This window comes from Bactrocera neohumeralis, unplaced genomic scaffold, assembly GCF_024586455.1.
Source record: "Bactrocera neohumeralis isolate Rockhampton unplaced genomic scaffold, APGP_CSIRO_Bneo_wtdbg2-racon-allhic-juicebox.fasta_v2 cluster11, whole genome shotgun sequence".
In the NCBI taxonomy this organism is placed as follows: Eukaryota; Metazoa; Arthropoda; class Insecta; order Diptera; family Tephritidae; genus Bactrocera; species Bactrocera neohumeralis.
In genome coordinates, this window is record NW_026089624.1 from 21,218,567 (window position 1) to 21,290,655 (window position 72,089).

Consider the following 72,089-nt stretch of genomic DNA (forward strand, 5'->3'; position numbering starts at 1 on the left):
TTATTAGTCTGGCAAGTTACTATTGGTGCTTTATAAAGGACTTCGCAGCAATAACAAGACCCTTAACAAGCCTGTTAAAATGTGAGAGCTTAATAGCAAGTTCCGTTTAAAAATATCCCGGTATCCTTTAATGAAATCCAGACGGCTGCGTTCAATAAGCTTAGAAATATTCTTGCTTCCGAAGATGTACCATTCGATTTGACTACTGATGCCCCCTCAAGTGGCGTAGGTGCAGTACTATCTCAGGGAAATAGGCCCATAACAATGATCTCGAGGACGCTGAAGGATAGGAAGATAAACTACGCGACAAACGAAAGGGAACTATTAACTATCGTTTGGGCTTTGGAAAGCCTCCGACACTACCTCTGCGATAAGTGTGACGTACGAATCTATACAGATCATCAACCTCTAGTTTTCGCGTTTGCAAATTGAAGAGAGTGGCACAAAGGTATTTTACAAGCCTGGGAAGGAAAACTACGTTGCAGACGCATTATCGCGTCAAAATATTAACGTTTTATAGGAGTCAGCACAATCCGATGTAGCGACAGCACACAGTGAAGTATCTTTAACTCATGGGTTGAGACTATCGATAAGCCCCTGAATTGCTTCAGGAATCAGATAGTAGTTATAGAAGAGTCTTCTACCCCCACAAAACGGACATTTATCTTGTTTAGTACAAAGACTCGTCATCAGATCATCTTTAACGACTGGGAGAAATTGCTAAAAAAAAGTCGTAAAGCCAGACGTAGTAAATGCTCTACACTGCGAACTGCACGTTTTGGCACGCATCCAGGAGGACTTGGTCAGAGTTTTCCCTGCCACCAAATTCTGGCACTGCAAGAACATGGTAACAGATGTTGTTACTAAAGACGAGCAAATGGAGATAGTAACGATGTTCGATTTATTGTTCATTGTGGTGAAGAACGATTCTGAGGTTTAACTTCATATTTCAGGCGTTTCATCCAAAATTATGCAGTTAATGCGAAGCCACTAACAGATATGCTACGTCACGACGAAAAGTTTGGGTTAAGGGAAGAGCAACTCTTAGCCATTCAAGATCTGAAGTGTGCATTGGTGAATGCGCACGCACTGAAACTTTTCAATACATATACGGTGACAGAGGTGCATGCAGATGCGTCAAAATTTGGCTACGGCGCAGTCTTATTACCAAGGGATTTAGAAGACAATCTGTTAAATCCCATCGAACTTGAGGTTCTGGCAGCTATAAAAGCATTGAAAAAATGGCGTATATACTTAAGAGATATTCAGTTTAAAATAGTTAACTTTTGTAACGATTACGTTATGACAGTCAAGAAACAAGACGTACCAGACAGGATCATGAGGTGGGCAATGTACCTGCAAGAATGTAATTATGTGGTTGAACATATGTAGGTCAGGAACTCGCATAAGAGAGGCGCAAATGCAGGATGACTGAATAAGAGCAGTGCGAAAAGTTGTGGAAGTCGAACAATACGAAATTTTTTTTTTTGAACATTTCTCAACTTACTTTACAACGACCATGTAAAGGAATTGTTGGTAGTACCATCCAGTATGGAAGAAGAAATTATAAAGTTAGCACATAGCCAGGGTCATTTTGCAGTAAAAAGAACACACGAACTAGTAGAAAGAAATTATTAGATATCAAACTTGAGCAAAAAAGTACAGAATGTAGTAACTTCGTACGTAGAGTGGGCTTTTTGATACCAATCGACAAAACTTGGTACTTACCATATTGATCATGTGGGTCCATTAACCGAAACACGGAAAAGGTATAATCACATTTTAGTCATAACAGATGCGTTTTCATAATTCGTTTGGTTTTACCCAACGAAATAAACCGGGGTGGAAGAGGTAATCAGTAAATTAGAGAAACAATCCTCAGTATTCGGCAACCCGAAACGGATTGTAACTCGTACAATAGATTTTAAATTACTCTGCACCTACGAAAAGAGCATCTTTTAGAATTCTTACAGGATTGAACATGCGAGTAGTAGATTACCCAGATTTACATGAAATTTTAAAAGATCTCGATATAGAGGAATTTAACTTAGAACGTGATTCATTAAAAGGACCCGTCCACGCTTTACTGTGGGTGACCCATAGATAATACAACTACTACCATCTACATGATTTCTATTAGTTTGATTATAACTACAAGGTGCGTTCCTAAGTAAACAGGACTTAAAACAAAAACTCAACAAATGGTTTTTACAGCAAAACCAATTTATTTTATTCAAAATAGTCACCTTTTGTTTCAATACAGCTTTTTTCACGGTCCAAAAGCATGTCGAACGAGTGTTTTAGCTCGTTAGCCAGAATGGCCGCCAGTATGCTGCTGCAAGCCTTTTGAATGGCCTCTACGTCTGCATAACGCTTTCCTTTCATGGGCAAATGCTTTTTTTTGAAAAGGAACAAGTTGCACGGTGCCATATCAGGCGAATACGGGGAGTGGTTAATGGTTAAAATGTGATTTTTGGTCAAACAATTGTCCTTCGAATGTTGGATTCTGAGCAATTTTTGGTCGTCAGTCAATTTGTGCGGAATAAACCGTGCACACACCTTTCGTTAGCCCGAATGTTCGGTCAAAATACGATAAATCGATGTTTTGGGGATGTTCAATTCCATTTCCATATATTGCAATGGTGATTTCGGCTGATTTTTGATGAATTCACGCACAGTTTTGATGGAATTTCCGGTGATCACGGATTTTGTTTGGCGCACAAATTGATCGTCATTTATGTCCTCACGACTATATGTAGATGGCGCCACCAGGGAGCGCTAGATTCAAGTCCTTTTTACTTTGGAACACACCTTGTATAAGTTAATGCGATATATCACTTTTGTGAACCAACTTGTGTTAGTTTATAAAAAAATGAATCATAAAAGCATTTCGTGTGTTAATAAAGCATTGCTTTTTTGCGGAAAATACCGTCTGTCAATGCTATAAGTACTGTGAACTCATAACCACACACTTTTGAATATTTGCTTCATACAAGCTAAGCAGGTCACAAGCCAAAACTCTCTCTCTCATAATTGTAAGTGAGCAGTAATCACACTGGTACTCATCCCGTGAAGTAGCTCAAAGTTGTGTTTAATTCATTCACTGCAGATTATTGACTGTGATACAGTCTCTAAAATTCAGATATTAAATTAGAGAAAATTTTTGTGACTTGAGACGATTTTGCAACTAAGGGGTCGAATCGTTACATCCGTGTACGGATCGGCAAACATACGAAAGAAAATTACGTGATACGCCAATCGTATGCGGTGATTGGCATTATGATCGTAATGTATTTTCAATTCACAATAGTTTTTAAATTCCACATTGCTTTGGAGCGTATTTTTAGGTCACAATAGATGTGGAACTGTCAAAACTGTTGGGAAATTTTCAATAAACTAACAAAGGCTAATTAAATATCAAAATTCATCCAACTTCGTTTTTTTATTTGAGCTCTAGTGAAAGTGATGAGCAGAAAAAATAGTGCGGAGATAGCTAAGAGATCGTAGCAATAACGTAGGTATAAAAAAAAATTATGAATCCATATTAACATTTTCTCATATTTCTTTGTAGATATATCGTTGAAAAAAGCATTGGATTCTTAAAAAGACGGTGAAGAATTTTAGGATATGGCATGAGGATATGAGAGGAAGGTATCACCCCACAAAAGTGGAAGATTTGTTAACGTTTGTAAGGCATTACATAACATCTGCATAAAATTTACAATAAGTAACGACCCTCAAAATTGTGATTCTTAACACACACAAGAAATGGACACCGGGGTAGCGAACCGCTTCACCGCAATCGACCAAACGATAAGAGATCAAATAAAGTATTCTTTAATGAACTAAATTCAAAAATGTATATGCCCTTAACCTTGTAAATAATTTTATTTTTATTGTCAACTAAAATACAAAAATTTTGTTTATATAAATAATTTTTTTTTAAATTTTAGACATTCCATTCATTGGTTTCTTGTTTACGTTCTTTATTACTAAAAGTTATAAAAAACATAATATTTAAAAAAATTTGCTCAAATTTCCATAAATTTGTATATTACGATTGATAATTTGCGTTCGAATGACGGTTCGAACGAACGGATACGTTTATATACTAGCTCACGTATATCATCATGCCAGATTACGATATGAACGTTACGATCACGTATATAAGCGCTACGATCACGTATGTCATAAAACGAAATACAAACTTTTACGTGACGAGTTACACGTTCACGGATGTAACGATTCGACCCCAGTACGTAACAGTCACAAAAATCTGTCAATTGAAAACGAACAGGTCTAATCAACTCTTACATTTCATTATTTAGAGATGTATTTACATTTGAATGCAAATAAACATGTCGATAACAAATATTAAATTTTCTTTAACATAGTCAAAAACCATAATCTTATTCTTCTTATACATAAAAATGAAACGCCTTTTTTGTATGTTCGCGCATTAAACCCAAACCACAGCACGGAAAGACGTGAAAATTAGCACGGGTATTCCTTTAGTCCTGGAGAAGGTCCTAATTTTTTTTTTTTCAAAATCACCCTCGATTTCGCAATTTATGTCTGTATTTATAACTAAAGAACGGCTGAACCGATTTGGCTGAAAATTGGTGATGAGGTAGCTTTGGAAACTCGGGACAGGCATAGGCTACTTCCTGTCGCTTTATGTTAAAAGTCACACCAATTCATAAATAAAAGAAATATTTATTTCAAAACATAATCATTTGTACAATATTCATGTAAAAATCACTTAAAAATTTTTTTCTTAGCGTATAGTATCTGAGACGCGCCCTCTTCTGCTCTACTCCTGCACTGTTATTCATCGTAAAATCATAAATTTGTATACTAGTTTAAAAAAATTGTTGTTGGATTGCATACTAAAATAAGTTTACGCAAATACAACTCTGAACGCTATGATGTCGGATCGTTATAACTTATAACTTTATGAAACTCTGTGAAACCCCTGTATATGTGTACCAATATACGATGCAGATGCAGAGACTGTGAAGATGTTGTTACATCATTATGTATGCACTATTCTTTAAGTGATGTACGAAGCCAATAAAAATGTTGATTGCCAATTTAACTATTCCATTATATTGTTATCACGATAAATGATATGCTTGACAACAACGAGCGAACAGAGCTGGGGGCTTAGACTAATTACAAATATAAATAAAAATATATATGTTTTACTAGTCAATCGCAGCCTCACTCCACATTACTCTCCTATTTTAAATACCATTTACCGCCATTTTTATTTTTATTTAATATTGCTTTAATTTTCCGCTTTTTATTTATTTTAGTTTAAATTTTATTCGGCCCTGTCGTAGAATCCGATTTTCTCGGTATCGCATTTCAATCCGACAGTTTTTTTCGAAAGGTGTCGCACAATCCGATCTTATCGATTTTCATGTTCGAAACGCATTTTTATAAGTTTAAGGTGTCGCGAATTCCGGGTTTGTAGGTTTTCTTATCGGAAACAAAACGGTCAGACGATCGCTAAAGTTTTTATTTTATGTGCCATATTTACACGCTGTAGCTACTATTTCTTATAAAATGTAAGTACATACATATACTTTGTCCAAAGTGTAAAATGTAATTCACATTAGAATAACATACCATTGATACTATTTCAACATTTCCAGGGGAAAACATAAAAATAGAGGACAAAATGATGTACTGTTGCAGTTTATGGAGAAGTATCCCGACATCGCCAGAGGGTTTACCAAACGAGAAAAGGCGCTTGTGGACTCCCTTTGGCAACAATTAGCAGAGTCGCTTAACAGCGCAGGCCCGCCAATAAAGGATGTGAACGGTTGGAAGAAGGTAATCAACAATGCTTTCATACTCATGCTAGTGGAAATCCTATTCCATTTTCTAATTCTTTTCTCCTATTTTTAGATATGGACGGACTGGAAAAGCGAAGTGAAAAAGAAGTTGGCGCAGAATAAAATCGAAGCCCGAGCCACTGGTGGAGGACCATTTTCTAAGTATACATTGAACCAAACGGAGGAAACCATTGTACGCATTTGTGGAATGGCGCAGAGTGTTAGAGGGGTTTCGGGACTATCATTTGGTCTCGAGGAAGAATATTTAATATCAAGCGATGACGATATCCCTTCAACTTCTGCGAAACGTCCTCGTCTTGACACCTCTATTGCTCAAAAACCTACGCCAAAAGAAACAACAAATGAGCGGCTAAAAAAGTTTCTTGAGTACGACAAAGAATGGAAGCAGGACATAAGTATCTAACAAAATGGATGCTATCCTCGAATTTCAAAAAATTGGGAGGGAGACAGACAAGGCTTTAGTCAGCGCGGTTAATAACCTAACACAGGAATTCAAAAAATCCACCAAAAAAATGCTTGAAGTATTACGCAAACATGAGGAGGAGGAGTATGATCCCTTGGAAGAGTATGACTGATTTAAAATACGTTAAAATAAAACTATTTGCATATGTACAATGAATTCTATAATTTAATTAATTTAAGGATTTACGTATTTAAATAAACAATTTCATGTTGTGTGCCTTAACAAAAGAACAATAGATTTAAAGAGCGTTTGCTATTTCGTTTCGGATCCGTTGGCCCTCATTTTGCATTCTACCATGTGATAAAATTTCAGAATTTTCCTCGTAAACTTCTGTGGAAACGGTGATAGTTTCTATATTGGGGCATTCAATGTTATAGCACCGACAGATGTTGTGCAGTGCGCAACAAACATTGACAATTTTAACCACCTTTTGTGGGTTATATTGCAATGTACCTTGTAAGCATCGAAAGCGACTTTTAAAAGGCCTATCGTTCTTTCAATCACATTGCGTGCCGAAGAATGAGCCCTGTTAAAAGTATTTTGCGGTGAGCCGTACTCAGAATCTCTGTATGGAGTTAACAAGAACGGTTCAATACCATATCCACTGTCTCCTAGTAACCTGGAAGTTCGATCGCCAATTTCGTACTCCCTAAGAAAGTGCTGTCGAACGGTGCTTATGCTGCAAACAAACGCATCATGACTGTATCCAGGATACCTTGCATCTACTGCACGAATCGTCATATTACTGTCGCAAACCTTTGAAAGTAAACACATATACATTTAATAGTAACTTGGTGCATAAATTTGTTCTATTTCCTACAATCATAGCGTTCATACTGAAGAATCCTTTTCTATTAAAGTAGAGGTGTTCATCAGTGGAAGGCTTTATAACTTTAATATGTGTTCCATCGATGCAGCCAATGATGCCAGGAATTCTATATTTGTTCTAAAAATAGTCTTTGGAGTGTTGTTTTCCACTGGCTCCCAATGCAAGTTGTATCCATTGATTACATATAGAATGTTCTAATGTTTTTATCACTCGTGTTAGCACTTCAGATATAGTGCTTCTTGCCATACTTATGTTTGCATCATTTCCCACTGATCGCTGATATGCGCCTTCGGCCACAAAACGAAGCGTTGCAGCAAGTTGAAGCACTGCGGGAATCGTCGATGAACGTAAGCGTGGCTGAATTTTGTCCAATACCATAACAAAAGCTTCTTTGTTTAAGCGATATTGAGCAATAAATCTGCAAATAAGTGAGTTATAAACACATAGCCATTGAACTAAAGTTTTGTATACGTTGACTCCGGCAGCTCGAGAGGTTTGCTCTTATCTCGCAATATTCGCCGCTTTAAACTGTGTTGCTGCTCCTCCTCCATCATAAGTAATATGGCAATTGCAGCTGCCATAATATATTTCAGTTATTTTCTTTGAATTTTCACAAAACAGTTCAAATAATTTAAAAATGCTCTATTGTTTACAAATAAGCGTAAATTTAATTTAACACATCAATGGAACAGCTGATTCGAATATCGGTTTTGCTCATGTTCGAAAACAGCTTATTCCGATAGAATTTCGCGACACCAAATGAAACCGATATCGGTTTTCATTTCCGGCAAAAACCAATTCCAAGTCGGATTCTACGACAGGGCCGATTAACTGAGCGATTCTGTACTATAATGCAGTCACAAGTCTCTAAATTTTATAAATCGATAAATCGTCTACCTTGTGACAATCTAATTTATTGGTGGGAACAGAACCTTCTACATTCACGCCAAATTCCCTTAAGTGGCAACTCCGAATTTTACTGCTTCATTTGGTCATGACTCCTTGATTTTGACCCTTCAGGTGCAATGCACTCAGCATATTTGCAATCTTTTCCGTAGTCGATTGACGACAACTAGCCTATTAAAACCTTTTCTTTAATTTCGCAAAGGTTTTCGCGATTCTCAAATTTCCCCCACTTGGAAAGTTCTGAAACTCGTTGAGAACTTCCGATCTTTTAACCTTCGGTACAATCATCAAAGCCTGGCAGATTGCTGTAAAGAGCCACACACCAAATTTAAACTGCTCTGCTCTACCCAATATGCTTTCGCGACTCGTCTTCCTGCAGCTATTTCACCACTCGTTGTACATTTGTGCAAATAAGTGACGAGATACACCGAACGCGGATGATAGCAGAAAATCGAATCGACGATTAATTGTTAGAAGCAACCCGACAGGGAACTTACATCGTTTGGACCGTGAAAGGGCCTCTTCGTCGATTTCAAAGCTGCTTTCACAGTACGAAAAGGAGCTGCCTTTATGCCGCTATGTCTGAATTTTGTATCCCCGCAAAACTAGTAGGGTAGAAGGAGGCACATTCGCTTTTATTTTTTGAATTGCTGTGGAATTCAAACCAAAAATTTTTTTCTAGCAATGTTTGCTTGGCTGTAAACCTACATTTTTGGGTTTCTTTTCCTTATCTTCCCTTTCCGGTTATTTTTAGTTGTTCTATATTATTTTCAACACATTTTCAAACTTCCCAAATTGGTGAAACCGCCCACCCATGAGGCAGATGCGCCAAGGGGATGGGGTACAAACGAAACGGTGTAAAAAACATTTAATAACTGCTTTTTTATTGTTTCTTTAAATGTTATTGATTTATTTTCACAGAGATTAACAACAGCTCTTATTGAAAAATTATAAATTATAGCTCTTGTCAATTTTACTTAACATTATATTCTGTTAAATCTGATTCAAATATATATGTTGTCGACGCTCGAGAAGTTCCAGGTGGATGGATGGGCTCAGGAAGCTTCAATACAATATCTGCTCTCGGTACAAACGTTACGTCTTTAACAATAGGTTGGAAAAACACCCACAATTGCGTTTTTTTCTTAAAAAATCGATTTCAAGAGAACTTTCGAACTTGCGTACTATGCGACCAACGTAAAACTGATCTTGTGGACCTTAAAACCGCACAAGAACGTAATTATTCAAATCCTAGCTCTCGGAGTCAAAGAACGATCCAATAGATTTATCGGTATCTGCAAAACTTGTAACTAAGGAATCATCATCTGATGATTCATCCGAGGATACTCGTTTTTTAAAAGTCAAGGACCTTTTGGTAGTTTTTCGTGGCAGCACCTTCCCTGATTTAATTTTCTCCTTTTCTTCCTTTGAAGGTGTAGATGTAAGGATTTTAGATGAGCCTTTCCTTGACTTCGAAGAGTTAAAAGGTTTGATTATTCTAGGAATAGGGCGAACTTGCTCTGGAGTCTTGCCAACAGATGGTATGGGTGAAGATTCGCAAGGAGTAGCAGGTTCAATTGAAACATTGTTTTGGTTTGTAACTAATTCTAATGCAAAGTCAATATCAGCAGTTTGATGTTCGACATCTACGCTAATGAAGTCTGCCTCAAGAATTGCTTATCTGTTAAATGGACTTATTCCAGCTGTGACTTTTGAAAAGGAATTTTCGAAGATTGAGGTATATCGTAAATCGTAATAACTCGTCCAGGATTGGATAAAAGGAAATCACTTTATGACGTGGCCAAATGTTTTTTAAATGGTCCAAATACCGATATGTCCAAGGGCTGTAACTTGTGCGACGAATGCGGTGGGAAGCTTATCATGGGGATGCCATTCTCCCTGCAAAACATTATAGCAGCCAAGCTGCAGTGCGAAACATGATTGTCCAAAAAAAGCAAAATCGGTCTTTCTAAGGAACATCGGGTGTTTTTTTGAACATGTTTCAGAACTTCACAGAAGCCGTCCGTTGACATCCACCCACTTTTTGCAGCAATACCTACGCAGCCGTTGGGACCACCATTAACAAAGTGATCTTTGTACTTAACTCGCGGAAAAACGTATACTGGTGGAAGTGCATTTCCAGTCGCATTTATTATGCCCACCATGGTAACTAAAGAACCTCTTTCCGCGGACGCCACCTGAGACACGGTACGCTTTCCTTTCGTCGAAATCACCTAGCAAAAAACCATTAGGTTAGGTTAAAGATGTATGTACAAATGCAAAAAGGTAAAGAAAACGTGCTAAAATACCTTTGGAGGAGGCATAACAGTTGTTATTCCTGTTTCATCAAGATTATAAATGTCGACAGGAGCAAACGAAAATTTACTATACAGAATGTGCATATTGTCAAAAAATGCCATAACAGCTGCTTTGGTAAAAGACATAGAACGCGCAAGGCTGGTGTTTTCTGGTTTTCTCAAACTTAAATCAACTCCTGCTATTTTATTATTTGTCGAGGATAAAGGGATTTTAGTTTCATTCATTTCAGCATAATCAAAAACGAACTTCCCTGCAGCGCTGTACGTGAATCCACGTTGGAGGTTTGAACATACTTTGAAGTATTCTGCTATTTCATTTTCCATTATTTTTGAAAATATCTGCTTTGAGCTATATTTCGAAAGGAACAAAAATGTCTCATCGTCCGAAGATTGCCCGGAATCATCAAGTGCTTTAGCTTTTTCCTTATTTATCTTCGCTAGTCGGTCTCGTAACGTAGTGCGTTTCAAGCCATAGGTTCGCGCAGATTCACTTATAATGAATTTCTTTGAAAGAACATCCTTGATTGCAAGTTTAACATTTTTCTCATCCAAATCACTTCGGTCTCTTTTTCTTATAGTTTCGAACCATGGTGATAATAACAACCTATGTGGAATATGTAGATACAAGTACCAAAATGCGCTTATCAGTTTATAAAATATTTCCCACGTTCTAATATGTCTACTCATGTGCTCATTTTCCAGATGGGGTATGGTAAATTTATCCCATCATGGTACATATGCCTGTGGTGCATTTACCCCATGGGGCACATATGCCGGCGAAACAACCCCACCTGTAGTGTGGCGGATGTGCCCCAGGTGCAGGCATGCTTCAAAACTCACTTTGCTTTTACACTCTCCAGCACTTTATCAAAACCTTTTTTGTATTTTTACTAAAATCAATATAGTCGGTATCACTCTTATGAAAATCTTTTACTGAACACCTTAGTTGACAAAGTTATTACAAAATATACGAACTTTAAAAACTTTCCACTGCAACACAGAAAACGGAATAAACGCGACTGTTTACGATCACTTGCAAACTTCACCTTCCAAATTAAGTTAAACAAGAGGTGGTCAGATGAAGCAAACATTATCGATAATTCAAGTTCGATTGCTATACTGAGTTTAGAGATAACCGTGGGTGGCGAATGTGCCCCAGTGGCGAATGCTCAACCTTCTACCCTATGGCTGTGAAAGCTGACGTTGAGCAACACCAAAAGCTCCGTAAGGATCGGGAAGGCCCTTTACGAGCCGTTCAATACAAAACGAGGTTTCAGACAAGGATGACTCCCTATCGTGCGACTTCTTCAATGTGCTGCTGGAAAAAATAATTCGATTTGCAGAACTTAATCGAACAGGACAATCTTTTATAAGAGTGTACAGCTGCTGACGTATACAGATGATATTGATATCATCGGCCTTAACAACCGCGCCGTTAGTTTTGCTTTCTCCAGACTGGACAAGGAGGAAGGAGGATGGAGTCATGTGTAGAAGTTCACGCAAGTGAGGAAAGTTCTCTGATCGCCATTCACTTGGGAGTGGCCAGAAACAATTCTTTTACATATGACTCAAGCAGCTCACGACTTCCGGTCTTTGGCCAAGTATCCTCTGGGTAGGCTAAGAACATCCGTTTGAAGGCGAGCTAAAGTGAGAAGGCGAAATATTCCCTACATAGGGTTGTGCGCTGGGTTTGGGACCCGCCACGTAAAAAACAGTACCAATGAAAACTAAACGACAGCCTCGGATGAGAGACCCCCCTTTTGATGACGACCATGGCAAACGAAATAAGGACTACGATTTGAGGGCATGCACCTGGAAAGTCCGGTCCCTTAATTGGGAAGGTGCCGCTGCCCAGCTTGTTGATACCCTCGTGAAAATAAAGGCTGACATCACCGCCGTCCAAGAAATGCGATGGACGGGACAAGGACAGACACGAGTAGGTCCTTGTGGCATTTATTACAGTGGCCATATAAAGGAGCGCAAGTTTGGTGTGGGATTCGTGGTGGGAGAGAGACTCCGTCGCCGAGTACTATCATTCACTCGAGTGAATGAACGTCTTACCACAATCCGCATCAAAGCGAGGTTCTTCAACATATCGCTGATTTGCGCCCACGCCCCGACGGAAGAGAAAGACGATGTGACCAAAGATGTCTTTTATGAGTGCTTGGAACGCACTTATGAGAGCTGCCCCTCCACAATGTCAAAATCGTGCTTGGCGACTTTAACGCCAGGGTGGGCAAAGAAGGTATCTTTGGCACTACGGTCGGTAAATTCAGCCTCCACGACGAAACATCCCCAAATGGGTTGAGGCTGATCGACTTCGCCGGGGCCCGAAATATGGTTATCTGTAGTACTAGATTCCAGCATAAAAAGATTCATCAAGCTACCTGGCAGTCTCCGGATCGAAAAACTAACAACCAGATCGATCATATTGTGATAGACGGAAAACACGTCTCCAGTGTTTTAGATGTGCGTGCGCTCCGAGGTCCTAACATCGACTCGGACCACTATCTTGTTGCAGCCAAGATTCGCACCCGCCTTTGTGCAGCAAAAAACGCACGTCAACAAACACAAGGAAGGTTCGACGTCGAGAAGCTGCAATCACAACAGACGACCGAACGATTTTCTACTCGGCTTGCACTTCTGCTCTCTGAGAGCACTCGTCAACAACTCGGTATAAGGGAACTGTGGGACGGCATTTCAAACTCCTTACGTACAGCTGCAACCGAAACCATTGGTTTTCGGAAAGTGCAAAAGAACAGCTGGTACGACGAGGAGTGGCGTGTCGCAGCGGAGAGAGGCTGCCTACCTCGCAACGTTACGATCGACCACTACACGTGCGGGATGATATAGATACCGAGAGTTGAAGAGGGAAGCGAGACGCATTTGTAGACAGAAGAAGAAAGAGGCCGAAATGCGTGAGTATGAAGATCTTGATAAGCTGGCCGACAGGGGTAATGCTCGAAAATTCTACGAAAAAATGCGGCGGCTTACAGAAGGTTTCAAGACCGGAGCATACTCTTGTAGAACCCCCCAAGGTGATCTAGTCACCGATGCCCAGAGCATACTTAGATTATGGAGGGAACACTCTTCCAGCCTGCTGAAAGGCAGTGAACGCACAACGCCAGGAGAAGGCGAACTCGATTCCCCAATCAATGACGATGGAGTTCCATTGTCCGACCATGAAGAAGTTCGAATAGCAATTACCCGCCTGAAGAACAACAAAGCGGCAGGGGCCGACGGATTGCCGGCCGAGCTATTCAAACACGGCGGCGAAGAACTGATAAGGAGCATGCATCAGCTTCTTTGTAAAACATGGTCGGACGAAAGCATGCCCAACGATTGGAATTTAGGTGTGCTATGCCCAATCCAAAAAAAGGAGACCCCACAATCTGCGCCAACTACCGTGGAATTAGCCTCCTCAGCATCGCATATAAGGTTCTATCGAGCGTATTGTGTGAAAGATTAAAGCCCTCTTCCTCGATTTCAATGCTGCTTTCGACAGCATGAAAAGGAGCTGCCTTTATGCCGCGATGTCTGAAAGCAAAAGAAATGGGTCTGGCAGTGAACGAGGGCAAGACGAAATATTTCATGTCATCAAACAAACATTCGTCGCACTCGCGACTTGGCTCTCACGTCACTGCCGACAGTCATAACTTCGAAACTGTAGCTAATTTCGCCTACCTTGGTACCAGCATTAACAGCAACAACAATGTCAACCTGGAAATCCAACGGATTATAACTCTACTACTACAGGTACTAATTTGGACTGAGTAGGCAGTGGAGAAGTAAAGTCCTCTATCGATGAACAAAAACCAAACTCTATAAGTTACTAATTAGTCCCTCCTGCTATGTGTCGCAGAGGCAAGGACGATGACAAAATCTGATGAGCCGACGTTGCGAGTTTTCGAGATAAAATTTCTGCGAAAGATTTTTGGTCTTCAGGGCGTCGGCCACGGCGAATGTTGCATTCGATGGAACGATGACCTGTATGAGATATACGACGACATTGGCATAGTTCAGCGATTTAATCATGTCAGAGTCATCCGTTTGTTTGTTTTAAGTTAATTTTATACAAAAGTTTAGGTCTGTATAGATTGTTCAAAGTTTGCCAGATCAGGTAGTTAGAAATAAAGAGAAGAGTAAAGGGACTTTAAATTAAACATCTTAATTCCAGGGATCAATATCAAAAGTGAGTTAAAAGGTAGACGATTTATCAATAATCCGTTAAATACTAAGTGGATTAACATACCTTTCTTTTTTATTAGCGTAGACACCGCTTACGCGATTATAGCCGGATTTACAACAGCTCCCCAGTCGTTATTCCTGTTCACAGTTTGTCGCCGATTCTAGATTCCAAGTGCTGCAAGGTCCGTTCTTCTTCACCTGATTCCTCCAACGGAGGTCACTTGTCACTTGCAGATCACGAAAACCTCACCTCTCTGAGGAACCGTTGCACACTCCGCGTTTAAATTACGTCAGGGTGTCGTTCCATTTTTCTTATTTAGAGAGACTTGAGAGATTTACATCTGCGCACCTGTGTTCAGGTCCCGCTTTTTACAGCCTGACACCAATTAAATTGCCACGTTATTTGGGCAACCAGGTCATCTACGGCGGTGTGTTCCCGTTACCATCATACACATTTGAAGAATGTGTGTACTGTGTCGTCTTCTATCGCGTCATTGTATAGGAACGACAGCTCTTCGACTTTTGCTATTCTATGAAGGTATTTTCTGATATATCCGTGACCTTATAGCAGCTGTGCGGTGTAAAAGTCGACCTCTCAAAATTTGCGACTTGTACATACGTTTAAGTCTCCTATATGTCCGGCCGTCTTTCTGACGCGACTTTCGTTCTCCCATATTCGTTGTTATAAGAGTATGGTGTCTTTCTTTGTTCGGTCAATCGAGCTCTTGCTCCGTATAGTAAGACGCTGGTCGTTGCTAACATTAAAAACGGTCCCTTTTCTTCTGTGGATCCTCCTATGTTGGTCATTAGTCTACTAAGATAGGCGGAAGGTTAATCAAGGTTCCAGTCTTACTCCTAGGTAATTGACTACATTTTGTGTCCTTAGAATATTCTTAGTCTTTTGCGTGCTTATTTCGAGAGGTATGTGCTTGTTCGTCAGCAGTAGTAGATCTGTTTTTTCTGTAGTGAGCTGGAATTTATGTGAGGCAAGCCATGTTTGCGTCCGTATCAGGACCTGAATAAGCTTTCTACGGGCTTCCTATGTGTCTTGGGTTGTGATTAATGCTGCTATGTTGTCCTCGTAGCCAATTAAATAAAATTAATCTAGTATTTCAAATTTATGTATTTCATCGTAACTAATATGGTTACTCCCCTTTTTTCAATTTGCTTGCCTCAATGGCATGCTTAAGCTCCTCATCGCCGCTTGATATTTCTCGCTTTCTTCGGGTGCTACTTCTCTGTGCGTAGATCTCGTATATGATCTGCGAAAACGAAGAAATCTGCGTCTAAGTTGGGAGATATTTTCTGTCCACCAATGAACTGCTGCTTTATTTTTTCTGTATGAAATCTAGCGCATTGATTTGTGGCAAGCTCACGTTATAATAATCAGAGAGCTGCAAAGCGGAGTCTGTTTGTGTATTTCCGAAATTAATTTCGAAACGTTCCATTTTCGTGTTCCTGTATTATTCCTTTTCCTTATGGCGTTTGTTCCGTTGCCGATCACAAAGGATATAAAAGTACAAGGAGTTCCCCGTATTGAGCACTATTAGAATGCGCTTTCCTCTCGACCGTGTTTGGCATACTCCACTTTAGAATTTAGGTCTCCAGCGTTAAAAATTTAACCTTCATACACCTGGCTGAATCTTCTGTATTCTCGAGCTTTTCTTTAAATTATTGTATGCTGTGAAATATGAAACCGTTGCTGTTCCATTTACCATAATGACGGCATTACTTCCTGGGAGTAGCCAAATAGCGACGGTTCAACTGCTTTCTTCCAGCCAGGTTCCGCTCTCTTTCTCCTTATATTGCTCGTAGCCGTTCTCCGTCACCATCTGGGAGATTAGAGCGCTAGCAGCTTTGCATCTATGCATATTGGCCTGTAGAATATTTATGTATTGTGTTAATTCCCATATACTGTACATTTCGCCGACCGCGGGATTGGTGTCCTACTTTTTAGTTGGGAGAAGCAGCATAATGGGAGCTTTGCGCAAAGGCACTGGTCCAAAGCAGCGCAAACAACTTTTTGAGCGTCTTGATGCGGTTTAACGCGTGTCTGTTGCAACAAAGCGTCGCCTTTATCGTGATGAAGAGTTATATACAGAGTTTCCGATCCCTGAAAGATGGTCTTGAGTGCCTCATAGAAACTGGGTTTTTAGTATGCCCCTTCTCAAGCTCTAATAATAACGCCCGTCTCTTGTTTTGTGGATCCCTTTAATCATCTGTTTCTTGAAGATTTACCTTGCCGCGAATATTCTTAAAGACCTCTGTGAAGCTATTGCTTTCTGCTGGTTGAATGATCACGGATTCATTGCCCTCATCGCTACGTGGTTGCATTGTTTATCAAGGTTCCACTGGGCTTGTCGTGATTCGTTTCGAGGTAATTGGTTCAGGATCGTGGCGCGCCTGCTTAGTTGCCCTCGACTTTTCTCGTTTTCTAAGGTAAGCCAGTTTCTACAATAATTCTTGATTAAGTCAAAGAGTTATTCTAGCTGTGCCACTCCGTTTTTAACATCCATGCTGATATTTTTCTGTTTTGCCAATGCCAAATCTGAGTGCTGCCCTTCTCTCTTCTTCTTGTTTTGCGGATTCTGCTTGAGTGGCTGGAGTTTCTCTAAAGGCTATCTTTTCCCCGGTTTTGTCCGGTGGTTTTTTGAGTAGTGATTAGTGTGGAGGATCAAAGTACTACTCTAACGGAAAACTGTACGTATTTCTTATCTTGATCATATTGGTTTTGTTGCGTTTTCTCTTGTTGTTGTTGCGGTGTGTTCGCTTTGTTCTAATGGGTCTCTGCTTCAAGCCTATATTCGCACGTGGTAACAGTTGGCCTATATGTACTCCGTGGTTATATATGGTCACGCCGGGGTTGACATAAGTATTGTGGGAGCTTATGTTCACATCCAGAAGTTCGCCTCAACTAAATTTGTACGCTCAAAAATATGGCGACGTTCATTGAACGTACTTGAAGCGAGACGGAGATGACAACAGCATTAGCCTGCCAGCCATTTCAGCAAGATTTCACACAAAGACAAAATGCTGCTCTTACCAGCCGTTTGTCATAACTAATTCATTCTGGGCTTCAAGTACACCAAAATCTGAATCTTACTGGCCTCAACTCTGATGGGTGGTTGCCCAGGTTTTCGTCTCCGCCTGTGCACGTTAGGTTCAGTTTGCTGTGTAATCCCTCGTGGCTTTGTTGCCTCTCTTGGGCAAGTTTTCACCCGATGCAACTGCGACAACCAACCCCCAGTTGTAGACGCTTATTTAAAAGCGGAATTTCTTCGCCTTTTCGGCTAAGCTAAGCGCATGTTACATATGTGCTTCTTGAGCTTACAATAGTCAGTGCAGAATGAAACAAGTAGCCGAGATTTGGAAGATTGATTACGTTTTTCATCTTGTTTAGATTGTAACCACCCATTAGCCACTTGGTCTGGCGCATGTCCTTGAGTGTCAGCGTTTTTTTGGTATGAGAACCACTCGCAATAAATTTTGGATCCCATTTTGTTGGATGCTGCGGAGCGGGCCAGCTCACCAGCCAGTTCATTTTCCGCTATACCTTTGTTAACGGGTACACACGGGTACATGAGATGCACTCGGCTACGACCTGATAGACTGTTCAGCCGTTCTGTGCACTACTGCAGCAGAAACGATACTTTCGTTGCGTTGAAAGTTAATCTCTACATACCGACTTATATCAAAGACCTGTGCTCGGAAAATTTCTCATAAAGTATGAAAAGTATGGTACGCGGTCCTGCGATTCCGGCTCCAATTTCCTCCGACTTTTTCGTGCCGTCGGTGTACCACTTGATTGTGCTATGTATCTTAACTTTGAACTTTCTAGTAACGTTTACTTTTTGGGTAATGCTGTACCTTGGGAGAAGAGCCGGGGGGACTTATACCCTTTATTTGCTGAGATGAGATTACTTTCTCTATACCAAACACTTTTGCTGTCATTTGAAGCAGTGTGTGTTTGCCTGATTGATTACTAGGCATACGTGATAATCGGTCGCGCAATCATGGTATACATCCACCCAATAATCCTTGACTTGCAGCTTCAAAATTTTCCGGCTATTCGATTCACACTATTAGTGATTTAGTGGCTTTGAATATGGCCAGGTTCACATACTGCTTCCACCGCAGAGTGGAATCTAGCCCGAGGCGAAGATATTTGACCATATAAGTCATCTTCACTTCTCAGCCGCCAAGGGATAGGCTCCTGAGGCCGAGCAGGGACCTGAGTGTCGATTGTCATTTCGAGAGGTTGATGTTCAGGCCAAATCCACTGCACCTTCCCTTTGCCAGGCCTAATCCGATTGGAACACAGATAGTGCCTTCGAATTGTCCCATAAATTAAATAATAGTTAGCAATTCAAATAGGTCTTTCACGACTAGTCTCCTTAATAAGGGAAATAGCACTCCACGCAGTGGGCAGCCTCTTGTAGCGCCGAGACAAATCCTGCTATCCGCTACTGTGGTTTTAACTATTTTAGTGCGCAGTCCGGCCTCCGTCAATCTGCGTACTTTTGCTGCCACATTCCAATGTAAAAAAGAAATTTTCAGTGCCTTCGATCTTATTTCATAATCAACTCTTTTCCATACTCTTTAGTAAGAAGCAAGTTGGTTAAATACCTACAGAATTTCGCCAGTAAATCGTGTTTCCTTCCTACCAGCACAATGCTATCTCTCATCAGCCGAACAAGGTAAGGCAGGAAAACTTGCTTTTCATGTTGCAAAAGTGGTGGAAAGATATAGTCCGCCTCCGGAGAATTAAATTTCGCGAAGGAAGTCATAGCTCACTTGATTGAGTCCGCAGTATACAGCTGTCATGCGACTATCCAATCCGAGCGAGATTGCTTGTGTTCAACCTTATAAGGATGGGGTCATATGTAGAAGTTCACGCAAGTGAGGAAAGATCTCTGATTGCTATATTCTTGGGAGAGGCAAGAAACGATTTCTTTACATATGGCTAAAGCAGCAAACGACTTCCGGTTTTTGACAAAGTATCCTCTGGGTAACCAAAGAACATCCTTTTGAAGGCGAGCTAAAGAGAAAAGGCGAACCATCTCTCCTTAGGGTTGAGCGCTGAGTGCGCCCCCAATGAAAAATAAACATCAGTCTCGGAAGAGAAACCCCCCTTTTGACGACAACCATGGCAAACGCATTAAGGACAACGATTTAAGAGCATGCACCTGGAATGTCCGGTCTCTTAATTGGGAAGGTGCCGCTGCCCAGCTGGTTGATGTCATCGTTAGTGTGAAGGCTGACATCACCCGCCGTCCAAGAAGTGCAATGGACGGAACAAGGACTGGAACGAGTAGGGCCTTATGGCATTTACTACAGCGGCCATATAAAAGAGCGCTAATTCGGTGTGGGATTCATGGTGTGAAAAAGACTTTGTCCCCAAATCTTGGCATTCACCCCGGTGGATGAACGTCTAACCATAATCCGCATCAAAGTGAAGTTCTTCAAACATATCGCTGATTTGCGCCCACTCCCCGACGGAAGAGAAGGGCTATGTGACCAAAAATGCCTTCTATGAACGTTTATAGCGCACCTATGAGAGCTGCCTCATCCACGATGCCAAGATCGTGCTTGGCGACTTTTACGCCAGGGTGGGCAGAGAAGGTATCTCTGGCACAACGTTCGGTAAATTCCGCCTCCATGAGGAAACAATCCCAAATCGGTTGGGTCTGTTCGACTTCGCCGAGGTGTGAAATATGGTTATCTGTAGTATTAGATTAGAAGCATAAAAAAATTCATCAAGCTACCTGGCTGCCTCCGGATCGAAAAGCCTCCAAACAGATCGATCTTGGAATAGACGGAAGACACGTCTTCAGTGTTTTAGACGAGCGTACGCTCCGGGGTCCTAGCACTGACTCGGTCAACTATCTTGTTGCAGGCAAGATACGCACCCCGCTCTGTGCATCAAAAAACGCAGATCAACAAACACAAGGAAGGTTCGGCGTCGAGAAGCTGGAATCATAACACACAGCCAAACTGTTTTTTACTCGACATGCACTCCTGCTCTCTGAGCGCACTCATCACCAACTCGGTATATCGAACTGCTGGACGGCATTTCAAGCGTTTACGTACAGCTGCAAACGCAACCAATGGTTTTCAGTAAAGACTAAAGAACGGCTGGTACCATGAGGATCGTCGTGTCGCAGCGGAGAGAAACCATAGGCCGAAATACGCGAGTACGAAGAGCTTGATAAGCTGGCCGACAGGGGTAATCCTCGAAAAATCTACGGAAAAATGCGGCGGCTTACAGAAGGTTTCAAGACCGGATCACACTCTTGTAGAACCCAAGGAGGTGATCTAGAAACCGATGCCCAGAGCATACTAAAATTATAAAGGGAACACTTCTCCAACCTGCTGAATGGCAGTGAAAGCATAACGCCAGGAGGAGGCGAACCCGATTCCCCAATCGATGACGATGGAGCAGACGTTCCATTACCCGACCATGAAGAAGTTCGAAAAGCACTTACCCACTTGAAGAACAAAGCGTCGTTGGCCCCCCAGGATTGAAAAGTTGGACTATGAACTAAACAAGTTCAAGTTCTACGTCTCCCTCAACCACCAGACGGAATTTCTATGTGGTTGTTGTTATCGTAGGGAGAGAATTCTCCGGGTCCGTTCCGGTTAAGTAGACCCGACTGTCGTGTGAAGGAAGTGATTTTCTATCACCTCGTACGCTGATGATTGTACGATAATTACGTCGGATAATGGAATCGATGGTATATACTCAAATGTAAACCTAAGTTTTTCCCCACAAAATCCAGAGCGACCATACTCACTCTGCACTCCGGACTTTAACGGGATGCCTCTGATGGAACGTCTACATAGTGAGGCCCGTATACTTTCAGTTAAGGAACATAATGAACTCCCCCGTCAGCAGTTTCTGCTAAGTTGTTTTCCTGCTTGAAGCGGACCCTCCTCCTAGGAACATCAAAAGGTATTTCCCTAACAACGTCGACATTAGACAGTACGTTGGCCAGGGGTCGAATCGTTACATCCGTGAACGTATCACTCGTCACGTAAAATCCTGTATTTCGTATTATGACAATACGTGATCGTAACGCTTCTATCGTAGTCTGGCATGATGACATACGTGAACGAGTATATCAAACTACCAATCGTAATAGACAAATTTATGGAGATGTGAGCATTTTTTTAAATTTTCAAGTGTTTAATAATTTTTAGTAATAAAGAACATCAACAAGAAACCAATGAATGGAATATCTCATTAAAAATTAAAAAAAAAATTTATATGAACAAAATTTTTGTATTTCAGTTGACAATAAAAATAAAATTATTTACAAGATTAAGGACATACACATTTTTGAATTAAATTTATTGAAGAATACTTTATTTGATCTCTTATCGTTTGGTCGATTGCGGTGAAGTGGTTCGCTACGCCGGTGTCCATTTATTGTGTGTGATAAGAACTGCAACTTTTAGGGTCGTAACTTATTGTCAATTTTATGCAGATGTTATGTAATGCCTCACAAACGTTAGCAAATCTTCCACTTTTGGGGGGTGATACCCTCTTCTCTTGCCATATCCTAAAAGCCTCATCGTATTTTTAAGATTCCAATGCTTTGTTCAACGATACATCTATAAGGAAAATTTTGTTAATGAGGATTCATAATTTTTTTTATACCTACGCTATTGCTACGATCTCTTAGATATCTCCGCACTATTTTTTTATGCCCATCACTTTCACTAGAGCTCAAATTAAAAAACAATGTTGGATTCATTTTGATATTTAATTAGCTTTTTTAAGTTTTGACAGTTCTACATCTATTGTGACCTAAAAATACGATCCAAAGCAATGTGGAATTTAAAAACTATTGCGAATTGAAAATATATTACGATCCGTTTGCTATCGTGTCATAATGCCAATCACCGCATACGATTGACGTATCACGTGATTTTCTTTCGTCTGTTTGCCGATCCGTGCACGGATGTAACGATTCGACCCCAGGCTTCGGACGCTGCGAACTTATACACGCATTGCCATTCACATTGGAGCCATACACATCTTCACCGACCGCATGTCAAACCACCGCGTATTGCAGACGACGAACTCGAGTTGCCGCAAGGATCGAGTGACTCTTGCGCACCTTTGTTCTGGATACTTCTTCCTATGGTCCGATCCCGTCGAAACAGCACGTTTCCTGGGCCTACCGTTGCATGACCTCGATGTCTACTTATCTGAACCTTACCATCCTAACGAGGACCTAGATAACCGTCCCAGCAGCAACAAGTGAGATTTATATGTGGGGGACAAAGAATCCTTGTGTGAATGCAATTTCTTTCATTCTTTCTTGGCGCCTATACTGCCCGCTATCAAGTGTTAGAAATTTGAAGTGTTTGAACGAGTTCTATGCCTGTGTGTATGTGAGTAATATTTCGCAAACTGGTTAGGCTGCTGGTAAAATTTTTTATTTGTATCATAAAGTGAAATACTTACGGGTGTTCTTATTGTAATTGTTTGCCGTCATCTAATTTAGTTATATTTTTTACACTTTATAAACTACAATCGTTTTGAAATCTAAATTATTCATTTGCAATAATTGAGATACTATTTCATACGCATATGGTGTAATATTTATAATTATGACAGAACGCTATATTAGACTTTTTATTTACTACCAATTGATATTAAAAACGTTTTACTTCCGACAATTTCAAAATTAAATCTAAATTCATATAGAATATACTTTCTGCTTATTTAGTGTCACCAAGCCATCTAATAAAAAATATTATTTAACATGTTTCCTAAGTTATACACAACTTTAAACATAATATTTCCACCCTGTGACATTAGTTGCTCACTGGTGCTGAGGAATGTTGTATATTTCTCTCGAAATCTTCTAGACATAACGCTTGATTCATATTCAGGAGCGGAAGTTTTCCAGCAGATGCTTGAGCAAGTAACTCGGGCGAAAACCACTGCGCCAATTGATTACTCGTGGGAGACAAACCACCATCACGCTGATAATTTATTATGCTGGCGGCAGCAGTTGTAGCAGTAGCAGCAGCGTTATTTATCATACCATTACTATCATTGGCAAGTGACGTCTGCATACAAACTGCAAGAAAATGAAATCTTTAAGTTATAAATTACATAGATAAAACAATTACTAAACGAACTATTTCGATTGGTTGTATCAATTGAATGTTGTTGGTGCAACTGTTGTTGTAGGTGGAATTGTTGTTGATGTCTTTGCAACGCTAGAATACGTTGTTGTTGTTGATATAACTGTTGCTGATGTTGAACATGAGGAATTAAGTTAGTGTGGTTTGGTGCTTGTTGTGACACCATCGCGTGTTGCGAAAATGGTGGCGTGGACTGGCTTAAAACATGTTGAGGGGTCTGGTTGTTTTTCAAACGGTTTTGTTGCACTTGTTGAAAATCTAACTTATTAAACATCATTTGATTTAGCTGCGGTATTTGTGGGTGATTGCCAGATTGTGGTGGTAAAGGAGCTTTTAAAATTGGTCGCCCTGTGTAAATTAAAAAATATATATTAGGTCGTGTGTTAGGTATGTTTGAAAATTTCACTAGATTTTTTTTGTTTGTTTGTTGTTGTTGTTTTAACGGAAATTCAATCCCCGTTGGGATGGTAAATGTCATTTGTGTTGACGTCGATGTCATCTAACGGTAGGCCCAAGAAACGTGCTGTTTCGACGGGGTCGGACCAAAGGCAGGAGGATGTTAAATGGGTGGGGTTTATGGGGCATGCAAAGAGGTGGTCAGTATCATGCGGAGACTCGTTGCATGCAGGACATACGTCGGGTATGTCAGGGTCTATTCTGGATAAGTAGGAGTTTAACCTGCTACAGTATCCAGAACGTAGTTGCGCAAGGGTCACACGCGTTTCTCGCGGCAGCTGGAGCTCTTCGTCTGCGATGGGTGGTGGTTTGACTCTAAGAACGCCATTCACGGAAAGGGAGTCGGTGAAGGTGTTGATGGCTCCGCTGTGAATGGCGGTCAGTACCTTTCTAAAGTTAGTTGCGTCCGAAGTCCGGTCGGCGTACTGTACGACGTCGTCGACGTAATCCAGGAATGACCTTTTGATGCTCCTAGGAGGCGGTTCCGCTCCAAGCAGATGACTGCAGGGTTGATTTCTGTGAAAGCATCCCAGCAGGAACTGCCTGGAGAGGAGTTCATTATGCTCCTTAACTGGGAGCATAAGCGTCTCACTGTGGAGGTGTTCAATGGGAGACATCAAAAGACATCCTGTAGTGGTCCGGAGTGCAGTGTTTTGACAGGTATGTAGTTTCCTCATCTGCGTACCACTGCATCCAGGCGACCATATGGGGGCTGCGTAATTGAGGACCGGCCGGCCGATTGCCTTGTATGTTGCCAACAACGTTTCTTTGTCTTTTCCCCATGTGCTGCCGGCTAGCGAGTTGCGGCTCTGTACTTTGGCGATAATCGCGGTCGTATGAGGAGAGAAGGAGCATAGACTGTCAAATGTTACACCTAAAATCTTAGGATTATTGAGTCGGAATTTTAACGCCGTCGACTGCAATGTTAAGCTCAAGTCTATACTCCTTCGTCCAGTTTGTGAATATGGTCGCTGTGGATTTGGTGGGGGAAAGTGTGAGATTTCGTGCAGTGAGGAAACGAGAAAGGTCGGAGAGGTAGCTGTTTACCTTCGAACACATGCCATCAATTCCATTGCCCGACGCCAATATCGTGCAGTCATCAGCGTACGAGGTTATGGCAACTCCTTCTGGTGGTTGTGGGAGTTCCGAGATGTAGAAGTTAAACAGTAGTGGGGAGAAGACACCACCCTGCGGAACCCCCTGTTTAATTCTTCTCAGTTTAGATGTTTTACCTCGAAATAGTACGGATGACTGGCGACCGCTCAGATAGTTCATGGTCCACCTCTTTAGCCCTGGAGGGAGCGTAGTTGTTTCGATGTCCTGCAGTAGCGTTGTGTGATTGACCGTGTCAAAAGCTTTTGACAGGTCCAGCGCTACTAGGATCGTTCTTTCGCAGGGTGGTTTCTGGTTGAGGCCACGAACTATCTGGGCGTTTATGACGCTAAGTGCTGTGGTTGTGCTGTGCACTTTTCGGAATCCATGCTGGTGGCTGGCTAGGCTCAGGTGGTGAGTGAAGGTCGGGAGTAGCAAGGCCTCAAGTGTCTTCACTACTGGGGAGAGGAGAGTTATCGGTCGATAAGATTCCCCTTTGTTGGCGGGTTTCCCAGGTTTCAGTAGTGGGACCACTCTTCCGACTTTCCACACATCGGGTATTTGAAGAGTGGTCAGCGACAGATTGAGGACCTTGGTGAGATATCCTATGGCCAATGGATTTAGATGATTTTGCTTTTTTGATGGCACCCTGAACCTCCTCATCGGTGAAAGTAAGTGGCGCGCCTTCGTTTGGCATTTTGCGCAGCCGTCGGTTAACACATCGTTTAGCTTTGTCTAAAGCTAGTCCGGCTAAAATAGCTCGCGCACTTCTTCGGGTCCGAAGAGGCATGACCATTGAATTGAACTTCAACTCGGTCGTCATGTCTCTTCGGGTTAGACAGAGCTTTGACAGTAGCCCAAAGCTTACTCACTCCGGTGGAGAGGTTACAGGACTTCAGGTGCTCTATCCATTTCGTTCGCTTATGTTGGTTTACCATTCGCCGAATCTCCAAATTGAGATCCCTTATTCGGGGATCCCCGGGATCGGCATGGCGTAAGGTGTCGCGCTCATTAGCTAAAACGGTTGCTTCGGCTGGGAAATTGGGGCGGATTTCCGCGATTCTTCCAGCCGGGATGAAGCGAGCGGTAGCTGCTGCGATCACCTTGCGGAATTGACGTTCGCCAACACATACGTCCATAGGAATGGGTAGAGCGTTGAAGGTGCTCTCAATAAATTCTGTGAAGCAGACCCAATTAGCTTTGTTAAAGTTAAAATAGGTGCGGTTGTCCACAGAAACAAAATCGGGAGGCTTCACGATCGAAATAATTATGGGCAGATGGTCTGATGCGAGAGTTAGCATAGGTCGCCAGGCTATGCTGTTTATCAGACCACCGCTAGCAATGGTAATATCCGGCGAGCTATTACAGGTGCCCATAACTCTAGTGGGGGCTTCGTCATTCATTGTGCAGAATGTCGAATCGTCAATCTGTTCCGCCAGCTCCATCCCCCTACGATCATTTGACAGGCAGGAATGCCAAAGATCGTGGTGCGCGTTAAAGTCGCCTAGTACCAAACGGTTTTCACCACGAAGTAGCGCACTTATATTCGGGTGATATCCTGTTGGGCAACATGTAACTGGAGGGATGTATATATAAAATATTTCGAGCTCGACATCGCCTGACCGGATAGCTATACCCTGACATTCTAGGGTAGTATCCCTGGGGTCGATGTCCACATCGATTAGACGATACTGCACGGTGTTGTCCATTACGAAAGCTAGGCCACCACCATTATCTCGCTCGCGATCTTTACGTATAACGTTGAAACCTGCACAACTCAGAAGATCTGAGCGGCTGTTTAACTTGGTTTCTTGGACCGCAGCTATCGATAGACGTTCCCAAATCATAAGTGCAACTATCTCCAAGCTCTTACTCTGGAGTCCGTTGCAGTTAAATTGAAGTAGCCGGGTTTGTCGCGGGTGTCCGTGGGTGATCCTGGGGGTGAGGGGTGAGGGGTGACGTGTGGGTGGAAGTTGTTGCAGCTGTAGTACCCGCAGGGGCGGTTGTCGCGCTGGGGTGTTGATAGGCGACATGGGGCAACGTATAAGTCACTCCACTCACGTGTGGTGCGCAGGCCGGAACACGCCGAAAAGTGTTACCAGCCAGTACAAGAATTGCACTCGACGGATGTCACGTTCCGACGTATGACGGTCTAACACACGGAACAAACTGTGCGAGGGACCAAGAGCTGCTGGTGTGTTCTCGCACGAGGATTGGAGCGGGATGAAGGTTGGGGGGGGCACAAGTCAGAAGGGGGGCTATGTTGCCTGGTTGAGCTCCTAGGGACCGTAGAGGTCCTCTGTTGGCCACTCGGATTGGGTGGCGGCGCGGCGCGCGAACTATGTGCGGATTGCACAGCCGTAGAGGCTTGGCTCGCAGTATTGCGCAGGCAACATGGGGCCACGTATCGCGTCGTCCACTCCCTATGAGTCTTAAGGCCTGAACAGGTCTTAAGATGGCTCCATCCATTGCATGTGTTACACCTGACCGAGGTGGAGTTTGGATGGAGCCGTTTTGCGCACACGCAGCAGAAAAATTCCTCCGGGCCCGGGTTGGACTCAATGCCAGCGCGAGTCAGGAGGATACGGAGCAACCCTGCTGCAAGGCATTGCTCTAGTGACGACAAACACAAATTAACACTTACCGATCCAAACGGGGTTAGATCGCCGAAAAAACAGCCCTTGGTCGGATGAAATCCGAGTCAATTCCGGTGCGTAGAACCGGCTGTCGTGGGAATTGTTTTATTTGTTTGTCTTATTTTATTCTACAACCTCTAGAACATTGTCCTAAACTTTCATGTTGATTCGAGTAATAGCTTCCGAGATACAGCCTTGAGAACTTGTGCGATCGTGGCCAGCTAGGCTAGGCGCCTTTCAAAGCGTTTTCTCTAAGGTGTGTTTTTGAAGTCGATGAACACGATTTCTCGAAAAGGTATAGACCGATTTAGTTCGCATTGTGTACACATTTTTAAAATAACAATATCTAGTTATTGAACGAAGAATTTTTTGATTCATTACAACATATTTTTTTAAACTAATAAATAGCAAAAATTTTACCCAAAAAATAAGATTTTTTGGTCAAGGACTGAGAAAAAAATAAAGTTTCGGTTTTTTTATTTCGTTTGTTCATTTTTTTTTTTAATTTTAGGTGAACCATTAATAGGTTATGCTGTTTACGGCGAGAGCACTTATTTGGGAGACATCCAGAGAGATGAGGTTTCAACGGCTGAATTTTCAACTTTTTTATATCAAAATTTCAGGAGACATTGTTCAAATATGTACCTTTGAAAAATATCGTAATAATACCTTTGTTAGTACCTCTGAAATCCACCTAATCCCTTAATAGAAATTTGTTCTTTCCCTTACATAATGAAAAATTTGCCATTGAATATGAAATATCCAATAATATACTATTGTCCACAAGCGTAAGACAATTTTCGATCACGTTTCTAACAGTTGGAGGATGGAGTAATGTGGAGAAGTTCACGTAAGTGAGGATAGTTCTCTGATCTCCATTCACTTGGGAGTGGCCAGAAACGATTCTTTTACGCATGGCTCAAGCAGCTCACGACTTCCGGTCTTTGAACAAGTATCCTCTGAGTAGCCTAAGAACATCCGTTCGAAGGCGAGCTAAAGTGAGAAGGCGAAACATCCCTTACATAGGGTTGTGCCCTGAGTTTGGGTCCCGGCACGAAAAAACCTCTACCAATGAAAAACTACCAACAGCCTCGGAAGAGAGACCCCCCTTTTGATGACGACCATGGCAAACGAAATAAGGACTACGATATTAGGGCATGCACCTGGAATGTCCGGACCCTTAATTGGGAAGGTGCCGCTGTCCAGCTGGTTGATGTTCTCGTGAAAATAAAGGCTGACATCACCGCCGTCCAAGAAATGCGATGGACGGGACAAGGATAGAGACGAGTAAGTCCTTGTGGCATTTACTACAGTGGCCATATAAAGGAGCGCAAGTTTAGTGGATTCGTGGTGGGAGAGAAACTCCGTCGCCGAGTACTATTATTCACTCCGGTGAATGAACCTCTAGCCACAATCCGCATCAAAGCGAGGTTCTTCAACATATCGCTGATTTACGCCCACGCCCCGACGGAAGAGAAGGACGATATGACCCAAGATGCCTTCTATGAGCGCTTGCAGCGCGCCTATGAGAGCTGCCACCGTCACGATGTCAAAAAGGCTAGCCAGTCAAAAACGCTACTCCCTTCCTTCCTTTTCCTTCCTTATCGGCAAAATGTGTGCACAGTCAAAAACGTGGTAAAAACGCAGAAATCAGCCATCTTTGTTTGTTTATATTTGAACAACCTTGCCATTGCCCAATAAGCATATATTGTTTTGAGCACATCTTTGTTTTCAATTACAATTTTTTACAATATAAAATACCAAAACTGAAAACAAACTATCAAAAATAGTTTATATATTTATAAATAATAGCATTCGACTCTGATTTTGAGTTATTTTATGAAAATTTCAAAGATATTGAAACATATTGAACAGATTGAATTATAAAAGCTGATAATTACTAGTGTATCGATATTGGCAACCCTGCGCTGTGAGAGAGCAATCACTTGACACGTTTCCACGGCAAAAATCCAAATGTCGTGAATTCTCACATCATCCCACGTCAAAGAGAGAAGGGAGTAGCGTTTTTGACTGTGCAGTTACATTGCGCGCCCATAAGATAGGTCGTGCCAGTTGACACGACCCACGGTTCAGGGTTTTTGACTGGCTAGCCTAAAAATCGTGATTGGCGACTTTAACGCCAGGGTGGGCAAAGAAGGTATATTTGGCACTACAAATGGGTTGAAGCTGATCGACTTCGCCGGGGTCCGAAATATGGTTACTAGATTCCTGCACAAAAAAATACATCAAGCTACCTGGCTGTCTCCAGTGTTCTTGACGTGCGTACGCGCCGAGGTCCTAACATCGACTCGGACCACTATCTTGTTGCAGCCAAGATTCGCACCCGCCTCTGTGCAGCAAAAAAAGCACACCAACAAACACAAGGAAGGTTCGACGTCGAGAAGCTGCAATCACAACAGACAGCCGAACGATTTTCTACTCGGCTTGCACTCCTGCTCTCTGAGAGCACTCGTCAACAACTCGGTATAAGGGAACTGTGGGACGGCATTTCAAACTCCTTACGTACAGCTGCAACCGAAACCATTGCTTTTCGGAAAGTGCAAAAGAACAGCTGGTACGACGAGGAGTGCCGTGTCGCAGCGGAGAGAAAACAGACTGCCTACCTCGCATCGTTACGATCGACCACAGCACGTGCGGGATGGGATAGATACCGAGAGTTAAAGAGGGAAGCGAGACGCATTTACAGACAAAAAAGGAAAGAGGCCGAAATGTGTGAGTACGAAGAGCTTGCTAAGCTGGCCGACAGGGGTAATGTTCGAAAATTCTAGGAAAAGATGCGGCGGCTAACAGAAGGTTTCAAGACCGGAGCATACTTTTGTAGAACCCCCAAAGGTGATCTAGCGACCGATGCCCAAAGCGATTCCCCAATCGATGACGATGGAGCAGACGTTCCATTGCCCGACCATGAAGAAGTTCGAATAGCAATTACCTGCCTGAAGAACAACAAAGCGGCGGGGGCCGATGGATTGCCGGCCGAGCTATTCAAACACGGCGGCGAAGAACTGAGAAGGAGCATGCTTCAGCTTCTTTGTAAAATATGGTCGCACAAAAGCATGCCCAACGATTGGAATTTAAGTGTGCTCTGCCCAATCCACACAAAGGGAGACCCCACACTCTGCGCCAACTACCGTGGGATAAGCCTCCTCAACATCGCATATAAGGTTCTATCAAGCATATTGTGTGAAAGATTAAAGCCCACCGTCAACGAACTGATTGAATCTTATCAGTGTGGCTTTAGACCTGGCAAATCAACAACCGACCAGATATTCACCATGAGCCAAATCTTGGAAAAGACCAGTGAAAAAAAATCGACAAACACCACCTCTTCGTCCATTTCAAAGCTGCTTTCGACGTTGAGCAACACCAAAAGCTCCGTCAGGATCGCGAAGGACCTGTCCAAGCCGTTCGATACCAAACGAGGTTTCAGACAAGGCGACTCCCTATCGCGCGACTTCTTCAATCTGCTGCTGGAGAAAATAATTCGAGCTGCAGAACTTAATCGAGCAGGTACAATCTTTTATAAGAGTATACAGCTGCTGGCGTATGCCGATGATAATGATGTCATCTGCCTTAACACCCGCACCGTTAGTTCTGCTTTCTCCAGACTGGACAAGGAAGCAAAGCAAATGGGTCTGGCAGTGAACGTGGGCAAGACGAAATATCTCCTGTCATCAAATAAACAGTCGTCGTACTCGCGACTTGGCACTCACGTCACTGTTGACAGTAATAACTTTGAAATCGTAGATAATTTCGTCTATCTTGGAACCAGTGTAAAACACCACCAACAATGTCAGCCTGGAAACTCAATGCAGGATAACTCTTGCCAACAAGTGCTACTTCGGACTGAGTAGGCAATTGAAAAGTAAAGTCTTCTCTCAACGAACAAAAACAAACTCTATACGTCGCTCATAATTCCCGTCCTGCTATATGGTGCAGCGGCTTGGACAATGACATCAACTGATGTTTCGCGAGAAAAGTTCTGCGAAAAACACTGCAGCTCTGAAAGTATTCGATGCAGTACCCGCCGGGGGAAGCAGAGGAAGACCTCCACTCCGTTGGAAGGACCAAGTGGAGAAGGACCTGACGCTTGGAATATCCAATTGGCGCCACGTAGCGAAAAGATGAAACGACTGGCGCGCTGTTGTTAACTCGGCTATAATCGCGTAAGCGGTGTCTACGCCAATTAAGAAGAAGAGGTATCTAACAGTTATTGATAGGAAAGCATGCGTATACAAAACAAAATAATAGGGGCAATGGAGATTATAGATGTAAATCTAATTTAAGTATAATAAATTAGAAATATTCTCTGAAATTTTCAATAAAATAAGACAGATTTTTTCGATTTATTCGATTATTAGAAAAAATACTCGGACACTTTGGAACATTCACAGTAGCTATAGCTTTAAATAAATTGAGTGTAAAACTTCAATGCGTTTTTCTAAAAACTATGTTTTTAAACTGGTAACAACTGTTAATTGTACATTTTGACGCAGAGCCATTTAGCTTTAGTGCCACTATAAGAAGTCACAAACATACAAATGAAATTAATTGAAGCGTTTCTCAAAAAGTTTCAATCTGGCACTAAAATATCTATTAATGAAACTAATTTTTTGGCGGATTGATTTAGTTGAATTTCGAAGTATTAGTCACAGTCACCCCGCGGAGCTTAAATTGGAACTGGATCAAAAGACATCACTTTTAAAATTAATTTTTTTGTTTACAATTTTCTGTCGAATGAAGTGGAAACCTCTCAACCATTACTTATGTTTTACATTTAAAAAATAAAATAAGTTACTAGCAAAACCAAAGAGAAAAAAACTTAGTTTCTATTTACTGTAGTGTTTACACTTTTTTTCGATGCTCTAATTTTTTGTAATAAAATTCTACATTTTTTTTTTTGTCAGAAGCTCCTGATGAACTCGCTTTAGCAAAGATAGTTTATGGTTGTACCGAAAAATTTGGCAGGCAGGCCCGTGGAAAAAGTGACACTTTTTAGAGAAAAAATCTGGTTAATTGAGTAAATATAAGATTAATGCAACCAATTTTATGGTTGCTGTCAAAATGTTTTTTTATGGGTCTGACACATTTGTAAACAGCTGATATGCTTACCCATCGGTTTAATAGCAGTGATACTTTGATTTACTAAATGTAGTGGCCATTTTATTTGTGCCATTGAGTTGCGTAAAGGTTGGACCGCTTGCTGCTGAGGTGTTTGGTTTAAGGATTGTGGCGGCAACGAATTATTGTTACTCATTTGCTGTTGTTGTTGCTGTGTGTTATTCCCACCAAGTATCATCCGTGGTAGAGTGGATGTGGGCTGTTGCATTTGATGTTGGTTGTTGGTTGGATTTATAAATGTATTTTGTGCCATGGCTTTATTTTGCTGCTGTAGTACAGAGTTTAACATGTTATGATGTAGAGTTGTTGGATTTGAGTTCGAATTATCTTTTTCAGCAGTCATCTTACGCAACACCGATGTTGGTGTAAAAGCCAAAGGCGTAGGCGAATTAATATGTCGGGTTGGTTGAGCTTGCTGTTGTGTTCCTGCAGTTTGCTGTTGCATGTTACTTGAAATTTGCATTTGCTGAATATTCTTTTGTTGCGTATCTACTTCATTTAATCCTAACCTATTATTTGACTGTAGATTATTTTCTTGGCGTCGTCTAATTGAATCCTGTTGTTCCTCTATTTTTTTCTTTAGCGTAGCATTTTGCATGATGGCGTGTGTGTGAAATTGCATTTCTCGTTGGCACGGAATAGCTTGGTGATTTGAAGCCTGATGTGGCAGAAGTGAAATTCGTTCTCTTTGTCCTGGAACCATGACATTCTGAATTTGCTGCAAAATCTGCTGTTGCTGTGGCGGTTGGATCGGTGAATTACTGGGGCCTTGGTGGAGGATTGATCCAATAAGTCCACAGTTCTGTTGATTGTGTGGAACATTGCTGTGCAATGTTGCCATCGTAGATGCGTCACGGAGAACTGTAGTAATTGCTTCTTTTATAGACGGTGACGTATTCGGGTTATTAAGTTGCTGTTCCAAAAAATTTATTGACACTACACCACGTTGTATACCTTGAAACAAATTCTGTTCCATACGCTTTTGAGGATGATTCCCAAACAATACAGTTAGTGGAATTGGCTGCGGCTGCGACTGAGACAAAATATTACTTTCTTCATTGCTTTGATGCTGCTGATGATATCCCTGTGAAAGCAAAATCTTTTTCAGCTCATCATTTTTAACAATTATTTGTTGTGAGAGATTTGGAGCAGCTCCTGTTTGCATAATATTAAGCGGAGGCATCGGGTCAGATCGATGTTGTGGCGATATCAAAACATTTGACTGCAGATTGTGTGGTAGTACATGCTGTTGTGTTTGGTTATGCTGCTGCTGTAGCTGTTTATTTCCTGTTCCTAGTTGTTCAAGTACCTTTTTAAATGCTTCAATTTCCCCAGCTTGAGGGTGTTCTGAGATTAACTGCGCATTTGCAATTGAAGGAATCATACTAAGCACTCTTTCCTCATCTTTTTTGTTAGGCATATCGACATGGTGTGTCGCCGGTAAAACTTCATTTGTTGTATTCATGACACCCATACGCGCTTCCAGTTCCTCTACACTCGTGATAGCGGTAACTACACAATGAAGTTAAGAAGAGCATAAAAGAATTAAAAGCAATGTTTCTCTTACAAGAACTGTACTTAAGGGGTTAAGTGTACTTAGAATTTTCGAAAAATCGTTCTTTTTCGTGCAATGTATAATATCTCATACATATACAGCCATGGACATATAAATAGCACACATCTGAATCCCATATTAATTCTAATTTCTTTAATCCTAAAGTAGTTGAACAGTAAAAATTTGGTATGTATCTATTTGTCACCAGTATGAGGCTCATTTCCCTACACAAAATTACTGTTTATTTTCTATTAAATTTTGTACGCGACAATTTTATTGCGTATAGTGTTGATTTGAGGTGGACACATAAATAGCACATTTTTAAGTTCGTAGTTTTTTTTTAATTTTGTGTGAGGTTCTCGTATTTTTTTAATTTAATTTTGCGAATATATAATTATTTCATCAATATTTCATTCAAATGAGAAGAAGAAAACATTCCACGCCGGAAAATAGAGTCCTTATGTCCAATGTGAGCAAAAAACGAAAAGATCCTGCCAAAATTGCTGAAAAAATACATTACTCTCCAAAAATGTTATAAAATGCTCTTTATGCAACAAAACATACCCATCTTGTGTCAATAAAAAGATACCAAGAAAACTAAGACCACGTAAAACTGATAATAGTGTTGACAAAAACATAGTACGGAAGAGCAAAGCGGATCCGTTTAAGCCAGCCAGAGAAATTATGATCGAAGTTAATTACGAATATGGTGTGGTCATGTCCAGAAAGCTTGTAGGAAGACGACTAAACGCATCTCATCTCTTTGGACAAATTACCAGTAAGAAACCACGCCTGTCAAAACGCCACATCAAAATTCGACTGGCATTTGGAAAGGCCCACAGAGACAAACCAGCATAATTTTGGAAGAACGTGTTTTTGAGCGACAAAACCAAGATAAATAGGAAGGTTTCAGTTGAAAAAACATTTGTACGTCGTCCACAAGGTTAATCCCTAAAACCTAGGTATACCAAAAAAACCATTAAGCAAGGCGGTGGAAGTATCATAGTCGGGGGCGTGTTTTCATGGCATGACATCGCGCCAATTGTTCGAATAAATGGTAAAACGGACCAGTTTTAGTATTTGGATATACTGAAAAATAAAATGGATCCATTTGCATTTCAAGCCATGCTCATAAACTGGACATTTATGCAAGACAATGATCCGAAGCACACCGCAAAGGTAGTTAAGCATGATCTCGGCAATAAAAAATGTAAAATATATGAGTCCCCTGTGCAAAACCAGATCTGAAACCAATAGAAAATTTATGTAATGATATCAAGTTCAAAATAGCAAGCAAAAAATTCAAAAATTTTGATGATTTATGAGCTGGAATTGAGAAGCCTTGGTATTCAATCCCAAAGGAACGATGTCAAGAACTGGTGGACAGCATGCAGCAAAGATGTGAGTGGGTGATTAAAAATGATGGATATAGTACAAAATACTAACGAAATGAACAATTTTACAATTTTTTTAAATAATTTTTAAAGATTTTTGTACCCTTTTTTAAACCACTTTTCAGATTGTGCTATATATGTGTCCCAGCTTTCATATAGGATATTGATGTTTTCGTCTTTTTTTGGCGATAATAAAATATTTATTGTTTTAGAGTTTTAGTAATATTAAAGTGAATAATTTTTAATATAAAACGCATGCCTTCTTAAATCCGTAAATGATAAACTTAAGGAATAAATAAATGTTTTCTTATTTGATGACCAAGTGTGCTATTTATGTGTCCATAGCGTATATAAATAATTGGAGTTGGAAAGCAAATTGAGCCTGGAACTTGAAATGTGTCTTCTCAGAACTTTGTTTTTGACCTGGTGAATGCCACAGCTCGAAATATATTTTAATGATTTTTACTACTTGAAAAATTGAAAATCTATTGCCTGATCAAAGGCCTTCTTTATTTGCGATTTTTTATAAAATGTTGATTTTTCACGAAAAAATATGGAAATAAAATTCCTGAGGCCGCCACTTTATTAATTAAAAAAGAATTAATTTCTTCAATTAACTACTTATAAAACTGATTTTTTGCCCGATTGATTTAGGTGAATATCCAATGATTGGTGATGGTCATCGCAAGGAGCTTCGTTTGAAACTAGATCAACACAAACAAATATTACTTTTAAAATTGTTCAGGGGTGTTCCAGAATCCAATAGTTGTCGGAGTCGGAATTGAAACGGATAAAATAAATGTAGTATATGTCATGATTTCAAATATTACAGGTTTAACGTTCCAAATAGAAACTGTATCGCTTTTTGGTATCACAGAAATAGTTTCCGATAGTTTGATCGGTTTTTTCATCAGAAACAAAGCAAAAAGATGACAGAATAACAATAAAAAATGTCATAATTATTGAGTTTATGGAAAAATATCTAGATATTTTAAGAGGATTTCCAAAACGTTAGAAACGCAATTTAGCACCCAAATGCGTCTTTATTCAATCGATGTTATATACAGTTACGAACAATAAAATAGAATCATCCTTAGTATTAATTTTTCGTTCCATGTATAAAATAATATGAATGTGATTTAAATTCAACTAAAATAAGTTTTTATTATTTACTTCATGTCAAGTGCTATCAGTTACAGTAAAAATATTTACAAAAAAAAAATAATTCATAAATATTGCGATAACAAAAGTAAAATAAAAATTTAAAAAATTCGGAGAACAAATCAAAATAATATCTTACAATAAAAAAATAAATTTTTACAGAAACCAGCCTTTAAGAAAAATGTGCCAAAGAGACTTTCCTACAAGTCGTCTTCTTACCATTCTTGAATAAATTTGTGCACCTAATTCTTGTTGAATGGCTGCAACGGTTCTAAACGGATCGCACAGTGACAATCTTGCAATATATTGATCGAATTCCGCAGTCTTTTTTTGTGGTCTCAAGCTTTTTTTTTGGAAAATTTTAAGGCATTAAACTCACATTTTTGAAGCATATTCGATATGTTTGCAATTTCTATTTACGTGTGATCCTTCTTTCGCAAATTTTCCTTCCTCCCTACTCCTCCCTGATTTGCTAGAAAAATAATTCTACATAAATACATATGTACATATTTTATACAAATATTCATTACACAGATCTAATAAAGTTAATATAAGCAGAATCAATATTTTTTGTTTATGAAATTACTTCGCTATTAATTCTATTATTTTTTCATTATACACAAAGCACGCTATTTACACTTTTTAAATTACAGTTAACTGTTAAACTCGCCAATCCTTTCTTTTTTTTAAGTACAAATGAATACACTTGTTATTACACAAAAAAGTTACTACATAAATGAAAATGTTCAAAAAAATTATACCGTTGTTTCAAAACAAACCCTCTGATTCCATTTTATTGTCCGTTACTGTAAATCTGTAGAGTAAGAATGTATACCAACATACAAGTTAATGTAAGCTAAATTTCTCATGCGATTCGCCTGGTGCATCAAGCGGATTTCGTGATCACTTAAAAGCTTCCTTTTATTGTTTTCGTTGACATTTTTCAATACAATAGAACTCATCAAAAACTTAAATATAATTGTTTCCAAATTTAGTTATTTGCAAGTTTTATCACATAAGTAAACATATATATAGGGTTGTGCGCTGGGTTTAAGACCCGCCACGTAAAACGCGCACCCAATGAAAGTTTACCAACTGCCTCGGATGAGAGATCCCTCTTTTGAGACGACCATGGCAAACGAAATAAGAACTACGATTTGAGGGCATGCACCTGGAATGTTCGGTTCCCTAATTGGGAAGGTGCCACTGCCCAGCTGGTTGATGTTCTCCAAAATATCGCCGATTTGCGACCGCGCAACGACGGAAAAAAAGAACGATGTGACTAAAGAAGCCTTCTATGAGGGCTTGGAGCGCACCTATGAGAACTGCACCCGTCACGATGTCAAAATCGTGCTTGGCGACTTTAACGCCACGGTGGACAAAGAAGGTATTTTTAGCGCAACAGTCGGTAAATTCAACATCCACGAGGAAACATCCCCAAATGGGTTGAGACTGATCGACTTCGCCGGGGCCCGTAATATGGTTACATGAAGTACTAGATTCCAGCATAGAAATATTTATCAAGCCACATCGAATCCAATGTTTAAGATGTGCGTGCGCTCCGAGGTCCTAACATCGCCTCGGATCAGTATTTTGTTGCAGCCAAGATCCGCACCCGCCACTGTGTAGCAAAAAACGAACGTCAACAAACACAAAGAAGGTTCGACGTCGAGAACATGCAATCACAACAGACAGCCGAACGGGCTTGCACTCCAGCTCTCTGAGAGCACTCGTCAACAACTCGGTATCAAGGAGCTGTGGGACGGCATTTCAAGCTCCTTACGTACAGCTGCAACCGAAACCATTGGTTTTCGGAGAATGCAAAAAAACAGCTGGTACGACGAGGAGTGCCGTGTCGCAGCGGAGAGAAAACAGACTGCCTACCTCGAAACGTTACGATCGACCACAACACGTGCGGGATGGGATAGATACCGAGAGTTGAAGAGGGAAGCGAGACGCATTTGTAGACAGAAAAAGAAGGAGGCCGAAATGCGTGAGTATGAAGAGCTTGATAAGCTGGCCGACAGGAGAAAAGCTCGAAAATTCTACGAAAATGTGCGGCGGCTAACAGAAGGTTTCAAGACCGGAGCATACTCTTGTAAAACCCCCAAAGGTGATTTAGTGACCGATGCCCAGAGCATACTTAAATTATGGAGGGTACACTTCTCCCGCCTGCTGAATGGCAGTGAAAGTACAACCACAGGAGAAGGCGAACCCGATTCCCCAATCGATGACGATGGAGCAGACGTTCCATTGCCCGACCATAAAGAAGTTCGAATAGCAATTACCCATCTGAAGAACAACAAAGCGGCGGGGGCCGATAGATTACCGGTTGAGCCATTCAAACACGGCGGCGAAGAACTGATAAGGAATATGCATCACCTTTTTTCTAAAATATGGTCGGACGAAACATGCCCGACGATTGGAATTTAAATGTGCTTTGCCAAATCCACAAAGAGGCCCACAATCTGCGCCAACTACCGTGAAATAAGCCTCCTCAACATCGCGTATAAGGTTCTATCGAGCGTATTGTGTGAAAGATTAAGGCCCACCGTCAACAAACTGATCGGACCTTATCAGTGTGGCTTTAGATCTGACAAATCAACAACCGACCAGATATTCACCATGCGCCAAATCTTGGAAAAGACCCGTGAAAGAAGAGTCGACACACACCACCTCTTCGTCGATTTCAAAGCTGCTTTCGACAGCTCGAAAAGAAGCTGCCTTTATGCCGCGATGTCTGAATTTGGTATCCCCGCAAAACTAATACGGCTGTGCAAACTAACGTTGAGCAACACCAAAAGCTCCGTCAGGATCGCGAAGGACCTCTCCGAGCCGTTCGATACCAAACGAGGTTTCAGACAAGGCGACTCCATATCATGCGACTTCTTCAATCTGCTGCTGGAGAAAATAATTCGAGCTGCAGAACTTAATCGAGCGGGTACAATCTTTTATAAGAGTGTCCAGCTGCTGGCGTATGCCGATGATATTGATATCATCGGCCTCAATACCCGCGCTGTTAGTTCTGCTTTCTCCAGACTGGACAAAGAGCGAAAGCAAATAGGTCTGGCAGAGAACGAGGGCAAGACGAAACAACCCCTGTCATCAAACAGTCGTCGCACTCGCGACTTGGCTCTCACGTCACTGTTGACAGTCATAACTTTGAAGTTGTAAATAGTTTCGTATATTTGGGAACCAGCGTAAACACCACCAGCAATGTCAGCCTGGAAATCCATCACAGGATAACTCTTGGAAACAGGTGCTACTTCGGCTTGAGTAGGCAATTGAAAAGTAAGGTCCCCTCTCGACGAACAAAAACCAAACTCTATATATCGCTCATAATTCCCGTCCTGCTGATGAGTCGACGTTGAGAGTTTTCGGGAGAAAAGTTCGGCGAAAGATTTATGGTCCTTTGTGCACTGACCACGGTGAATATCGCATTCGATGGAGCGATGAGCTATATGAGATATATGTACGACGACATTGACATAGTTCAGCGAATTAAAAGGAGGCGGCTACGCTGGCTAGGTCATGTTGTCCGAATGGACGAAAACACTCCAGTTATGAAGGTGTTTGAAGCAGTACCCGCCGGGGGAAGCTGAGGAAGAGGAAGACTCCGTTCCCACGACAGTCGGGTCTTCGTAACCGGATTAGACCCAGATTTTTATCCGGCCAAGGACTGTCAATTCGGCAGAACTCTGCCGCTACAAAAACGACAACAACAAGACCTCCACTCCGTTGGAATGACCAGGTGGAGAAGGACCTGGCTTCGCTTGGAATATCCAATTGGCGCCACGAGCGAAAAGAAGAAACGACTGGCGAGCTGTTGTTAACTCGGCTATAATCGCGTAAGCGGTGGCTACGCCAATAAAGAAGAAGAAATAATAATAGGAATCGAATATTGGTTTGCAATTCTGACAACGACGCATTTCTCTATTGAATTCCACAATATCCTTGATAAATTTTTATTCAAATTGCTTTCAAAACAAGTCGACATCTTTTTTAATACATAGTTAATTTGCCAATTTTTGACTATACTTAACCCCTTAATATTGTCAAACAACAAACATGTACCTTTTTGCGTTATAACAGAATCCGGTAAAGCTGGCAGTTTGTTAAGAAATTCCATCAGAGTATTACTTTCATTTTTGGTGTCACTTTCAATGAAATCCATAGCTGTATTGTTTGCATTGCAATTTCCGAATTGTCCTTCATTACCTACAGTTTTATTAGCGAACCAACGGCTAAATCGAGAGCTACCTATTACTTCATTCTCATTATTGGAATTGTCTCCACACATTAACGAGTGTTTAAGGGGATCAAGATTAGGATTTAGGAAGACATCAAAATTGAACTCTGAGTCTCTGGAAGTGTTTGACTTTTTTGAAATTTCTTCAGTTTCGAGCATAAAATCTGGAAGTGTCGCATCAAAAGTTTCATTGCTTCGTCCTAATCGTTTAGCGTTCTTTTTGCTGTCACCATTGCCTTTTAACACTTTACTTCCCTCTTCCTCACGGAGAGAATCTATGTTTTCAAAAGAAATTATATTGTTGCCGGATGGCAAAGTGCCTGGTGATAAAGTTACGGTTTTATTGTCAACATTCTCGTGATCTAATAATAGATGTAATTGCTCTTTTGACTTCGAGCTAGACAAATTCAAAGTACTGCTCTCGCGAGATGATGAACTTTCACTTATTTTTCGCGACGAATTTGGAAAATGTGTACGCTTAGTGCTACCAATACCTTCGTTAGAGCTTTCATTGTATTGGTCGTCAATTTCTTCGAATCCACGCAATTCAATTGTATCATGTTGAGATGTTGGACCACTACTGAACCATTCAGGCTCTTCATTCCTATCATGATATTTCTGGTTCCGTCTATTACGATTATGAGATATAGAATGCTGATTTGAAGAAGACTCAGCAGCATATATATCTCGTCTAGTACCACCACCATGAGCATTTGGTGTCTGAGCATTGCTTACGTATTCATATTTATCTCGGACATTGTCATTGTCACCACCGCCACGCCGTTCCAAATGTCGTCGGTCTGAGTATCCATTTCCAACCGAAGTTCGCTCTGAATACCGCCCCACACCTCGGGCCTGACTTAAATGATTTGGCGCTAATATTTCTTTATCTTGAATTGGGGCAGAGCTTAAGTTTTGGCCTTTATCTCTGTCTTGAGAAGCACGATAATCCCAGTTTACGTCGCGGTGTAGCAGACGGCCGCTGCCGATTCTACGTTCTTGAGCGATGCCACCGTTATTGTGGCTATATCTACATAAGCCTAAAGATATGGGTGATGATAGTCGTCTACTGCCAGACTGAAGTTCTTGTTCTTTGTCTCGCTCGCGGTCTTGCTCTGTAAGAGAGAAAAATATTACGTTCAGAAATCAAGGGTTACAGAATAACTCACAGCACTCATTTTTAGAAAACTTTAGAATACCGTCCCATTATTTCGGAAATAAACTGGGTATGGTCGAATAGAGGAGGTTCCACAGATCAAGAATATATATAGCAGGAAACCAATAGTTTTCGAGATATTTGCACTACCATTATTTGAATTACGTTTTTTTTGGATTTAAAATTAATTTTACACTTATATTTTTCATTTTTATTTTCACTAACACTTCATTAAATTGTTTGTACACAAATTTTTTTTTGCATTATATAGTGCAAAAATAGTTTTAATTCAATGTTATTGAATCTGGAGAACCTCCTCTATCCGACCATTCCCATTTTATTTCCGAAATCCTGGGTCAGTATTCTAAAGCCGACCTTTAAATTTATTATGGAAATAAGTCATTATTTAAAAATTTTTATTGAAAGCAATTACTAATACAAAGTTGCCAAGAAAATGTATTATATGAAGTCGCAAGTGAAAAACTTATAGTTACTACAAGTAACGAAGGAAAAAAGTAGGGAACATTTTTGCACACAAATATTTTAGCAAATTGGTGAAAGAAACGACGCATATTGCAGTGGGTGAGAGCGCTATATAATTTACTTTGGCAGAGTGTTTTGCATACGAGTTCCGCAAATGAGTTCCAGCCATACCAAAAGAAGCTGTTGGAAAAATAATGTATGATAGTCTTCATGTCTTTTTAATATTATTAATCTAACACGCTATTCACTGTGGCTACAACCCGGAGACGGGTTTCGGGGAAACTTTAGTATACCATCCCATGATTTCAGGGTGGGTTGGTTGGATAGGGCTGATGCTCCAGATTAAGAATATATACAGTTATTGCCGCCGCAAACTTATAGTTTTCGAGATAATTGCATTTAAAGTTGAAAATTTTGCAAATTTTATATAGCAATTTCTCGATTTCTAGTAATTATTTCTTTCATATTATGCACTTTTTATACACTTACACTTCACTACATTGTTTCTACATATTTATTTTTCAGTAATTATTTAGATATTTGCTTAAAATAAGCATTTTATATTTTACACAAATTTCATTATTCATGATAATAAGTATTGCCATAATTACACATTTATCAAACAAATAAAAATGAATATGAAAACTTAATCGCAGGAAACAAATACCTTCTGAAATAAATTTTCCATTGTAATAAAAAAAGTTTTAAGGCTTATAAGTAGGTTTAAATGCATCTAATAATTGTACATAATGATTATTTGCAATATTTTTCCTCCAAATAAATTCAAAAATTAAATTGGAAAAATCATCACCATTATTATAAGTCTTTAATAAAAAATCGTTTAATTACGCGCCACTGGGGCTTGATGCGTTGAGTGTGGGTCCCGTCCTCTGCGACGAACGGATTATCGGGGTCGCTGTGATTAACCCGTCGGTGCTCATACCCGTGGCTGGACAGACAATCGTACGCCTTCCAGCAATCAGTACATATAATGCTCCCTTTTGTCACGTGCTTCTCTATCAAAGGTATGAGCACCTCAGCAGACCTGACATTGCCGGGACATACCACCAGCCTAAGGTCGTCACTCCCATCTTCAACCATCCCAAGAACCCAGTGGCCTTCGACTCTCCGCCCTAAAATAAGAAAAGATATATTAATTACATAAAAAAAAATTATGTTTTTATTTTATTACCTTTATTGTATTTCCTCTTTCCAAATTTGCTTTCATCTATTTGAACAGTTTTACTAGGGCCACCAATTTTACTTACCGCTACCCGATGGTCAACCTGGTATAATACTACGGCTTCGCGGCAGTAATTATACCAGTCACATATAGTAGCGCTAGATAAAACTGGTTCTCTGATAAAACTGTTCTTCCTCACTTCAGCATGCGACCAATGAGATGCATACGCATACATTAGATAAAATGTTTGAGGAAGTGGAATTTTCGCGTTATCGAACCAGGTATCGCTCGATCATGCCAATGCAGTTCGGTTCCGACAACCACCTCTCCGGCATAGGAACGCCCCAACAGTGCTACTTTTATTTAATGGCAGCGTCATTGGCACTTTATGCGTAGACACATTTTAGATTTTAAAATCAATCCTTGCTCTTCCGCTAAGAAAATACATTTTTCTTTACTATAAAATGTTTAGATTATTTTTACAATATTCCACATTGATTTAACTTCCGACGCTTTAAGCACATTGGTTCGCTTTACGACACCTCGGCTGGTTGACGCTCCGACACATATCTATTTAAGTGCCTTAACTTATATTTTTATCAATTTAAAACTTATATTACTTACCTGATGAATTTGCACTCATTTCTTTAAATACACCTTAACTTTTAATAATTATATATTTATAAATTATAAATTTTATGTACTTTAAATTTGTATCCTGGACACAGGCATAAACGCGGAATTGATAAATGTGAAGATAATGACAAAACGGAAGCGCTTCAAAAAAAAACTAACCCTGGCCGATCCAACACCGGGAAAAACATAAATTTATTCGCGTTCCACCTCTTTCCGCATTGGCGGCCTTCGGCCGCGCTTGAAAAAAAATAACCTTGTCTGATCCAACACCGGGGTGTGTCAGGTTTTATTTTAAGTAAAACTCCTTTTTGCATTGGCGGCCTTCGGCCGCGCTTCTAAAAAAAAAATAATCCTGGCCGATCCAACAACGGGGTGTCAGCTTTTTTTGAGTAAAACTCCTTTTAGGCGTCGGCGGCCTGCCCGATCAAAAATCATGATATATTATGTATTTGGGGTATAATCCTATTTTTTATTCATTTTTATTCGTTTGGTAAATGGGGAAGAATTTAGTATACCATCCCAGGATTTCGGGAATAAAATGGGTATGGTCGGATAGAGGAGATTCTCCAGATCACGAATATATATGGTTATAGCCGCAGGAAGCTTATAGTTTTCGAGTTATTAGCGTTTTAAGTTGAAAATTTGCAATATTTTAATTACATATTTCCGATATATAAAATTAATTTTGCACTTATATTTTTCACTTTTATATACGCTAACACATCACTTATTCATTTGCACACATTTATTTTATATAATATAGTGCAAAAATAGCTTTTAATAAACATTTAAATTGTTGTTGAATTTGATTATTTAAGAATAACAAATAAATTACAAACTGTCATATAATCAGTGTTACCTTATCACCATCATTTTTATAATAACTAAATGAAATAAAGGGAACAGATTATACCCCAAATACGAAAATCAACAACCTATAAAAAACAATATCCCTGGTCGGTCCAACACCAGGGTGTATCAGAATTTTTTCGCGTTGAACTCCTTTTTGCGTGGGCGGCCTTCGGCCGCGCTTCACAAAAATAACCCTCGTCGGTCCAACACCGGGATGTATCAAATTTTTTTCGCGTAGAACTCCTTTTTGCGTTGGCGGCCATCGGCCGCGCTTCAAAAAAATAACCCTGGTCGGTCCAACACCGGGGTGTATCAAATTTTTTTCGCCTAGAACTCCTTTTTGCGTGGACGGCTTCAAAAAAATAACCCTAGTCGGTCCAACACCGGGGTGTATCAAATTTTTTTCGCGTACAACTCCTTTTTGCGTGGGCGCCCTTCGGCCGTGCTTCAAAAAAAATAACCCTGGTCGGTCCAACACCGGGTATATACATTTTTTTTTCTCCCGTAGAACTCATTTTTACATTAGCAGCCACTTAAATTTTTTATATTTTTTTTTAATGTTTATCAACGATTATGTTTCCTGTATTTAGGGTATAATATTTCTACATATTTTTTTTTTATTTTAGTTTGTAAAATATTTTACTATAGTAACACTGATTATTTGACACATTTATTTTTACAAATGATGTCGATAAGGTAACACTAATTATATGACAGTTTGTAATTCATTTGTTATTCTTAAATAATCAAATTCAACAACAATTTAAATGTTTATTAAAAGCTATTTTTGCACTATATTATATAAAATAAATGTGTGCAAATGAATAAGTGATGTGTTAGCGTATATAAAATTGAAAAATATAAGTGCAAAATTAATTTTATATATCGAAAATATGTAATTAAAATATTGCAAATTTTCAACTTAAAACGCGAATAACTCGAAAACTATAAGCTTCCTGCGGCTATAACCATATATATTCGTGATCTGGAGAATCTCCTCTATCCGACCATACCCATTTTATTCCCGAAATCCTGGGATGGTATACTAAAGCCGAACCTTCGTGTAAAATATAAAATGCTTATTTTAAGCAAATAACTAAATAATTACTGTAAAATAAATATGTAGAAACAATGAAGTGAAATGTAAAAGCATAAAAAGTGCATACTATAAAATAAATAATTACTAGAAATCTAGAAATTGCAATATAAAATTTGCAAAATTTTCAACTTTAAATGCAAACATCTCGAAAACTATAAGTTTGCTGGCGCAAGAACTATATTCTTAATCTGGAGCATCAGCCCTATCCAACCATACCACTTATAACTCTGAAATCGTGGGTATACTAAAGCCGACCCTATTTCGGATTTAAAAAAAAGTACACAATATTCTTAAAAAATTTAATTTGAGTTTGTTGCATACCTAAAAGTTTTCTCTGAGGTGATATAAATATGTTGGGGTCATCTCCAGTGATCGAACCGCCGCTACTTCCGCGTTGAAGATAATCGTATAATTGATCCTTGTTTCGTTGGCGCATATTCCCGTTATTTCCACCGGAAATATTACTGTAAAATAAACCGTCTTTAACCTCTGTTGGCGTTTGCGAACGGGTATCGACAGGAGAATTGGGACCATAAGAGGAATTTCCACTGCTCGACAAATTTTGTGATCCCACAATAGCAGCATTACTAGAAGGTGCAGAAGAAGCAGCAATACGTCTTTTAGCAAACGCTGGCATAAGATGAGATGAAGAAATGCTGCGATGATCTATGTACGTCTTATGAAGATTGTGATAAGAAGTATTATGTTGCGAAGAATTCGAAATGTTTAATGTAGTTTCACGACTTCCCGGAGAACGTTGTGCCCGTACATTCATATTCCCCGATGATAATTGTGCTGCATGATTAGCGACATATGCGTTGCTAGATACTGCGGTTCCTTCGTTATTGGAACCTGCACTATTTTGGAGACCGTTGCCACTGGCATTAAACTTCCAAACACCAAGCGATTGCAATTCAGCTCTTAGGTCATATTCAGGACGGCGACGGGAATTTGTTTCGTTGCGAAGATCGAAGAGTTTCGATCTACTATAACGCATTATATTATCACAGTTAGAAGCTGTGGTGTTACTAATATCGCAAATGGCGTCCGGTAACTGGTAATAATATAGTTTAAGCGGACTTTGACATTTAATAGTCATGTCCAACGCCGGAACCGGTGAAGTATTCATCACCAAATATTATTCAATCCAAATATGAATAAAATTCGTCGCCAACTTATTGAATTATGATACTTCTTAACAAATGTGTAAATTTTAAATTGATTATTTTAAATTGATTATTTTAAATTATTATATAGTTCTAAACAGAGCATTATTTAACCGCTTGTAAAACTTGTATATTCACACAATATTTGAAGTTGTTCTTTGTTATAGTAATTTCTTGCTTGTATAAATTATATTACACTATTACCTCTTGATTTTACAGATGAAATTAAGTACTCTTTTACTATTAATGTCAATCTCTTTGGCTAAAGATAACGTTAAAAAAATCACGTCAATGTTCGTAAGAAAGCAAATTAATGCAGATGTTTGATAATTTCTAACAGGAGTTAATTTTCTAATTCATGCTTGAAGATTTAGCATAAATCGAAAATTGGCAGAGAAATAAAATTTTTTTTAATGCTTCAGGTAAAATGCTACAAATGTATACTGATGTTTTTAAATAACTTTTCGTTACTCACAAAGCCAAAAGTAAAAGCTATGCACGAAATAAAAAAAGAGTAATGCACCACCTTGCTAGTTCCCTAAAGTACTCAAACTAATATTGCCATCTCTACCAAATATGTGTATGAGAGCAATATTAAACATCGACAATATGTACAAAAACTATGCAACTTCGTATTAAATTTATATTTGGAGATTGATTTTTTAAGAAATAATAAGCAATCCTTTTGAAAAACTAGATGCTAAATTGGCTTTCATATCGTTTATTACAAAATCTGGGGAAACATTCAATAATAAAAATTTTAATATAAGTAAAAGTTCTTTACAATTACAGATTTCAATATGGGTTGGCAATACTAAATGTGGCAAATACAATGGCCGAGTCGGATCAACTTGCTAATAACTTTTAAATTTTTTTTACCATTATAGTACTGTTTGCACGCGTTACTTAATGTGTATCAGTACAACTTATTGAGCACCTACTATTACAAAGCATAGAAAAACTACACTACAAGTTTGAATTTTTTTCTCTTTAGTTTCACGCCATAATGAATTCTGGCTAAGTTTTGTATAATTATTCACATTGGCATTCAATATAAGGAAGTATTTATTCAAAATTCAGAAAGCCGTTTGTTACACATAAATTAACCACAAAATTTGTATAAAGAAAGCAACACTTGAACAAAAGAGAAAAACAAATCGAACGCAGAGGCTCACGTCATGGATGCTCTGTTTTTATTGATAGAACTTGGCTTATACATATTATATATCCTACTGTCATAGAAATCGCAGTACAGAACTGCCATTTCAAAATTTTCCGATATGTGTGTATTGTTCACAATGTTCTTGATAAATGCTTTCACGCACTTTTGATTTTATACTATGCTCACAAAAAGATTATCTTGATATATGTATGTATATTTTGGCTGGGATTTAGAATAGCATCCCCGGATTTCGGGAATAAAATGGGTATCACTGGAAAGGTGACGTTCTCCAGATCACGAAAATATATATACATAGTTGCCGCTGACTTATAGTTTTAAAGATATTTGCATTTAAAGTTGAAAAATTGACAACTTTTACATTGATAATTTGTATATTGTGAGTAACCTTTTCACTTACATATATTATGCACTTTTCACTTACTAGCACTTCACTATAACGTTTCTGTATATTAATTTTTTTAATATTTGTTGTAAATATTGTTTGTTATTGTTAATCTATAGAAACGTTATAGTGAAGTGCTAGTAAGCGAAAAGTGCATAATATAAGTGAAAAAGTTACCACAATATACAAATTATCAATGTAAAAGTTGTCAATTTTTCAAATTTAAATGCAAATATCTTTAAAACTACAAGTCAGCGGCAACTGTATATATATTTTCCTGATCTGGAGAGCGTCACCTTTCCACTGATACCCATTTTATCCCCGAAATCCGGGGATGCTATTCTAAATTTTACCCTATATTTTCATAACATTTTTTGTCTTTCTTAATAAATCGTCCAAATACTGCAATTCAAAGGTTTGCTCGAAATGATCTGTTGAAACTTCATTAGATAAATATGTATATCATCATCAGGAAACTTAGGAAGAGGCAAAAACTTTGCAGCATTGTACGAGTACTGTAATATATGGCCGGCACAATTCCGATTTCTTTGGCGCCGCGATTTGAAGGCACTGTTGGAAAAAGGAAGTCCTTCTGATTAAAAAATATATAGTGTTATAGGTACCGCAAACCCTTAGTTTACGTGATATTCGACCTTAAAAATTCAAAAATTCCCAAAATTCGAACATTTCAAGAAGCTATTTCACCACATTAAACACACTTTACTCACATTTTTCACTTCAAGACGAAATGGAGCGCTACCACGTGATAATAAGGAAATTCGCCGAAATTCCTTTTTTCCCAAAAATTCCTCCATTCATGCATATGGATATCTTCTTCATTTAGTTTAAGAAACAAATAAGTAATATTATATAATAATATCATATAATAATATTATATATATTGTCACCTAAAATACAAAACAACGTTTCATCAAAAATAAATGGAAATCGCTGACAGATATAATAACCAAAATTTAACCATTTTATAAAGAAAACGAAATTTTGTTTCAATATGACTGCATGATAACCAAAAAATATAACAACTGTATAACGAAAACTCAATATATTTTTTTATTTTTAACGCAGAAAGGAGTACTATGCGAAAGTACTTCAGTCACCCCGGGTATTCGCTCGACCAAGGTTATTTTTTGAGAGCGTGGCCGAAGGACGCTAACGCAGAAAGGAGTACTACGCGGAAGCATTTCTGTCACCCCGATATGATATAAATGTTATAATATTATCATCGAGTTTTAGTTCTTTGTGTTTATTAAATATAAATCACATATTATACATATACATATGTATGTAGAAAGTATTTCTTATTATAGTTAATATAGAAAAATGAATCACGCGAAAAACAAACAAAGAAAAATCGTAAAAAATCTTACATAAGTATTTGCTGTTTAAGATGTGGCAACGCTCGTTTTCCTCATAATTGTAAACAATCTAACCTTTTCAACGATGAAAACGAACTAATTGATTTTTAAATTAATAAATTTAGGTAAAATATAGCAAAATAAAAGTGAAATGTGAACTTAGCTCAATGTTTAGAGTGTATATACAGAGTGAAAAACGTAAAAAAATTTAGTGAAACATAGAGAAACATAGAAAGTTATTAGAGCTAATTTTTTAACTTTTAATCGTGAATATTTAAAAAAATATAAGCTATTTTTATATAATTTTTGAATATTCCTTCTCTAGAGAAGCTTTCCTATTCGCACATATTCCATTTATACGGAAATTCGGTTTTTTTACCCCTTCGCCAAAGTAATTGAAATCGTGTCCATGGCCGAAATCAATTCTGGTTACGTAGATCGGGAAAACTTTAGTATATGTTCCAGGATTTCGGGAATAAAATGGGTATGGTCGGATAGAAAATGTTCTCCAGATCAAGAGTAAACATGCTTATAGCCTCGGGAAACATATAGTTTTCAAGACATTAGTTTTAAAGTTGAAAATTAGCACTATTTGAAGACCGTATATATTCGATTTAAAATTATTTTTTCGCCTATATTTTGCACTTCCTCTAACACTTCACTAATTCATTTGTACATATTTATTTCACATTATATAGCACAAAAATAATTTTAATGCAATATTAAAATTGATGTTCAATAGCCGAACCCGTAGATCCGTCTGCGGTTAGGACACTTCGGAAAAACCGTAATTATTCCTCGTCAAGTAAACAACTTCAAGCTGAAGTTAGTGTGTGTTTTTGGAAATGTGGCGATGTTGCAGCAAGTATATGAAGAAAATTTGATACAAAAAGTGCTGTGTCCAAAACCAAACTTAATTACTTCTAAATTACCTCCATTAACAATATTAAGACCTTTTTCAGCAATAAAATATATTAAATTTTTGCTATTAGCTTTGTACGCTATTTTTATTTCTTTTTTTTTAGGTGTTTTCGAGTACAAGATACTTCCGCCATTCTGTTGACAGGGTTTTTAAAATAAATATTATATTTCGCCGTGGGGAAATTGCAATATCTTGTAAAAATTCTGATTACTTAGTTGTCGTTGTTGTTTTAACAGTTATCAATCCCCGTTAGAATGGTAAGGGGTATCTGTGTTGTCGTCGACGTCATCTAACGGGAGACCCAGGAAACGTGCTGTTTCGACGGGGTCGAACCAAAGGTAAAAGGGTGTTAGATGAGTGGGGTTGATAGGGCATGCAGAGAGGTGGTCAGTGTCATGCGGAGACTCGTTGCATGCAGGACATACTTTGGGTATGTCAGGGTCTATTCTGGATAAGTAGGAGTTTAACCTGCTTCAATATCCAAAACGAAGTTGCGCTAGGGTCACTCGAGTTTCTCGTGGCAACTCGAGCTCTTCGTCTGTGATGGGTGGTGGTTTGACTTCAAGAATGCCACTCACGGGAAGGGAGTCGGTGAAGGTGTTAATGACTCCACTGTGAATGGTACCAGTCGATAGTCAGTTGCGTCTGACGTCCGGTCGGCGTACTGTACGACGTCGTCGACGTAGTCAAGGAAAGACCTTTTGATGCTCCTAGGAGGCGGTTCCGCTCCAAGCAGTGAAGGTGTTCTATGGAAGACATCAAAAGGCATCCCGTCGTGGTCCGGAGTGCAGCATATTGGCAGGTCTGGAGTTTCCTCATCTGCATACCACTGCATCCAGGCGACCATATTGGTGTTGCGTTGAGGACCGGCCGGCCGATTGTCTTGTATGTTTCTTTGTCTTTTCTCCATGTGCTGTCGGCTAGCGACATGAGGATTTTGTTGCGGCTCTGTACCTTGGCGATAATCGTGGTCGTATGGGGAGTGAAGGAGCATAGACTATCAAAGGTTACACCTAAAATCTTATGGTTATTGACAGTCGGAATTTTGACGCCATCGACTGCAATATTAAGTTCAAGTCTATACTCCTTCGTCCAGTTTGTAAAAATGATCGCTGCGGATTTGGTGGGGGAAAGTGTTAGGTTCCATGCAGTGAGGAAACGAGAAAGGTCGGACAGATTGTGAACACATGCCATCATTTCCATTGCCCGACGTTAATATCGGGCAATCATCTGCGTACGAGGTTATGGAAAGTTTCGAGATGTAGAAGTTAAACGGAAGCGGGTAGAAGACACCACCCTGCGGAACCCCCTGTTTAATTGTTCTCAGTTTAGATGTTTCACCTCGAAATAGTACGGATGATTGTCGACCGCTCAGGGTTCATGGTCCACCTCTTCAGTCCTGGAGGAAGCGTAGTTTTCTCGATGTCCTGCAGTAGCGTTGTGTGATCGACCGTATCAAAAGCTTTTGACAGGTCCAACGCTAGGAGGATCGTTCTTTCGCAGGGTGGTTTCTGGTTCTGGCCACGAACTATCTGGGCGTTTATGACGCTAAGTGCTGTGGTGGTGCTGTGCACTTTTCGGAGTCCATGCTTGTGCCTGGCTAGGCTCAGATGGTGAGTAAAGTCGTGAGTAGCAAGGCCTCAAGTGTCTTCACTACTGGGGAAAGGACAGTTATCGGATGATAAGATTCCCCTTTGTTGGCGGGTTTCCCAGGTTTCAGTAGTGAGACCCCTCTTCCGACTTTCCACACATCGGGTATTTGAAGAGTGGTCAGCGACAGGTTGAGGACCTTGGTGAGATAATTTACTTCCGTCGAGCCTAGATGCTTTAGCATTAGCATGTTAATTCCATCATGGTCAATGGATTTTGAGGATTATGCTTTGTTGATGACAGTCTGAACCTCCTCAGCGGTGAAAGTAAGTTCCGGCTAAAATAGCTCGCGCACTTCTTCGGGTCCGGAGAGGCATGACCATTGAATTGAACTTCAACTCGGTCGTCGTGTCGCTTCGGGTTAGACAAAGGTGTGTCAATAGCTCAAAGCTTACTCACACCGGTGGAGAGGTTGCAGGACTTCAGGTGCTCTATCCATTTCGCCCGCTTATAATGATTTACCATACGCCGAATCTCCAAATTGATATCTCGTATTCGGGGATCCCCGGGATCGGCATGGCGTAAGGTGTTGCGCTCGTTAGCTAAAACGGCTGCTTCGGCTGGGAAATCGGGGCAGATTTCCAGCCGAGATGAAGCGAATACCCATAGGAATGGGTAGAGCGTTGAAGGTGCTCTCAGTAAATTCTGTGAAGTCGACTCAGTTAGATTTATTAAAGTTAATTAAGGTACGGCTGTTCACAGAAATGAAATCGAGAGGTTTCTCAATCGAGATAATTATTGGCAGATGGTCTAATACGAGAGTTAGCATAGGTCGCCAGATTATGCTATTTATTAGACCACCACTAGCAAGGGTAATATCGGGCGAGCTATTACAGGTGCCCATAACTCTGATGGGAGCTTCGTCATTCGTTGTGCAGAATGTCGAATCGTCAATCTGTTCCGCCAGCTCCATTCCTCTACGATCATTTGACAATCAAGAATGCCAAAGATCATGGTGCGCGTTAAAGTCGCCTAGTACCAAACGGTTTTCACCACGAAGTAGCGTGCCTATATTCGGGTGATATCCTGTAGGGCAATATGTAACTGGGGGGATGTATATATTAAATATTTCGAGCTCGACATTGCCTGACCGTCCGACTCACTCCACTCACGTGTGTAGCGCAGGCCGGAACACGCCGGGAAGTGTCACCAGCCAGTGCAGGAATTGCACTTAAATGGTGTAACGTTCCGACGTATGACGGTCTGACACACGGAACAGACTGTGCGAGGAACCAAGAGTTGCTGAGTGGTTCTCGCACTTGGATTGGAGCGGAATGAAGGATGGGGTGGAGGAAGGGTTGGATGGCGGTTGGGTGTTGAAGTCAGAGTGGGAGTTATGTTGCCTGTTTGAGCTCCTGGGGACCGTGAAGGTCTTCTGTTGGCAGCCGTAGAAGCTAGTGTCGCAGTATTGCTTAGACAACATGGGGCCACGTAACTCGTGGTCCACTCCCTGTGAATCGTAAGGCCTGAGCAGGTCTTAAGATGGCTCCATCCATTGCATGTATTACACCTGACCGAGGTGGAGTTTGGATTGAGCCTTTTTGCGTAAACGCAGCAGAAAAATTCGTTCGGACCCCGGTTGGACTCTATGGCAGCACGAGTCAAGAGGATACGGAGCAACAATGCTGCAAGTCATTGCTCCAATAACGACAAACACAAGTTAGCACTCACCGATCCAAACGGGGTTAGATCGCCGCAAAAACAGCCCTTGGTCGGATAAAATCCGAGTCACTTCCGGTGCGCAGAACCAGCTGTCGTGTTAATAGAATACTGATTACTTAGTAGATTGGTTTGATTATAATTAGTAGTTCCTAAACTAAACATGATTTTTTATATTAATTTTTGTTGTTAGCCGTCTAATTATATTATTTCTGTTTATCCTTCAATTTGTTGGACTAAAGCTTCAATAAGGCATACCTGACTCAGCACAGCTGAGAAAAACTTGACTTGTGAAACATAACTGTAATTATACTAAACACAGAGCGTATCAATCGGCTGATCTGAGAGAGCACACAAATGTGACATATTTCTTTAAAAGAAGAAGAATGGTTAATTAAATTGCATCGTCATTTAACACGAATTGTTTTGCGCAATTTATATTAATACAAAATGCTTTTTCGCTTTCAAAGAAGAAAAAAATAACAAGGCAGACACGCCGCTGTTGCGTTTATCCAGCGATTCTGGATGGAAAGCCAAATGGTTTCTTCTGGAAGAATCTTTTAAAATTAAAAGAAGACGATGAGAAACTTCTCGTTTTAACACGGATGAATCGGCCAGCCTACGACTTTCTCATAAATATTGTTAGTCCTAAAAAAAAAAAAACAAATAGGCGTGGAGGAGCGTATTACAATACTGTAAGTCAGGGGTGGGCATATTAGCCCTCAGTGGCATTTGGCCCGTTCGAGCACGAGTGCATATTTTGAGGGCTAGATAAGGGGATCATCGCGGGCAAACATGAAGAGGGAAGTGAGAGCAACGAATTTTACCACTCCATATTTACAAATGAGAGCAACGTATTTTGCCACACCATGTTTACAAATGAGAGCGCGCGCATATATGAGAAGTTGCACTATGGGTAATAACTGTAAAATTGCCTAACAATTTTAAGTATCTTTGTAATTACTATAAATTTATAAAATGTAAGACAAATAACAAAAAGTATAATAAATATTTTATTTTAGTAATAATTTTTTTTAATGTGTCTTTATAACAACATTTGATTTAGTTTTTTTCAAATAATAAATTCTATGTTTGGTTTAATCTCATTTGCTGTAGCTACACGCATTATTGTACCAAAACTTAAATCAGATAACCTACTACTCATTTTATGTTTGTTTAATTTCATTATTGAAAAAAATTATTCACAAGTGTAGGTACTTTCAAACATAGATATAATTTTCGAATCAAAAAGTTTCAAACCAGGTTATTTCTTTAAACTTCCTAATAAAAAGTAATTTTAATAATAACTTCAGTTTATGAACCACTGTTACTTCAAACACATACATATGTATGCCCAAATGAATCTTATGAGAGCGCAATGTGAATGATAAGCTAACACCGCCTCTACCGCCCGCTTACCATAGAATTTCCAACGATTTGGGGCTTTCCTCGTAGAAACGCGTCAGCAGATTGCTCTCTCACAACACATGGTTGCCAATCTCGATATACTGTAGTAATTATAAAAAATGTCTTCAATATGTTCCAAATTTTCTTAAACTAACTTAAAATCAGGGTCGAATGCTATTATTTATAAATACATAAACTAGTTTTATTAGTTTGATTTCAGTTTTGATATTTTATATTATGAAAAATTATAATTGAAAAGTTATATGTGTGCAAAACTACATATGCGTATTAAGTAATGGCAACATTGTTCGCATGAAAACGAGAACAAAACGCTTGCCGCTCGTAGCGAAATACGATGTTTCTGCCATTAGCGTGTGTATTCTATTTGTGTGCTTAGCCACTCTCAATCAATAATGCCATACCGCGCAAATATATTTTATTTGATGATTTATTCTATTTTTGGAAAATATGTGTTTCTTCTCTATAGCGCGTATTATTATTTTAATAGATTTCTAGAGGCAACTTAGATTTTTAAAATTTAACAGAACAATTATAGAAAAAAAACCTCAATTCTTTGAATATTTTGATAAAACAACCAAACTGAAAATATCACAAATATTAATATATATTTATATATATATATATTTAATATATATTTTTATAAGCATTTACATTAAATGGAACTGCAATATGTTTAAACAAAATATATATTATTGTCTTCTTCTTCTTAATTGGCGTACACACCGCTTACGCGATTATAGCCGAGTTAACAACAGCGCGCCAGTCGTTTCTTCTTTTCGCGACGTGGCGCCAGTTGGTCTCCCCCGGTGGGTACTGCGTCGAATACTTTCAGAGGTGGAGTGTTTTCATCCATCCGGACAACATGATCTAGCCAGCGTAGCCGCTGCCTTTTAATTCGCTGAACTATGTCAATGTCGTCGTATATCTCGTACAGCTCATCGTTCCATCGAATGCGATATTCGCCGTGGCCAATGCGCAAAGGACCATAAGCCTTTCGCAGAATTTTTCTCTCGAAAACTCGTAACGTTGACTGCTGTCATCGCCCAAGCCTCTGCACCATATAGCAGGACGGGAATTATGAGCGACCTATAGAGTTTAGCTTTTGTTCGTCGAGAGAGGACTTTACTTCTCAATTGCCTACCTAGTCCAAAGTAGCACCCGTTGGCAAGAGTTATTCCGCGTTGGATTTTGAGGCTGATGTTGTTGTTGCTGTTAATGCTGGTTCCAAAATAGACGAAATTATCTACGGCTTCTAAGTTATGACTGTCAACAGTGATGTCTTGGGGTTTAGGTGTGGGGGTCGACATATCGATGGACAAAACGGTGGCAATGCTGCTGAAAGGTAGATTGTCATCGGGTCGTCCACCGATTGTCCGTGTGAACGGGGTCAGCATCAGATATGTGACGCAAGTCAAATATCTGGGACTGACCATGAGTGAAAGGATGTGTTTTACTCCACACTTGGCGAATGTGAAGGAGCGACTGCAGGCAACAGTAGGCAAAATACGACGGATTTTGAGGAGCGATTGGGGTCTCGGACGTAGTGCTGTTCGCACCATATTTCGTGGCTTGTTTGTGGCCTGTGTCACTTATGGAGCCCCTGTATGGTGGGAGACAGCCACGACTGTCTGGGGGTCTCAAAAACTCCTCTCAATCCAGCGTTGCATGATGCTTGCATGTTTGCCTGTATGTCGCACCGTCTCCACGGATGCGATGCAGGTCTTGTTAGGTGCACCCCCTCCTGACCTGATTGTCATACAGCGTGCAGTTGCATTCAAGTTAAGAAGGGGCTTGAGTGTGTCATTGCTGCGGAATGACTGGATTTCCGACGATCATGTGGAGAGGGAGGGATATCTAGGGAGCAAGAGTCTCCTAGATGATAGGGTCAGGTGTAGGTGGCAAGAACGTTGGGACAATAGTCCTAACGGCCGAGTGACGTACGAGTACATTCGGGACGTGGGGTTCGTTGAGGATAACCCAGATTTCAGATTCTGTCTGAGTCTGGGTTTCCTGCTTACGGGGCATGGGCCTCTGAATGCATTTTTGCATCAGAGGTACCTTTCGGATACGTCGGGGTGTTTTTGTGGGGCGGGGTCGGAAAATTGGTCGCATTTGATTGCGGAGTGCCCGATGTACTCGGACATTAGGGATTTGGGTGGTATGGGGATTAGATGGACTGATGGACAATTAGATGTTAGTGGTGTGATCTCCACTAGTCGGAATACCGAACAGTTAGGGTCGTTTGCGCGTGAACTATTTAAGCGGCGAAGGCGGTTAGCTGGAAGTTAGGGTTGGTTTCTGTATGATTGGTGTGTGTAAGTGATGTGTGTATGGGGTCCAACCCCTGGCCACCAGTCCAAAGCCGTATGGAAGCTCAACTGGTAGTAGTTTCGGCTACGAGGTCTGACCGGAGACTTAATTCTGGTACCACGGGAAGCAGGAGCCCTTGGAGTTCGCTCCAACCTGCACGTGCGGACTGGCCCCTCGGGGAGTATCGTGGTGGTTGTGGTTAAAACCCAAATCGCGGGAAGAACTGACTTTGTGGAATTGCATTGCAACCGGGTGCCGGACCCAAAGCACGGCAGAGGTTTTAGATGAGCCTCGAACCCTACCAAGGTGGTTAATGTGTCCATTCCACACTGCCAATTGGTACTGAAAATGCTTTGCATTCTTAGGGCGCTGATCAACGCATTGATTTGATCCGCTGTGCTTTTGAGCGCCGTGGAGTAAGGCTGTCGTCAGCAGGTGCCCACGTAAAACACACCGGATGTTGTCAACAGTGAAGTGAGAGCCAAGTCGCGAGTGCGACGATTGTTTGTTTGATGACAGGAAATATTTCGTCTTGCTTTCGTTCACCACAAGACACATTTGCTTTGCTGCCTTATAGATTCTGGAGAAAGCAGAACTAACGGCGCGATTGTTAAAGCCAGTAAAGTCATCAGCATACGTCAGCAGCAGTACACTGTCTTAGAAGATTGTACTTTCTCGGCTTAGTTCTGCAGCTAGAATTATTTTCTGCAGAAGTAGGTTAAAGAAGTCACACGAAATAGAGTTGCCTTGCCTGAAACCTCGTTTGGTATCGAACGGCTCGGAGAGATCCTTCCTAATCTTGACGGAGCTTTCGGTGTTGCTCAACGTCAGTTTAAACAGCCGTATTCGTTTTGTGTGGATACCAAATTCAGACATCGCGGCATTAAGGTAGTTCTTTTTAGTGCTGTCGAAACCAGCTTTGAAATCAACGAAGAGTTAGTGCGTGTCGAATCGCTTTTCACGGGTATTTTCCAAGATTTGGCGCATGGTGAATGTCAGGTCGGTTGTTGATTTTCCATATCCACACTGATAAGGTCCAATCAGTTTGTTGACGAAGGGCTTTAATCTTTCACACAATACGCTCGATAGAACATCAAACGTGATGTTGGAGAGGCTTATTTCATGGTAGTTGGCGCAGATTGTGCGGTCTCCTTTTTTATGGATTGGGCAAATCACACTTAAATACCAATCGTTGGGCATGCTTTAGTCCGACCATATTTTACAAAGATGCTGATGCATGCTCCTTATCAGTTCTTCGCCGCCGTGTTTGAATAGCTCGGCAGGCAAACCATCGGCCCCCGCCGCTTTATTGTTCATCAGGCGGGTAATTGCTATTAGAACTTCTTTATGGTCAGGCAATGGAACGTCTGCTCCATCGTCATCGATTGGGGAATCGGATTCTCCTTCTCCTGGTGTTGTGCGTTCACTGCCATTCAGCAGGCTGGAGAAGTGTTCCCTCCATAATTTAAGTATGCTCTGGGCATCAGTGACTAGATCACCTTTGGGTGTTCTACAAGAGTATGCTCCGGTCTTGAAACCTTCTGTAAGCCGCCGCATTTTTTCGTAGAATTTTCGAGCATTACCCCTGTCGGCCAGCTTATCAAGCTCTTCGTACTCACGCATTTCAGACTCTTTCTTCTTCTGTCTGCAAATGCGTCTCGCTTCCCTCTTCAACTCTTGGTATCTATTCCATCCCGCACGTGTTGTGGTTGGTCGTAACGTTGCGAGGCAGGCAGCCTGTTTTCTCTCCGCTGCGACACGGCACTTCTCGTCGTACCAGCTGTTCTTTTGCACTTTCCGAAAACAATGGTTTCGGTTGCAGCTGTACGTAAGGAATTTGAAATGCCGTCCCACAGTTCCCTTATACCGAGTTGTTGACGAGTGCTCTCAGAGAGCTGGAGTGCAAGCCGAGTAGAAAATTGCTCGGCTGTCTGTTGTGATTGCAGCTTCTCGACGTCGAACCTTCCTTGTGATTGGTGGCGCGAGTTTTTTGTTGCACAGAGGCGGGTGCGAATCTTAGCTGCAACAAGATAGTGGTCCGAGTCGATGTTAGGACTCGGAGCGCACGCACATCTAAAACACTGGAGACGAGTTTTCCGTCTATCACAACATGATCGATCTGGTTGGTGGTTTTTCGATCCGGAGACAGCTAAGTAGCTTGATGAATCTTCTTATGCTGGAATCTAGTACTACAGATAACCATATTTCGGGCCCGGCGAAGTCAATCAGCCTCAACCCATTTAGGGATGTTTCGTCGTGGAGGCTGAATTTACCGACCGTAGTGCCAAAGATGCCTTCTTTGCCCACCCTGGCGTTAAAGTCGCCAAGCACGATTTTGACATTGTGGCGGGGGCAGCTCTCATAAGTGCGTTCCAAGCACACATAAAAGGCATCTTTGTGGTGCGTGGGCGCAAATCAGCGATATGTTGAAGAACCTCGCTTTGATGCGGATTGTGGCTAGACGTTCATTCACCGGAGTGAATGATAGTACCCGGCGACAGAGTCTCTCTCCCACCACGAATCCAACATCAAACTTGCGTTCCTTTATATGGCCACTGTGGTAAATGTCACAAGGACCTACTCGTCTCTGTCCTTGTCCCGTCCATCGCATTTCTTGGATGGCGGTGATGTCAGCCTTTATTTTTGCGAGGACATCAACCAGCTGGGCAGCGGCACCTTCCCAATTAAGGGTCATTCCAGGTGCATGCCCTCAAATCATAGTCCTTATTTCGTTTGCCATGGTCGTCATCAAAAGGGGGGTCTCTCATCCGAGGCTGTGTTTTCTTTTTCATTGGGGGTGTTTTTTACGTGGCGGGTCCCAAACCCAGCGCACAACCCTATGCAGGAGATGTTTCGCCTTCTCACATTAGCTCGCCTTCGAACGGATGTTCTTAGGCTACCCAGAGGATACTTGGTCAAAGACCGGAAGTAGTGAACTGCTTGAGCCATGTGTAAAACAATCGTTTCTGGCCACTCCCAAGTGAATGGCGATCAGAGAACTTTCCTCACTTGCGTAAACTTCTACACATGACTCCATCCTTATGGTCACAAGCATCTTTTTTTTTTTATATATGCAGATATATAAAACTGCCTTGCATATGTACGTATAAAAGCCCTCAACTTGAGAAAAGTTTTCCCAATTGTAGCTAAAATGAATTTTTACAACTGGCATCACCACCATTACTGTTCTATCGCATGTACAGTGGTGTGAGCAAAATAGGAAAAACCATAAGGTGTTGTGAAGTTTTAAAATGTGCTGTTTTCTTATTAAATAAAATTATTTTTAGATACAAGTATAACTGATATCTCCTTTGAAGTTGGTCGCCTTGTCGTGGCGAAGGGGCTTAAGTAAGAGTAAAGTGTGCATCCCAAAGGAAACGCACTCTAATCTTACGAACTAAGAGGGACACTTCATAATTATTACAATAGTGATATGGATGAATAAACCCTAGGTTTTACGCCCATTTCCTATTGTGGAAGTATGAGGATACCCGAACCAACACCACCCTAAGCCAAGGTGTCGAGGTACCCGTGCCGAGGGCTGAATGGTCAGCGGGGGGTAATAAATAGCTGATCGCGAACGGTCCCCTCCGATGCCCGGGCGAGGTCGGAGGTGTAAAAGCCTTCTCTCCGCATACCGGCTCTGCGGACGAGTGACCAATCCTTTCCGGATTACTCGTGGGACCAAACATGAACGAAAACAATAATACAACAACAACAACAACATCATCAACTACAACAACCAAATTGACGACAACAGCGACGACTAAGGACATGAACTATCGGAATCCTACTACGGAATCCGAAGAAGACGAGCTACTTGCCTCCAGCCAGGAGACGAGTAAGAGTACTACCGGACATACCAACTAAAGTATACCGGTAGATACAGCAGCAAGAGCCCCTGATATAAGGGAGGAAGCGTCCACCTCCAAGGCTGCCATGAGCACCAACCAAAGTGCGCTGGCGACTAAAGGAGAAAACAGAAAGAAGCCAAGAATCCCAGAATCAGCTGAGGAAAAACCGGTACCAGAGGGCAGTCCTCATACTAGGAAAGATAGCCAAAGACCAGGCAGCCGGTACCCCAGTTGATGAGGCCGAAACAAAGCGCCTCAAATCTATCGTAGAGGAATATGAAGGCTACCTGAAAAGGAAGCAATCACAACCTCAAGAAGAGAGTAAGCGAGAGAGCACTTCTCATAAGAGAAATCGCTCCATCACAGAAGTACCCGGAACTCAGCCCAAAAAACCGAGGCGAAGCGAAGGTGAACACAGCAGCACACCAACGGCAAGGCATTTCTGCGATGTTGCCAGAGATAGCCTGCAGGTGGCCATCATAGACGGAAATTCCTCCTCTCCGAACACAATGCAGGAGAGATGGGTGGAGATCGACGTCAGATTGTCGAGTATGGTGCTAAGCTATGTACTCGACAATCCTGCGGGTCCTCACCCGGAGTTTGACTCTTCTGAGACCCTCAGGGGCTACAGCGTCATCAAGTGCGCGGACCAGGCCTCGCTGGATTTCCTGACGGGTAGTGTTGCTAAAATAAGCAACGTCTTTGTAGGCCTCCAATTGAGGCTTATAACCGCCAAGGACATTCCGAAGAGACCTCGTGCTCGCATTTTGTTACCCCCTCTAGAGGAGCCAGGCGAAAAACTCCTGCGGTGCATTAAGCTGCAGAACAAATCTACACCTGGTATAGATGAGTGGCAGCTAATCAAGGAGGAAAAACCGAATAAAACAAGCAAGCCAATACTAGTGGCCATTTGTGATGAGTCCATTGAGGCTCTGAAGAAGACTGACTACAAAATCATCTTCGGAATCCGCAAAGCCAGACTAAAAATATTCCAAGGCGACAAAGCGGCTGACGAAGACGACACGGAAGAGGTCGACGACGCCAGCCAGTTGCTAAAGAATGTGGGTATCGAAGAAACCCGAGATGCCCAATAACATAAGATGCGTACAGATAAACCTGCAGCACTCGAAGAGTGCTACAGCGAATCTGACAACCCTCGTGAACGAGGGGGGCATCGACATCAGCCTAGTACAGGAGCCCTGGGTCAATGAAGATACCATTAAAGGGCTCAACAGCAGCAACCATAACCTGTTTTACACACGGAACAGAGGTAAACCTAGGGCATGCATTGTTATCAATAAAAGTATAAATGCATTTCTTTGTCCCAATTACAGCACAGCAGATATCACAGTGGTAAAGGTGGAACAGAAGGATAAGCCCTTCTTCTTGGTCTCGGCCTACTTGGCCCATTACGAAGACATACCACCGGCCCCGCTCACCAGACTAGTAGAGGAGAACAGGAAGGAAGATGTCCTAATAGGGTGTGATGCAAACGCAAGGCACACCGTATGGGGTAGCTCCAGTATAAACACCAGAGGTGGGTCACTCTTGCAGTATATTTTGAATAGTAATCTAAGTATTTGCAACAAGGGCGATAAGCCAACTTTTATTTTCCCAAGCTCGGATAGGTTTCCGGGGTGGAGGAAGTGCTTGACCTCACGCTATCAACAGACACAGACAGTCTCGTTGTGGATAACTGGAGGGTATCCGATGAGCCTTCCATGTCGGATCACTCCTGGATACTCTTCAGCATCCGCGAGAAGTACAGTGCGCCTCTCACTTACCGGAACCCTAGAAGAACGGCATGGGGAAAATTTACCAGTATAGCAACAAAATGCCTTGAAAAGGGAGGCAATAAGAGCATCAGAAATCCTGAGGAATTACATTCAGAAGTAGAGAAGTTAGAAAAAATACCTAACCACAACTTTTAATAAATCTACTCCGCTAACAGTTTTGAAAAAGAGAAAGTCTCTTCCTTGGTGGAACAGTGAACTCAAGAATTTGAGAACACAACTAAGGAAGGCTTTCAATGAGAGTTTTAGAACCAAAATCTGGCAGTCATATAAAGACAGTATGAAAGAATACAAAAAAGCAGTCAGGAAAGCTAGAAAGGACTCATGGCGATCTTTCTGTACATCGATAGAAAGTTGCACAGAAGCCGCCAGGCTGAGTAAAATTCTTTCCAAAGATCATATTAATACTGCCTACATTAGGGCGGAGGGAAGTGATTGGACCTCCTCGGCAAAAGAGTCTCTGGAGGTACTAATCACAACGCACTTCCCCGGGAGCCAGCAAATACCTTCAACGAGGGTTCAACCAGAACCACCGCTGAACGCAGCTGACTATCGAAGCCAAATAGTAGACAAAAGAAAAATCAAATACGCCATAAATAGTTCTGCACCATATAAAGCGGCAGGCCTGTCCTGACGGGATTATGCCCATAATGCTGCAAAAACTGGTAGAACCAATGGTTCTAAGGCTAGAAAATATATACAAAGCAAGCATACAACTATCTTACATCCCAAGAAGTTGGAAAAGAAGTAAAGTTGTGTTCCTCCCAAAACCAGGCAGAAGAACACACGAGAATGCCAAGGATTTTAGACCTATAAGCCTTATCTCCTTTATGCTGAAGGTACTAGAAAGGCTAATAGATCTACACGTAAGAACAATAATGGCGGAGAAATTATCGAAGTCCCAACATGCGTACATGAAAGGCCGATCAACCGAAACCGCCCTTCACGAGGTGATAAGTATAATTGAAAAATCACTACATCACAAACAATACACCATGGCTGCATTTCTAGACATAGAGGGCGCCTTCAACAACATAGAAGTAAATGCGATAATTAATTCTCTGGCACATGGTAGGATAGACGACACTGTGCGCAGATGGATACTATCGATGCTTGAGAATAGGAAGATTATAGCTTCAAACGGCGCTGCAACACAAACAAGCTATGTGAGTAGAAGAACGCCTCAAGGGGGGGTCCTCTCTCCGCTTCTATGGGTTGCAGCGCTGAACGAAATACTACTCCAACTAAACGGCGAAGGAGTGAAAGCAGTAGCGTATGCAGACGATATAGTGTTGTTGGTCTCAGGCATGTTTCCTTCAACAGTCAGCGAGATTATGGAAAGAGCACTTCGTAGGTTAAACCTATGGGCTAAAAACAATGGTTTAGGAGTTAACCCGAACAAAACAGAACTGATGCTATTCACTAGCAGAACCAAAATACCTCAGTTTCAACTTCCGGTACTAAACGGTACTACACTCACTCTATCCCCCACAGCTAAATACTTGTGGGTGGAGATTGACACCAAACTGTCCTGGAAAATAAATATAGAAAAAAGAATAAACAAAGCATACATGGCCTACTATACTTGTAAGAAAATCGTCAACAAGAATTGGGGCCTTAAACCAAGTATAATCATGTGGATGTATACGGCTGTCATAAGACCTATACTTACATATGGAGCTCTGGTATGGTGGCCAGCGCTAAACAAACAATACAATATTAGAAAATTAAATGGAATACAAAGAGCAGCATGTGCGGGTGTTACGGGTGCAATCAGGTCATGTCCGACCGATGCGCTCAATGTGATCCTGCATTAACTACCAATGAACATTTTTATTCACAAAACAGCAGCTAAGAATAAAAGAATTGGGAGGTTGGAATCAGCAGAACTACGGACATAGTGTAATTCTAAAGAAGTTCACTATTAATAAATCAGACTACATTCTCCCAAAGCTGGATTTCAATAGACACTTCCAGGTGAGGATACCATCTAGACGAGAATGGAGAAGAGGTTCAATGGTAGAGGAAGATACCACCTCAATCTATACCGACGGGTCCAAAATGGACTGTGGAGTAGGCACGGGGGTATTCTCCTCTGATCTAGGCATATCTCTCTCTATACGTCTACCGAACTCGGCTAGCATCTTCCAAGCAGAAGTACTAGGCATAGAAAAAGCCTACGAAGTTCTATTAGAAAACCACGGGAATATACATAAAGCAACTATATTTACGGGCAGCCAGGCGGCCCTCCTGGCATTGTCTTCACCCATGATAAATTCCAGTACAGTTCACAACTGCAAGAGAGCACTAAGCTCAATAAAAGACAAGCTCCAGCTAAACTTGATCTGGGTTCCCGACCACAGGAACATTTTCGGTAACGAAAAAGCAGACGAGTTGGCAAAGGCAGGAGCTTTCCTCAATGAATCCATGGCGGAGCTAATACCAAGCCCGCTAGGATCGATAAAAGGAGAGATCAATAGACAATTTCAGCAAATTGCAAACAACAGGTGGAAAAACATTACAAAATGCGTCATAACTAAACAATTATGGCCAACATATGACAGGAAAAGAACCAATGACTTATTAAATAGGTCAAGAGAAAGTATTTACAGAATAACAGCTACCACAACAGGGCACTGGCCATTTGGGGAACATACGTCCAAAATGGGATTGCCCTACAACGACATCTGCCGTGGCTGCGGAGTAGCAGGGAACAAGGAAACAATCTTCCACTTTCTCTGCGAATGCCCAGCTCTAGCACAGATCTGACACAAAACACTCGGAATCCACCAAGCACCAAACCTTGAATGGATTTCCACCAAAAGCATATCGGACATAAGTAGTTTCATCGAAACCTCAAAATGGTTTGAGAGAGAAGGTGAAACGTAATAGCAGTTACAGGAGGTTCTACGAATAGTGTATCAAAATGGCACATCAAGTGCTAATTGAGCCCGATAGGGCTGCACTCCTACCTACCTAACATAACTGATATAATTTTTTCCTACCAGTGATTAGAATTTCCCACCATGCAAAGGTAAATATAAACAAATATTAATGCGAAACTCTAAAATCTGCAAATTATGTTTACCTCTTTTTGGTCACCCAACTGTACAATTCCGATATGAAGTAAACTTCCGCTCTTTAATTTGTGTACAACAGTGGTCGGCATGAGAGGATTTATCACTGTGTTGTTGAGCACGAAAAAAAAGTAGCCCAGTGAGAAATTGGAATTAAAATTAAGCAAATTTTATAATTAATTAAGAGTATATTGAAAATTAACAAAACGTCTTTTAATAGATATATTCCCGATTATCTTTAAAAGACTTGGAACATAAAAGGCATTGCATGGCACCAAAGCCATTTAGAATCATAAAATATTTCTCGCAGGGCATATTTGGTTTTGCGCTATAGTCTTATAGTCAACATAACAACATAACATGCCGGCCATGTACACAAAACAACGTAGTTGTCCATTTTGTATGTACACAATTTCGTTGTGGCCATACTAATTCCTTTCACTTCAATGAAATTTTAATATTTTGTTCAAAGTGAAATTTTTTATGCAAAAAATAAGTAAATAGGTAAATATTTTTGCTTTAAATTATCAATTGTTATTACAAATGATATAATATAGCTATAATATAGCTATTTTATGCTTTTATTTGTAAAATAACGTCAAGTTTGTTAGAGCTGTGATTAATTTTACATTTTACATATTGGTGGCATCACCCTCTACCTCCTCTTTCGATCTTCCATTCTACTGTCAACTCTACTGTCGTCCTACTGTCGTTGGCAAAAATAGGAGGATATTGAAGTTAGCGAGAACGACAACTGTCGGCCTGCAGTCGTGTAGTCGTGCAGCTGTCAAAATAACACTGCCCATAAGAACATGTGTATTTTAATATTTGACAGATGTAATTTGCAGTCTGTCGCTCTCTATGTGTTCAGCGCTTCAGTATTGCCGCAACCATTCTGCCAGGGATAATGGAATGCCCAACTTATTCCAGTGTGAGAACGCCTCAAAATAAGCGTTTTTTATAACATTTTCCATTATGGCCAGATCGAACAAAACAGGAATTTTTGGGCATTTTAAATTAAAACACCCAACATTTATTACGATTGCAAATTATTATATATTGGACTTTTAATATACGAAGAAACTACTTAAATCGTTTTTTATGATTTAAATAAAAAGAAAGTTGAATTTATGTTGTGTTGAAAATCATTTATTTTCTATTTTTCCAAATTTTTTCCATGTAACGAAGCTTGATAAACAATATTTTTTTGTTTCTGCTTCGGTGCGTAAATGTTACAGAGAAGATGGTTTTCCAACTCGTGAGCACGCCACGTATGTCCGGCCTTGTGAAAAACATAGCATTTCCAAATTTATGCCACACACTTCTAGCGACTATCCTTGTGTCCTATTGATTCTCATCTCAAATGCAATTTTCACTGGAAATGGAATGCGTTGGAACTGAAATGGCAAATCGTTAGAACTCAAAGGAATTCGTAGAATCAAACATTCTGCCCCCTTGTATTTGATAGCGCAGATTGCGGAACATAATAACGACAGATCCAACTTTGAGACGCAAATGATGCGGTGGCATACCAAGCCTCTCCAAAGAGTTTAGAAATTCCACTGGATAATTCACAGCGTCGTCTTCATTATCAAGACGATCGATCGATTTGTATGAGCGCAAGTCTCCCGAAATTTGACTTTGAATCTTCCAGTTTAAGTCAACAACATCGGTATTTTGGCACCTAACATTGCGCGTGCACTTAAGGAATAGTAGTTACAATAATTTGGCTAATTTCCGAACATTCGTGATGAGTTCATCTTTCGTGAATTGATTAACAACAGATGGAATTGATATCGAACCACCGGAATTGATCCATTTCCAATTTTTAGACGCGGATTTGAAGGCTGATTTGTCTAAATGTTTATAGCGAAAAGTGTGCGTACTTCATTTTCATTCCAGTAATCAACATGTTCCGGCAATTGTAATTGCTGGCTTACTTCTCCAAAATTTGCACACACCGTACCATTCACAGTACGCAATGACTCAAATAAAGTTGAACCGCGTTCATTAATTAATAGCAACCGAAGGTAGAAACAATCGTCGTTTATCGGCTGGATTGTGTAAATTTGTCCTAATGCATTAGTTGATAATACACCTGGATGTTAATCTACTCGTTGGAATTGCTTTCTGCGCAACTATTTCTTTGACGATGCATTCCAGGTGTATTTCCGAATAGAGCAATTTTCTCGCAAACGGATTACTGACGAAAGTTGAGAAAAAACTCGTTAATGTTAATTTTGTTGCTGGCGGTGTTTCCATTGGCTGTGCTGTATTCTCTGGGTTGAAATACACTCCCCAAATTAACTGCGAGACGCACAACAGTCGGAAAACGTTCATGAATTGCAAAAGTAAATATCCTACAAAGCGCTTTATTGCAGTTCACGTATCGACCGTATCGTTCAAGACCAACCGCCATGTTCCTTCCTTTGGTGACGTAATTACAAACGTATTTTATCGATTACACCAAACTGCAATACTCAACATTGATATGAGTTTTGAATGTGAATTACACAATAATGGCAGATATGATACGATCCATGTGTTGTCAACTTCAATATTCATTCTTTTAAATTGAATGCTGAATGTTCTGCCATTGTCGTCTGGTGAGCGACGTCTATACAGTGGATATCAATCATTTCAAGTTTGAGTTTCCGAAAGAAAAGCACTTGGATAGTGTTTCGTGCATTTATTGTCAGACATACAACCCGAAGTGGGATTGTGGTGTCCGCAAGGTCCATGAACCATATTGGTTTTCAACATTTGGTATAATACTGTATCTTTCTCTGCATCAGGAATTTCCGCAGAAATGAGTTCATCAGTTTGATCTGGTGTAACCACCATCCACCATCCAAAGAAGAATGTGTGCGTGCGGCTAACTTTTTTTTGCTACTCAAAGAATACATCCAGCATCTAACAGCACCATATATATGTATGTACCATATGTTGCTTCAAGATAAAGTACATCAAACATCTCTGCTTTTGTTTGAAAAGTCGTGCTGTGGCATCGTAACGATCGCTTGCTGATTGACCGCGTTCCATAATTCCACATGTATGTCATTGCATCCTGGGAGGGAGTAGTCGTTCATTTGTCGTGGGCTGCCATACGTTGATGGCAAAAGGAACGCCGACCGATATTAGCGCGACCTCTTCGTGGTTTCGTAAGAAATTTCAATCTGTAATTGATAACTTTATGTGAAACATAACGTTTTCACTGAATAATTTTCAATAAATTTTCTTTTGAACAGCCGGAATAAAAAAAGCATGCGACCGAAATTGAATAATTCGAATATTTGACAAACAAAAATTTTGAAAAACAAAACAAACAAAAATTGAAAAAAAATTTGTATGGAAAAATGTTACTTTTTGGGAATTTTCCAATTTCCAATTTCCCTTAACATTTAGGAGGATGAAAAATAGATGTTGTCCGATTCTCCACCCTAGCCGATATGCACGCTAAGATTCACGAAAATCGGTCGAGCGGTTTCAGAGGAGTTCAATAACGTACACCGGGACACGAGAATTTTATATATTAGATTAAAACAACTGACTTTTGATCTTTCAATACTTAATAAGGTGAAATAAGTCTGTTAATTCTCAATTTATAAAGGTTTTAAATCATTTGTAATTGAAAATTAATTCTATTATGCATCAAATTACAAAACGTTTCTGTCAACTGTCAAAGTTCTGTAGCTGAGCGGTTCTCTTATTTCCAGTGACAGGAGAGTTGGGGATCTCTTTATCCCTGCATTCTGCGATGAACATTAAGTTACGGAGGTATGTAATTGATTTTTTTCGCAACATTTTATGCCCTTCCCTCCGTAAACTGATATTCCCCTCATCTAGCCCTCTTGCGCACTTTGCTAACTTTGCGGGCTAAAAATGTGCCCATCCCTGCTGTAAGTAAAACGTTATGCATAAATTAGGGGAAACAACAGTGCGGAATATCGTACTCTAAACATGTGAAACACTTTGGTTATTTTATTATTTACTTATTTTAATTCTATTTCAAGGTGTTTTTCAGCAATCCAGCATTGGTCAAACACTTTTGGAAAACAGATTGCCACTACCAAAAAAAAATTTCATTATGGAATAAATCCACAAGAGATTTTGCACATTTTTTGTAGCCCACGCAGCGTTCCCTTTTAAGGAAAACTTAATGCGGCCTTATCCCGGTGCACAGCTGCCACGAAGCAGTTTTCAGTTATCGGTTATCACGAGTACGTAGAGTAATGCTCCGAACACATAGAGAGTGACACGACATGGTAACGCGATAGTGAACTGTAAATGGCGTTGTGAATCGTACTACACGAACATTTGTAAGAACACAGCGACATAACAATGGCCGGTATTTACACAAAACAACACAGCTGTTAATTTTGTATGTACACAGTTTCGTTGTTGCCATACCAATACCTTTCACTTCAATGAAATTTTAATATTTTGTTCAAAGTGAAATTTGTTGTGC

At 40.5% G+C, this 72,089-nt stretch overlaps 2 protein-coding genes and 1 long non-coding RNA gene across 5 annotated transcripts; 1 reads left to right on the plus strand and 2 right to left on the minus strand.

The window, feature by feature from the left end:
• The first annotated feature begins 5,495 nt into the window (after positions 1-5,495).
• LOC126766191 (uncharacterized) lies at positions 5,496-6,610 on the plus strand. 2 transcript variants are annotated; one of them, XM_050484088.1, is made up of 4 exons: positions 5,496-5,573; positions 5,661-5,841; positions 5,917-6,259; positions 6,311-6,610. In XM_050484088.1, coding segments are annotated over exons 1-4 (555 nt in total). In that variant the 5' UTR covers positions 5,496-5,571; the 3' UTR covers positions 6,340-6,610. The 2 variants fall into 2 exon arrangements, with proteins under 2 accessions (XP_050340045.1, XP_050340046.1); XM_050484089.1 differs by having other exon boundaries at positions 5,917-6,347.
• Positions 6,611-7,031: 421 nt separating this feature from the next.
• LOC126766310 (uncharacterized) lies at positions 7,032-7,650 on the minus strand. The gene is made up of 3 exons (XR_007668843.1): positions 7,628-7,650; positions 7,148-7,574; positions 7,032-7,083 (listed from the first exon to the last, which is right to left on the minus strand). It is a non-coding gene; the product is annotated as an uncharacterized LOC126766310 (long non-coding RNA).
• A 15,341-nt stretch (positions 7,651-22,991) lies between these two features.
• Positions 22,992-49,021, minus strand: LOC126766099 (eukaryotic translation initiation factor 4E transporter). Of its 2 annotated transcripts, none has more exons than XM_050483881.1 (6): positions 48,867-49,021; positions 47,143-48,249; positions 41,238-42,527; positions 33,045-34,565; positions 23,725-24,078; positions 22,992-23,663 (listed from the first exon to the last, which is right to left on the minus strand). In XM_050483881.1, exons 2-6 carry the CDS (start codon positions 47,948-47,950, stop codon positions 23,395-23,397), a joined length of 4,242 nt encoding a protein of 1,413 aa, XP_050339838.1. In that variant the 5' UTR covers positions 47,951-48,249; positions 48,867-49,021; the 3' UTR covers positions 22,992-23,394. The 2 variants fall into 2 exon arrangements, with proteins under 2 accessions (XP_050339838.1, XP_050339839.1); XM_050483882.1 differs by lacking the exon at positions 48,867-49,021 and adding an exon at positions 48,463-48,594.
• Positions 49,022-72,089: the final 23,068 nt, after the last annotated feature.

Excerpts from the sequence above, each read along its gene's own strand:
- LOC126766191 (XM_050484088.1), top strand. Across the intron at positions 5,842-5,916 it reads ATGTGAACGGTTGGAAGAAG|ATATGGACGGACTGGAAAAG; the intron begins GTAATCAACAAT and ends TCCTATTTTTAG. Across the intron at positions 6,260-6,310 it reads AGAATGGAAGCAGGACATAA|ACAGACAAGGCTTTAGTCAG; the intron begins GTATCTAACAAA and ends ATTGGGAGGGAG.
- LOC126766099 (XM_050483881.1), bottom strand. The coding sequence starts at position 47,950 with ATGAATACTTCACCGGTTCCGGCGTTGGACATGACTATTAAATGTCAA. Across the intron at positions 42,528-47,142 it reads ACCTCAGAGAAAACTTTTAG|AGCAAGACCGCGAGCGAGAC; the intron begins GTATGCAACAAA and ends TCTCTCTTACAG. Across the intron at positions 23,664-23,724 it reads TGATACAACCAATCGAAATA|TTTGTATGCAGACGTCACTT; the intron begins GTTCGTTTAGTA and ends ATTTTCTTGCAG.